Source organism: Ahaetulla prasina, chromosome 5 (genome assembly GCF_028640845.1).
Source record: "Ahaetulla prasina isolate Xishuangbanna chromosome 5, ASM2864084v1, whole genome shotgun sequence".
Classification (NCBI taxonomy): Eukaryota; Metazoa; Chordata; class Lepidosauria; order Squamata; family Colubridae; genus Ahaetulla; species Ahaetulla prasina.
Window position 1 is genome coordinate 109,354,495 of NC_080543.1, and position 72,089 is coordinate 109,426,583.

Here is a 72,089-nt window from a genome sequence, read left to right on the forward strand (position 1 = left end):
TGGCATAGAGTAACAGAGTTGGAATGGACCTTTAAGATTTTCTAATCCGACACCCTGTTCAGGCAGGAAGCCCTATACCATTTCAAACAAATGGTTGTCCAATCTATTCTTAAAAACCTCCAGTGTTGGATGCATTCACAACTTCTGGCGGCAAGTTGTTCCACTGATAGTTCTGTCTGGAAATTTCTCCTTAGTTCTAGGTTGCTTCTCTCCTTGATTAGTTTCCATCATTGCTTCTTGTCCTGCCCTCAGGCGCTTTGGAGAATAGCTTGACTCCCTCTTCTTTGGGGCAGCCCCTCAGATATTGAAACACTGCTATGAGACACCTAGTCCTTCTTTTCTTTAAACTGGACATATCCAAATTCCTGCAACCGTTCACGTTTTCGCCTCCAGTCCCCATAATCATCTTTCTTGCTCTTCTCTGCACTCTTTCCAGAATCTCAGCATCTTTTTTTACATCGTGGTAGCCAAAACTGGATGCAATATCCCAAGTGTGGCCTTACCAAGGCATTATAAAGCGGTACCAACACTTCACGGGGTCTTGATTCTCTCTCTCTGTTAATGCAGCCTGGGACCGCGTTGGCTTTTTTGGCAGCTGCAGCAGATGCTACTGGCTCATCTTTTCATTAAACCAGATGACTGGAAAAGCCTAATAAATAAATAAATAAATCGGATGAGCCATCAGGCCAGGCGAATTAGCGGTCGCCCTCTGGACAGGCACGAGGTCTGGAGTCCCCTTCAAGATTGCTGACGAACGAATGAAAGGTAGAAAGGCGTCCCGGGCCTAAGAAGGTGTGTGTGGGGAGGAGGGATGGCACCGCATTCCGGTACCGCAATCTCCCGGCAAAGCGTTGCCTCAGCTGAGGCGCCTCACCCCCCAACAGAGCAGCTACTGCTGCTGCCGTCTTTTCCCGCCACTTTCCAAGCCGCGCAAGGATCGGAGGCCCGCGTCTCTAAGCAACCGGACTCGCCCGTTTATCGCGTCACAAAGGGCGGGAGGGACGGGTTCAGGCGCCGCCCCTTCGCCGCCGGGCGGAGGGAACGGGCCCTCCCGTGGGGCTGAATGTCTTCCGCTCGCCATCGTCTTCTCCGCTCCATGGCTGCCTCGGCAGCTCCCTGAAAGGGGGAGGCGACGCGTCGGCCCCTCCCGCGGGGCCCTGCGTGGCGGGAAACGGCAGGTGAGGAGGACGGGTCTCCACACCTGGCCGCCTCTGGTGGTGGGGGGGAAGCAGGCGTGGCCGCGCCCGCCCGCCCGCCCGTTTCTCCTCTTTTCTCCCCTCAGCGTGCCCCAAGAGCCGGTGTCCCGATAGGCGTCGTGGCCAACAAAGCTTCAATGGAGGCTCCGAAGTGGGGCCTGTTACCTTCCTTGGCCTGGGAGTTAGATTAGAGAGGCCGCTTTCTTCCCTTCGGGGCGACCTGGAAATCGAGAGGCTCCCCGCGAAGGGCCTGCTGGCAAAACCAGGGCCGGAACTGGCCGAAAGAGCCCAGCCCTGTAAAAGACAGTTAGTTCCCTTTTAGCGCTTCCATCTTGAAGCTTTTTGTTTCTGGCGGCCTCTATAGTTTCCTGGGTTTCGGGGCTTTTTCCCGCTTTGAAAAGGCGCAAACTAGCAAGTTTTGATTTCCCCGATCCTGTGGGAAAAGGCGAGCTGCCTGCTTGGCTGTTTCTCTAAATGGAGTTGGCAACCTGGGTTAAATAATCATTGGGGGGCTCTACCAACAAGGCTCTTATTTATTGTGCACGTTAGTCTATTCTCTATAATTGTAAATGGGAGAGTGGAAGGTTGAATAAGAAATGGCTCAGTTCTTTTGCTCGATAGTTGTGTAGACGCATACATTGGAGCTTATTTTCTTTTCTTTTTCAGTGTGTCATATACAGTAGTGATGATTAGAGATAAAGAACATAAGTAACTTTTGGTAGTACACAGCGTTAATATACAGATAGTCCTCGACTTACAACAGTTCATTTGGTGACCAACAGCGCAGGAAAAAGTAACATGGCCATTTTATCACAGTTACAATTTTTGCAGCATCCCCATAATTGTGTGATCAAAATTCAGATACTTGGCAATTTGTTCACATTTATGATCTTTGCTGTGTCCCAAGGTCATCTAACCACCTTTTGTGACCTTCTGACCAGCAAACTCAATGAGGAAACCAGATTCACTTAACAACAAGGTTACTAATATATCAATTGCATGGTTTCAACTGTGACAAGAAAGGTTGTAAAATGAGGCAAAATTCATTTAACAAATGTTTAACAACAGAAATGTTGGGCTGTATTGTGGTCGTAACTACAGGACTACCTATAGTGATTATTAGAGATAAAGGACATAAGTAACTTTTGGTAATGCACAGGATTAATATATCTGCACGACTGTGCATGGTGGAGGGGAAGAATCATTTTGATACAACTCATAGATTGTCATAGTCCATCCAAAAAAGCCAGAAACTATATATTAACTTAAGGCAGAAAGATCACAAGAGCTTATCAATTTCTTTGGTTCCATGGAAACAGTTAACAGTTTTCTACTACTTGACTGTTTGTGAAATCGCGTATGTGATTTTCCAGAGTGCTTAGCATGGGATCCATCAGCAAACCAAAATAGGTAATTGTAACTCAGTAACTGAATTCTGGCTGTGTTTCAAACATTTTGGTGCAGTTCTGCTTTTTATTTTGCAATAAGAGCTTTTGCAAAAACATACAGGAAACAATTTATGCCATTTAGGATAGGTAGTATATTCTGAGTACACAGCTGGCAGGAGTACAAACATCTTCCATTTGTAATATTAGAGGGTTCACATAATAGTTTTATATCTTCTGTGGTTATAGAATTGCCAATTGTAATGGATTATTATAGCACACTTGATCTTTATTATTTTTGTTGCTTCAGAATTAATGGAAATGCTTTTCCCAGGAGCAGTATTCTAATCTTACAAATTTCTAGGTTCTTCACACGTAGAAATTTGGAGATGGAAAATATTTTTAAGATATCATTTACAAAATTTATCTCAGTTGATTAGGTTTCCTCAATCATTAGTATGTAGATTTCTGTACTTACTTGCTTGCACCAAAGTGGTCTTTTTTGTAAGGAAAATCTTAACTATCTTCAGTGAGACTTACGGTATTTTCATGCAAAGAATTGCTCTGAATCAGAATATAAATATAAGGAATATAAATCTTTCCTCTCCCAACCATTCAGCCAAAACTGAAGATCCGAGAAGCGAAACGTTTTCAAGGGAAAAAAAACTAAGAAAGTCTGGTAACCTTTTGAAAAGCACCTTTGATACAACCATGACCTGGATGATTGAGAATCTCCATAGGCAATTGCTCTGAATTTTAAAATTTAGTGTACTCTTTATGTTATAATAAATTAATAATACATTGAAAGAAGTCATTTATTTACAGGTATTTACATTTTTTGCCTTTAAATATGTACTTCTGGGTGAATAAAATAGAATGAAATTTGTTTTCTTGCTTTTGAACAGTTACTAAAGAACACTTTAATAGTTGTTAATATTTCCTAAATGTTATGACAACAGATCTTCTATCAGTCTTAACCTTGAAACATGAACAAAAGCATAGTTTTTCCTGTTTAGAGCTGACTTGAGTTAAAATTGAGATATAACACCCAACTGATTTTTTTCCCAAGGAACACTAGAATGGCCAGCAAGAAGGAACCTCCTTTCTTCAATGAGGATAATGTTGGATCATGTCATTGCAAACTTACTTTCTATGAGACCATGGAGCTCTTCATTGAAACTCTTACAGGAACATGCTTTGAATTGCGAGTGTCTCCTTTTGAAACAGTTATTTCTGTGAAAGCTAAAATCCAGAGACTGGAAGGTACATGTTGTTTTTTCATCAGGATTTAGTTTTGAAATTTGCAAGTTCAGATATTTTAGAGGGAATACCAACAGAATTAAATGTCTGGTCAAAAATTTGAACATAAAATAGTTTATTTATATTGAGCTCCTAGAAATAAGTTTGGCTGGAGATGTAACAAATATATAATTGCTTCGGTCAAAATATCGGTACAAATTCAAAAATATTTGTATTTTTATAAAAGCTCAAATTATAATAACATTTGTCAATCAACATTTTGAGGTAAGGATGATGAATGACTGTTCTGTGTAAAATACTTTTAGCAAACACAGGTAGTCCTCATTTAATGATCATAATTGAGGCCAGCAACAAGGTTGCTAAGTGATGCAGTTGCTAAAGGAAATTATGTGACCACAACTATCCTTACGATTTTATCTCCATTTTCCCTTTACTCCCCCACCCTTTTAGATGCTTTGGGATAATTAGCAAAAAGGAAATTAATGTTTGTATTTAGATTCATTGGAAAGAAAAGGAAAACAACAGTATAAGCAGGCACATGGTAGGAAATACAGATCCAAAGGAATGTTCTAGCACCAGCATGCTCCCAGTTGGCATACTAGGCAAACAGCCAGACTAGCACATTCATTTCAGTGTGTACCTGATTGTGTATCTGCTTACTATCTTATAATCTCTTTCTCTCCAACCTCTCTGTTCTGGGAGGGGAGGGAAGAAAAAACCAGGGCCAGGATATGTGCTAACTAATGGCAGATAGGTGATTTAAAGATGCTGCAAAGGTCCTGAGAGTGCACCTTGTTGCAAAGTTATATTTTCAACGCCATTATAACTGGTTGCTTCTATAAGGCAATTCATAAGCAAGATCCATCTGTAATGTTTCTTCTTCAAATAGCCTTCTCAAAAACATTCTTGCAGTGGATCATATCAATTCATTTTTGAAGTTCCACCTTTCATGAAATAGTTCCCAATCCCAGTGATTATTACCTAAGGGCTGCCTGCATATTATGTCTACAGAATTCCACAATACACCAGGAAATTAACCAAGAAATGCAGGTAGTCCTCAAGTAACAATTATTCATTCAGTAATTGTTTGGAATTACAGTGGTGCTTAACAAAGGGACTAATGACCAGACCTCAAAGTTCAAGCTGTTGCATGCCCCCACAGTCACATGAACAATATTTGAGTGCTTGGCAACCAGCTTGCAGTTATGATTGGTTGCAGCATCCTACAGTCACGATTGCTGTTGCTGATTTTCTGCACCAGCTTCCCATTAACATTAATGGGAAGCTGGCAGGGAATGTAACAAATTGCCCAGGTAAATGTGTCCCCTGCCACCCATCCTTTCTTTGCATACACCAGCACCCTCTTTCACCCTTTGCATGCTCACACCCACCAGCAGTCTCCTTCCTGGCTTTCTTGTATCCACACACAGGCATGCATCCACCAGCACTCTCCTTCCCTGGACCTCCCGGTGTTTGCATACAGAAATCCCCAGCACCTTCCTTCTCTGTTCCTCACTGCACTCATATACAGGCATCCCAGCACCCTCTAGCTTCTTTGAGTTTGTGCTGCACTGTAGCACACACACACATCCCAATTTGTGCATAGCCTACATTGGGACTCCCGGAGCCTCTCTCACTCTTCTGTGGCATTCCCACACTTTATTGGGGACTCCCTCTGTTTTTTGCTTACTATCTTGCGTTTCTTAAGGTTACAGTCAAAACCAGGGCTGCCTGGATTGTATTGCTAAACTGTGTGGCCACATTAAGTCACACTTTATGACTATATCACTTAGCATCAGCAATCCCAATATCAATTTCCATCACAAGTTGAGGACTGCTTGTAAAGATACTGCTCTATTTTCTACTCTAGATTTTTCCAAGCTTATTGTAGCATTGATCTTCATTCCCTAGATCCTATTTTTAACCTTTTAAATATAGGGACAGTTTTGGGTCATCTGCCTCTTCCCTAGTTGTTCACTATTTCTTAGCGATAAGAATTCAGCAAGTGCTGTTAGTATCCTAATATGCAAAATAAATATTAATCACTGAGTTACTGTCACTCTCAAACATCAGTCGTGTTTTTTCAACTTTTTTTTTACAATTGCTTTTTGCAGCCTGTTGGACAGCTAGTAAACTGATTGCTGTTCTTTTGTTTTAAACATATACCAACTTATGCAAAGAAATTTCTTAGCATTTTTCACCCACACCAGCTCGTTGTCAGCTTTAGCTCTCCTATATAAAGAATCCAAGCTTTGCAGCGACGTTGAAATACAAAATTTTGACCACCTTATTAAGTCAAAAAGGAGGTTAGAAAACAGCAGCGATCAATCAAATACTATAGTACATGAATTGTATAACAATCTTGGATTTATGACAGTTCTTTTAAATATTTTCATGTTATTAAATGAAAGCAGAATAAAATTCTGGTATTTTGCAAATTACTTCATTAAGTGAGGAGAAGCATTACTGCATTTTATCTCAGAATATTGCATGCTGATCATAAACCTGATAGTTGTCTTGATGCCTCACTTACAAACTGCATGTCATTGTAAATACAATCACTAAGGACTAATTTAACAAGCCCTTACTTAGGGTTAATGTGGATTATTCTGACTTGGAAAAACATTTTCAAATCCTTAATTCCCAGTGAATTCTACCAAGTGTCTTATAATACTTGCAGCCTAATCCACTTCACCGAGCTACAAGGATAAAATGAAAGGAACAATCATATATACCAACTTGAGCAAATTGAGGAATTGTAGGGCAGTATTTAATGAAATTAACTCTGATGTTGGTGAGGTAATATAAGCACTAAAAATAAGGAGTTTAAGTCAGGAATGTTTTGCATGATACAAATTAAAATCATGTTTTTCATTTAGAATGAGCTAATTTCAGAGGAATATATATCCAAATGAATAACTTTTAGTAATTTTAGTCATAGTTTTGCAAAGTAAATATATCCATTCAATTTTACTAATATTTCAAGGTATCCCTGTATCTCAGCAGCATTTAATCTGGAATAATGTGGAGTTGGAGGATGACTATTCTTTGAATGATTACCAGTGAGTATTCAAATGTGATTATACAAGTGTTTCTGAATATTTCTTGATTATATTAAAAAAAAGAGTTGGAAGCAACCTTGGACGTGTTCTAATCCAGTCCCCTGCCCAAGCAGGAGACCCGATACCATTCTGAACAAGTGGTTGTCCACTCTCTTCTTAAAAACCTCCAGTGATGGAGCACCCACAACTTCTGGGGGCAAGCCATTCCACTGATTAATTGTTCCCACTAACAGGGAATTTCTCTTTAGATCTAGGTTGGATCTCTCTCTTTGATAAGTTTCCATCCGTTAACTTCTTGTCTTGCCTTCAGGTACTTTAGAGAATAAGTTGTCCCTCTCTTCTTTGTGACAGCTTCTCAAATATTGGAAGACTGCTATCATGTCACCCCTATCATGTCACTCCTTCTCTTTGTTAGATTAGACATACCCAGTTCCTGCAACTATTCATCATACGTTTTAGCCTCCAGACTCCTAATCATCTTTTCTCTGCACTCTTTCTAGAAGAAAAACTTACAAAATATGTCTGATTGATTGTTTACAGCATTTCAGAAGGATGTACTTTGAAGTTGATCTTAGCAATGCGTGGTGGCCCTATTAATACAAAAAGAGGTAGGCCTTTTTTATATTTAATCTTTGTGTTTTTATAGAGAGCTTAAACTATCTTAAATTATGCTTATCATTTCTTAATGAATGGGAAGAGGTTAGAGCTAGTATATGATTTATCTCCCCTTCTGTTTTAATTTAATAACACTACCTTATGCACTATAAAGGTAATTCTCATTTAGCTACCACATTTGGGACCAGCAGTTTGGTCAATAAGCAAAGTGGTCACTAAGTGGAAAAACCGCCTGATCACGACAGTAGTTATTATTGTTCTTTAGATTTCTTGTGTTTTAGAGTGATAGGACACAACTTCAAACAGATGGGTAAGGCCAAATTACAAGAAAGTTTTTCAGAACTTGAGAAAGCCAGGTAAAAGGCAAATTAGCCTTTTTCCTCTATTCCTTCATGGTGGAATGGTCACCCCAGCAATGGGATGATAATGATGATGATTTATTAAGAGAATTAATATTTGTTAATTTTAATTGGAGAGGAAGGAATTACTCTTGAAAGCAGACACACAGTTGGTAATACACATCCAAAGGAATGTGCTGACACTGGCTATTTTCCTAACATGCTAGCTACAGGGTAAAACATTAGGGTCTTGTCAGTTTCAAGAAGCTGCTGCAAGAAGGCTAATTACAAGTAGTCCTCACCTACCACCCCAATTGGTTCTGGAGTTTTGGTCATTGATGTAGATATTAAGCAATCATCGGGTGATCAGACCCGATTTTGCGACCCTTTTTTATCATGGGTAAGGGGATCACATGGTTGTTAAGGTTCCTCAATTGATCTTGTTGTCAGAAGCCAGCTGGGCAGGTTACAGATTATGATCAGGTGATCTCATCAGATGCTGCAACCATTGTAAAAATACCTCTTCTCTTCCAACAAGATTTTTTGGGCCTTCCCCAAATTTTAAAGACTTAAATCATTATATAGACAAATTTTATTTAATCAGATACAATTAGGGTAGAATACCCCGTCATGGAAAACATCTTTTATTTCACTGATACCAAAGAGGAGCAAGACTGCTCTAAACCTGGTAACTATAGGCCGATTTCACTTTTAAATAATGATTATAAGATTTTGTAAAAATAATAGCAAATAGATTAATGTTAGTTTTACAACAAAGAATTCATACTGATCAATCTGGTTTTATAAAGGGAGGCAGATGAGGAATAATGTTAGACAGATTATTAATATATTGGAATATTTGGAAAGAAGAATACTTCAGCGGCACTTATTTTTTGGATGCAGAGAAAGCCTTTGATCGATTGCATTGGGATTTTTATTTAAATTAATAGAAAATGCAATTTGGAGACTGTTTTATTAGAATAATTAAAGCGATTTATGGAGAGCAAACAGCACAGATTATAGTAAATGGTAGTTTGACAGAAGTTATTAAGATTGCGAAAGGAACAAGACAGGGATGTCCCTTATCACCATTATTGTTTGTTTTGACTCTGGAACCATTATTAGATAAAATACGAGAATTAATGAAAATAGAGGGAATTAAGATTAGACAATATGAGTACAAAGTTAGAGCTTTTGCAGATGATGTAGTGGTTACCTTAACAAATCCTATAAATTCAAGTAGATTTTTGTTGGAAGTAATTGATAAATATGGAAAGGTATCAGGATTTAAAATAAATCAGAATAAAACAAAAGTGATAATTAAAAATATGTCTATACAACAGAAACAAAAACTAGAGGAAATGACAGGATTTGAGGTAGTAAAAAAGGTTAAATATTTAGGGGTCTATATTAGCTCATCGAACAAGAAACTCTATAAGAATAATTATGACTTGCTATGGCAAAAAGTTCAGAATGATATGAGTGGCTGGAAGAAATTGCAGTTATCCCTATTGGGAAGGATTGCGGCTATTAAAATGAATGTGTTACCTAGATTTTTGTTTCTGTTCCAGATGATACCAATAATTAAAAAGGATAAAAATTTGGAAGACTGGCAGATTGGGATTAACAAATTTATATGGCAGGGTAAAAGCGAGGTTAAAATGAAAATAATACAGGACTCACGGGAAAGAGGTGGTTTAAGAATGCCTAACTTTAAATTATATTATGAAGCAGTAGCCCTTTCAGTAATAAGTGACTGGTTTAACTTAACAGAGGAAAGAATTTTGAATATAGAAGGTTATGACTTGTTATATGGATGGCATGCGTACTTATTTTATGAAAAAAAAGTGGATAGGGCTTTTAAGAATCATGTGTTGAGAAGTGCTCTTTTGCGGGTCTGGAAAAAATATTCCTATAAATTAGAATACAAGATTCCTATATGGGCGAGCCCTAGGCATGCAATAGAGAATATAAATATAGAACAGAAACAGGAAATGATTACTTATAAAGAACTTTTGTATGTTGAAGGAGGTAGATTGCAATTAAAATCATTACAGGTATTAAATGAAGAAGGGAGGAATTATACTTGGTTTCAATATGGGCAAATAAGTGCTAGATGGAAAGAAGATCAAAAAATTGGTATAATGCAAAGGGAGGAAAATTTAATGAAGCAAATTAGAAATCAGACCCAGGAGCATATAAAGAGATTGTATAATGTGTTGCTTGAAATAGATTCGGAAAAGGATTTGGTAAAGGATTGTATGATAAAATGGGCACAGAATATTCAGGAACCAATAATGTTGGAAACATGGGAGAAAATTTGGGTTAGAAATGTTAAGTTTACACAAGCACAGAATTTAAGGAAAATTTTATAAGATGTTTTATAGATGGCATAGATCCCAAAAATTTACCATGTATGTATCCTAATATCCAAGCGAAATGTTGGAGGTGTGATTGTGATGATGCTACATATTTTCATATTTGGTGGACTTGCAAGAAAATTAAGGTCTTTTGGATAAGAATTTGGTGGATTATTCAAAATGTACTGAAGAAGAAGATAAAGTTCCTGCCACAATTTTTCCTTTTGGGAATTATAACGGATTGTACAGGGATTGAGACTAAATTGATTCTGAATTTAATAACAGCAGCAAGACTGTTGATTGGACAATACTGGAAGAAGAAGAGATACCTACAATAGAAGAATGGATATTGAAAGTTATTAATTTGGCTGAGATGGCTAAAATCTCAGCGTTTTTAAAAGACAATACGCAGGAAAAATATTTAATTGAATGGAAAAAATGGATTGATTATCTACAAAACAGATATCAGATTAAGAAATATCAGATTGCCTTTGAATAATTAGAAAGTTATTTTATGTAATGGGAAGGGGGTTGGGAGATGAAAAGCTTTGGATGTGGTTATTTGGATTGGAAGGGAAAATTTTATTCTATGCTTGGTTTATGTATAACAATACCTTGTGATTGACCCGGGAAGCCGGGGGGGGGGGGGGGAGGGTTTTTTGTTTTTTTTGTTTTTTTGTTTTGTTTTTTTTAGGAGGGAGGGGGGAAAAAGGGGGGGAAAATGTTTTTGTTTTTTAAAACTCTTTCAATAAAAAAAAAATTATATAGACAAATTTCGAGATCATTTCTTCATGTGGAAAGTTGCAACTTCTGTGTAATTAAAATCAATAGATAAAATCAGATTTCTTTTTTGCCCTTACTCCATTCACTTATTGAAGTATACTCTGTAATATACCATTCTAGCTATGAGCCTAATCTAAATGGGTTGCAACTTCTAAATTATAATAAAAAGTACTGGTAGAGCACCCTGATATTTTATTGTTAAATATTACAGCACTGGTGAATTTCAAAATGACTAATTCAGCAAATATAAATATCTGTTCTCTCTGTCAACCCTTCAAGATAGAAGAGGGTAGAAAAATCAAAGTTCTGAATGCTAATACTGCTTTTATTTTATTTTTTCAATTTATTTTACTTTTAGGATTACAGTAACAGGATCTTGCAAGTCAGAAAGTGCCTCCCCTTTATTTTTAAGAAAACTAGGGAAATTTCTGAGAAATTTTCTTAAATTGCATTTTTGTCTTGGACTCACATTCTTTATCTGACCATTTTCTTGGTTGCAGCTCTTCCTCCTCTTTCTCAAGGGTTATTCTTACAGCCCATTACATCCTCTGAATCTGATTTAGTTCTATGCTAAAGATTTCACACCATATCTCTGAATCTGATATACTGAGAACGTGTTCTAGAGAACATTAATGAAACATTGTTATATCTCATCTTTGTGTTTTTATAGAGAGCTTAAACTATCTTAAATTATGCTTATCATTTCTTAATGAATGGGAAGAGGTTAGAGCTAGTATATGATTTATCTCCCCTTCTGTTTTAATTTAATAACACTACCTTATGCACTATAAAGGTAATTCTCATTTAGCTACCACATTTGGGACCAGCAGTTTGGTCAATAAGCAAAGTGGTCACTAAGTGGAAAAACCGCCTGATCACGACAGTAGTTATTATTGTTCTTTAGATTTCTTGTGTTTTAGAGTGATAGGACACAACTTCAAACAGATGGGTAAGGCCAAATTACAAGAAAGTTTTTCAGAACTTGAGAAAGCCAGGTAAAAGGCAAATTAGCCTTTTTCCTCTATTCCTTCATGGTGGAATGGTCACCCCAGCAATGGGATGATAATGATGATGATTTATTAAGAGAATTAATATTTGTTAATTTTAATTGGAGAGGAAGGAATTACTCTTGAAAGCAGACACACAGTTGGTAATACACATCCAAAGGAATGTGCTGACACTGGCTATTTTCCTAACATGCTAGCTACAGGATGAAACATTAGGGTCTTGTCAGTTTCAAGAAGCTGCTGCAAGAAGGCTAATAACAAGTAGTCCTCACCTACCACCCCAATTGGTTCTGGAGTTTTGGTCATTGATGTAGATATTAAGCAATCATCGGGTGATCAGACCCGATTTTGCGATCCTTTTTTACCATGGGTAAGGGGATCACATGGTTGTTAAGGTTCCTCAATTGACCTTGCTTGTCAGAAGCCAGCTGAGCAGGTTACAGATTATGATCAGGTGATCTCATCAGATGCTGCAGCCATTGTAAAAATACCTCTTCTCTTCCAACAAGATTTTTTGGGCCTTCTCCAAATTTTAAAGACTTAAATCATTATATAGACAAATTTTATTTAATCAGATACAATTAGGAGTGGGAATACCCCCGTCATGGAAAACATCTTTTATTTCACTGATACCAAAAGAGGAGCAAGACTGCTCTAAACCTGGTAACTACAGGCCGATTTCACTTTTAAATAATGATTATAAGATTTTTGTAAAAATAATAGCAAATAGATTAATGTTAGTTTTACAACAAAGAATTCATACTGATCAATCTGGTTTTATAAAAGGGAGGCAGATGAGGAATAATGTCAGACAGATTATTAATATATTGGAATATTTGGAAAAGAAGAATACTTCAGCGGCACTTATTTTTTTGGATGCAGAAAGCCTTTGATCGATTGCATTGGGATTTTTATTTAAATTAATAGAAAATGCAATTTGGAGCCTGTTTTATTAGAATATTTAAAGCGATTTATGGAGAGCAAACAGCACAGATTATAGTAAATGGTAGCTTGACAGAAGTTATTAAGATTGCGAAAGGAACGAGACAGGGATGTCCCTTATCACCATTATTGTTTGTTTTGACTCTGGAACCATTATTAGATAAAATACGAAATTAATGAAAATAGAGGAATTAAGATTAGACAATATGAGTATAAAGTTAGAGCTTTTGCAGATGATGTAGTGGTTACGTTAACAAATCCTATAATTCAAGTAGATTTTTGTTGGAAGTAATTGATAAATATGGAAAGGTATCAGGATTTAAAATAAATCAGAATAAAACAAAAGTGATAATTAAAAATATGTCTATACAACAGAAACAAAAACTAGAGGAAATGACAGGATTTGAGGTAGTAAAAAAGGTTAAATATTTAGGGGTCTATATTAGCTCATCGAACAAGAAACTTTATAAGAATAATTATGACTTGCTATGGCAAAAAGTTCAGAATGATATGAGTGGCTGGAAGAAATTGCAGTTATCCCTATTGGGAAGGATTGCGGCTATTAAAATGAATGTGTTACCTAGATTTTTGTTTCTGTTCCAGATGATACCAATAATTAAAAATTTGGAAGATTGGCAGATTGGGATTAACAAATTTATATGGCAGGGTAAAAAGGCGAGGGTTAAAATGAAAATAATACAGGACTCACGGGAAAGAGGTGGTTTAAGAATGCCTAACTTTAAATTATATTATGAAGCAGTAGCCCTTTCAGTAATAAGTGACTGGTTTAACTTAACAGAGGAAAGAATTTTGAATATAGAAGGTTATGACTTGTTATATGGATGGCATGCGTACTTATTTTATGAAAAAAAAGTGGATAGGGCTTTTAAGAATCATGTGTTGAGAAGTGCTCTTTTGCGGGTCTGGAAAAAATATTCCTATAAATTAGAATACAAGATTCCTATATGGGCGAGCCCTAGACATGCAATAGAGAATATAAATATAGAACAGAAACAGGAAATGATTACTTATAAAGAACTTTTGTATGTTGAAGGAGGTAGATTGCAATTAAAATCATTACAGGTATTAAATGAAGAAGGGAGGAATTATACTTGGTTTCAATATGGGCAAATAAGTGCTAGATGGAAAGAAGATCAAAAAATTGGTATAATGCAAAGGGAGGAAAATTTAATAAAGCAAATTAGAAATCAGACCCAGGAGCATATAAAGAGATTGTATAATGTGTTGCTTGAAATAGATTCGGAAAAGGATTTGGTAAAGGATTGTATGATAAAATGGGCACAGAATATTCAGGAACCAATAATGTTGGAAACATGGGAGAAAATTTGGGTTAGAAATGTTAAGTTTACACAAGCACAGAATTTAAGGAAAATTTTATAAGATGTTTTATAGATGGCATAGATCCCAAAAATTATCATGTATGTATCCTAATATCCAAGCGAAATGTTGGAGGTGTGATTGTGATGATGCTACATATTTTCATATTTGGTGGACTTGCAAGAAAATTTTATTCTTATTTGTTTCACTATGTCACTTCTATGCTTGAATGGAAAAACCTAACTTGTGAATTGTGGATTATAGTACATCAGCAGAGATTTGGAGAAAATTCCAAGTTCTGAAGATTATAGCTAACAGTTTTCCAGAGAGCTATGCAATTATGGAAAGGGCCTTGATGCTGTTGGTCTGTACCTGAGATTTTATATGCTCCATGATGCTTTTGATGTTAATGATCTTCTTAATATAAAAAGAAAACCTTAAATTTTATAAAACAGTAGAAATGTTTGTTGATATTCAACAACCTAAATCCAGTTTTATTTCTATTTTAAAACAGGGTTTTGTGACTAAATCTGATTTAGTTCTATGCTAAAGATTTCACACCATATCTCTGAATCTGATTTAGTTCTATGCTAAAGATTTCACACCATATCTCTGAATCTGATTTAGTTCTATGCTAAAGATTTCACACCATATCTCTGAATCTGATATACTGAGAACATGTTCTAGAGAACATTAATGAAACATTGTTATATCTCGTCAAGATTGATAGGAGAAAATAGTACAGGCAGTCCTTATTTAATGACCGGTCACTTAGCGACTATTGAAGTTACAACTGTACCACAGCTACTTTGTTTTCAAAATTCAAATGGTCGCAAACACATAAACCCATAGTCAAGTGATCTCAGTCACCCAATACTGATTTTTGGGATATTTTGGGTGTATACTTCTGGTTTCTGGCAAAAAACACCCATTATGGAAAATTTGCTTAACCACCAACACCACAAAAATGATTATATTTATTTTATTTTTTCAATTTATTTTACTTTTAGGATTACAGTAACAGAATCTTACAAGTCAGAAAGTGCCTCCCCTTTATTTTTAAGAAAACTAGGGAAATTTCTGAGAAATTTTCTTAAATTGCATTTTTGTCTTGGACTTACATTCTTTATCTGATCATTTTCTTGGTTGCAGCTCTTCCTCCTCTTTCTCAAGGGTTATTCTTACAGCCCATTACATCCTCTGAATCTGATTTAGTTCTATGCTAAAGATTTCACACCATATCTCTGAATCTGATATACTGAGAACATGTTCTAGAGAACATTAATGAAACATTGTTATATCTCATCAAGATTGATAGGAGAAAATAGTACAGGCAGTCCTTATTTAATGACCGGTCACTTAGCGACTATTGAAGTTACAACTGTACCACAGCTACTTTGTTTTCAAAATTCAAATGGTCGCAAACACATAAACCCATAGTCAAGTGATCTCAGTCACCCAATACTGATTTTTGGGATATTTTGGGTGTATACTTATGGTTTCTGGCAAAAAACACCCATTATGGAAAATTTGTTTGCTTAACCACCAACACCATAAAAATGATTATATTTATTTTATTTTATTTTATTTTATTTTTTCAATTTATTTTACTTTTAGGATTACAGTAACAGAATCTTACAAGTCAGAAAGTGCCTCCCCTTTATTTTTAAGAAAACTAGGGAAATTTCTGAGAAATTTTCTTAAATTGCATTTTTGTCTTGGACTTACATTCTTTATCTGATCATTTTCTTGGTTGCAGCTCTTCCTCCTCTTTCTCAAGGGTTATTCTTACAGCCCATTACATCCTCTAAATCTGATTTATTTAATAAAGTTGCATAATGCTTTACTTGGTTCATTAGAAACGAGTTTCTGTGAACATGTCCTTCATGTCGGCATTCAGATGAAAATGTAGTCCCTTTCAAACGATCTTTTTTCTTCATGTTTCTTTTCTTGGTAGTTCCTTTGGAAGACCCAATTAAAGAAATAGCAGAATACATGGGGCCCTGTCGAGATGATGTCTGGGAAAAGGTTCCATCCAGTAAACACGTTACATTCTTGGTCTACCAGGAAGGAGACCAGCTGAATTTTTTTCGAGTTGTGGACAGGGGAGATGGAACTTTAACACCATTATCTGAATCTTTAAGGTATGTTATTTCTTTAGATAGATAGACAAAGAAGGCATCAGAACCGAAGAAGCTTCTTTGATAAGAAGTGAAATGTCTTCAAAGAAAAACAAGAAAGTCCAGTTGCCTCTTGATAAAGCACCTTTGGGATTTGTTAAAGAGAATTCCAATCTGGAACTAACGATAAATTTCCCAAGAATAAGAACATTTAATCAACAGAACAGCTTACCTCCTGGACTTGTGGGTATTCCTTTGTTGGAGGTCTTCAAGAAAAGATTGGATAACCATATGTCCGTGATGCAATAGGGTGACCTGCCTTGGGCAGGGAGTTGGACTAGAAGACCTCACAGATCCCTTCCAGCCCTATAATTCAATGAAAAAATAGCTTCTGGAATTACCTGAGTAACTTCAGTAAAATTTCAGTTCGTGTCTGATGTATTTCCCATTCACAGTGTCTAGTTTCAAAGAGTAGTAACTTTAATTAGATTTTTAAATATGTTTCCAAACATGGCATTCAAATGTTTTTTCTTTAATATTTTTGTCACATTGTAGAGATCTTTTAAGAAAGGATATAACATCTTTAAATTCTGTAAGGTTTCTGAACATTGTGTCTCTGTCTTCCAGTCCCTACAATGACTTACGTGGTACTTAAGCTTGTGTAAATCTGACTTTTAGGTTAGTTCCAATATTTCCAATCCAATATTTCCAAGCTTCATTATTAAATGAAGTTTTTGAGTTATTGAAGTTTCTTATCTAGCTAATATTTATCCTTTAGAAAAATGATCAGAAGTAATTTTTCAAAAGAAGAAAAGTTATAACAGAGGTATTCCTTTGTTGGAGGTCTTCAAGAAAGATTGGATAACCATATGTCCGTGATGCAATAGGGTGACCTGCCTTGGGCAGGGAGTTGGACTAGAAGACCTCACAGATCCCTTCCAGCCCTATAATTCAATGAAAAAATAGCTTCTGGAATTACCTGAGTAACTTCAGTAAAATTTCAGTTCGTGTCTGATGTATTTCCCCATTCACAGTGTCTAGTTTCAAAGAGTAGTAACTTTAATTAGATTTTAAATATGTTTCCAAACATGGCATTCAAATGTTTTTCTTTAATATTTTGTCACATTGTAGAGATCTTTTAAGAAAGGATATAACATCTTTAAATTCTGTAAGGTTTCTGAACATGTCCTTCATGTCGGCATTCAGATGAAAATGTAGTCCCTTTCAAACGATCTTTTTTCTTCATGTTTCTTTTCTTGGTAGTTCCTTTGGAAGACCCAATTAAAGAAATAGCAGAATATATGGGGCCCTGTCGAGATGATATCTGGGAAAAGGTTCCATCCAGCAAACACGTTACATTCTTGGTCTACCAGGAAGGAGACCAGCTGAATTTTTTTCGAGTTGTGGACAGGGGAGATGGAACTTTAACACCATTATCTGAATCTTTAAGGTATGTTATTTCTTTAGATAGATAGACAAAGAAGGCATCAGAACCGAAGAAGCTTCTTTGATAAGAAGTGAAATGTCTTCAAAGAAAAACAAGAAAGTCCAGTTGCCTCTTGATAAAGCACCTTTGGGATTTGTTAAAGAGAATTCCAATCTGGAACTAACGATAAATTTCCCAAGAATAAGAACATTTAATCAACAGAACAGCTTACCTCCTGGACTTGTGGGTATTCCTTTGTTGGAGGTCTTCAAGAAAAGATTGGATAACCATATGTCCGTGATGCAATAGGGTGACCTGCCTTGGGCAGGGAGTTGGACTAGAAGACCTCACAGATCCCTTCCAGCCCTATAATTCAATGAAAAAATAGCTTCTGGAATTACCTGAGTAACTTCAGTAAAATTTCAGTTCGTGACTGATGTATTTCCCCATTCACAGTGTCTAGTTTCAAAGAGTAGTAACTTTAATTAGATTTTTAAATATGTTTCCAAACATGGCATTCAAATGTTTTTTCTTTAATATTTTTGTCACATTGTAGAGATCTTTTAAGAAAGGATATAACATCTTTAAATTCTGTAAGGTTTCTGAACATTGTGTCTCTGTCTTCCAGTCCCTACAATGACTTACGTGGTACTTAAGCTTGTGTAAATCTGACTTTTAGGTTAGTTCCAATATTTCCAATCCAATATTTCCAAGCTTCATTATTAAATGAAGTTTTTGAGTTATTGAAGTTTCTTATCTAGCTAATATTTATCCTTTAGAAAAATGATCAGAAGTAATTTTTCAAAAGAAGAAAAGTTATAACAGAGGTATTCCTTTTTTTCCTGTATCAAAACTAAAGCAGGCGACACTCACTCCATATGCTTGCAATGAAAAATGACCAGTGAATGGTATCTGAAGGAAAAGAGAAAAGGAGATTGTTACATTCATTAACATGTTTTTCCTACATGTGTACATATTCACATATAGAGAGAATCCTCTTTTTTTATTAGAAGGTGCTATTTCATTTGGCACATATAAGGACAGTTTGCAAGTAAAAATTAGATCTAAAAGATATTGGATGTAAAAATCCTTTTGAAATTCAAAAATATCACTGTTTTGTTTCAGAAACACTTTTGCTATATTTTTATAATTCTGACTTACAAAGTGTTAACATGTACAGTACTAGATCACATCTGAATTTTCTTCTTGCCACAGTGGTGGTTCTGTTTATAATTTGTATGCTGATGATGATGAAGATACAGAAATATCTCCTTCTGGGCAACAGATTATTGAGAACTCCATTACAATGAATAAAATGAAGCTGCTAAAGGCAAAAATGGAAAGCATGAATCTTAATAAAAAGGTAAAGTCATAAAATATAAGATAATCTCTAGATATCAGTAAATAACAATTAAAAACCTTTAAATTACTTGTTCCATAACAGATATTACTCAATATACAGTATAATATCCAAAATTAATTTATATAAACTGTACCAATATAATGTACTTCTAAAAAAATATGTTTTGAAATGTGTGTCAGGAGGCTATCATCATCAGCTGTCATTTTTAGCCTAAAGAGTATTAAATATTGTGATAGTTTCATCATTCCAATTCAGAGTTTTTCCAACTGATCTATAGAATCACTTGGACAAGTACTTTGAACAAGAAGCCAAGGACAAAAAATAGTTCACTTGAAATCAGTCTGTTTTCTACCAAAAGACATTTTCCTTTTGATCCATATTTTTTTTACCAAATAGATTTTAACAGCCTGAGAAAATTGGAAAAACCCTGTTCTAATTGGATAAAGATTACTGATTAAAATTACTATTGAAAGGAAAGCAAGTTATTTTTGAGTCTGGATATTGAATAATATTTTAAGTATTATGAAATTCTTCAAACTGAAATATAAAAGAGAGTTAATGCTACAGTGCAAAACTGGTGAAGAAATACATTGGGGTTCTGTAGTTGCACTATAATTAAAACTAACTACTTTTCCATTTTTTCCCCACAGCCTAAGATCAAAGTGAACCGTCATTCTCCAGTGGTCCTTCATCCATCTAGTGGCTCGCTTGCAACTGTTCGTCATAATTTTCTACGAGCACTTCCTCATATTGGGCAATCCTGTCTGCCTCCTGAAAATTTACATACCTCAGGAATATCTCCGAATACCTTTTCAACCCTAGCACATACTGATAAAAAAGTGTCATCCAATACTAGAAACTTTCTTAAAGAAAATGACAAATGGGAGAGTATTTCACCATCTCATTCAATTAACAGCATGGCACTGTCTTCCAAAGTATCATCTGTGGAAAAGGGAGAGGCAAAACTTTCTGAAAGCAATGTAGTTCCTCAAGTGACAACTGCACTTGCTAATTTGGAAAAAAATGTGCAAAGTGGTACATCATCCAATGAAAGATGTCCTTTCTTGTATCCAGATCTCACCAATGTAAATCTGTATACTGCAGAAAAAAATGTTCTACCAAACAAAGAGACTCTTGCCTTGGTATCAGAAGCAACTTGCAGTGACTCATGCAGCAAAATGTCTGGATCAGAAGAAGGGAATACTACGCTTCAGTTACCACAGGAGCATCAAAACAAATCTATCGCAAAAACTTTGACTTTTGCAACAGCAGATAATAGTATTTTTAACTCTCATGAGTTTAGTCTTAAGAAAACACGCCTGTCACCTCTTCATTGTTCATCACAGATGGCGCATTACAGTCCTCAGAAATCTCAAGCTCACTCGAAATATTTTGAAGAAGCTGGCTTGAGGCCCACTATTTCTCCAAACATTATACAGTCATTGGAGGTGCACAGTTTAGCAGATTCCTCTTATTCAAGAACATCTAGATTTCATGGCATTGGTTTAGATTTACCTAGCAAAAGGCCTGATCCCCATTCTAAAGTGGAGGCAAGGGATATCACAGAAGTAGCAATTAAGGCTTCCAAAGACCCTGTTGTTTCTGTAAATAACATAAGTTTGCTAAGTTCATTTACCCGAAGCACAAATAGAGATGGCTTACCGAATTCCTGTGGCACAAGCAGGTTTCGGACTTCTGGTATTTCATTAACTACCAACTTTCAACATTTTCAAGAAGAAAGTTTTAGAACGGCTTCTCCTCCCAATGACATGCCTGGATATTTTTTAGTAAGTACTCATACTTTATTTTATTTTTTACAAAGGTGAGATTTGTACTTGTAGTTGGGTTTACTCCCTATTTATTGGTCAAGAAGCCCCCTGCGCCTTTGCTGCCTCAGTCGGAGCCTGATTCCTTTTACAGACCTATTCATATATTTTCCATTTATGTTATTAGTGATCACATGCAAGAGAGCTGAGGGGTCCTCTGGCCAGAATAACTAGTTAGTCCTCAATTTACGACCACAATTGAGCCCAAAATTTATGTTGTTAAGTAAGAAATTTGTTAAGTGAATTTTATCCCATTTTACAACTTTTGTTGCCACATTTGTTAAGTCAATCTCTGCAGTTGTTAAATTACTAATATGGTTGTTAAGTGAATTTGGCTTCTCCATTGACTTTGCTTGTCAGAAGGTTTGCAAAAGGGGATCACATGACCCTGGGACACTGCAACCGTCATAAATGTGAGTCAGTTGTCAAGCTTCTGAATGTAAATCACATGACCATGGGGTACTGCAATGGTCATAAGTGTGAAAAATAGTCATGTCACTTTTTCAGTGATGTTGTTGCTTCAGACGGTCACTGAGTGAACTGTTGTAAGTCGAGAACTACCAGTATTTCTTAGCACTTGCCTTCACTATTCATCCATTGGCACAAAATCTGTAAAAAAAAGCCTGCAAAATTCATATGACCTCCCCGCATGTGAAAAGAAGGAACTAGTAAGTTGTGAGAAAGGGGACCGTCGTCTGCCCTATTTTCCCCCAAGAATGCATCAGACAAAAAGGGCACAGATAGAACAATTTTTTTAAGCAATAAAGCAGAAAGGTTTTTTCATGTGCTAACATACCAATTGTACAAATAGGACTTCAGTGGAAGATAAAAATGGCTTCATCATTAAAAACTAGGGGTTCAGATTACTCATAATTAGAAGCCAACAATATTAAGGATAATTCTACAATAAAATAATCCTGATTGTCAGTGAGGTTAAGTGCAAGAGGTCAATTAAGTTTACATTACTGATTTTGCAGAGCAATATTTTTAAATTACAATGAGAAGCCCCAAGGCAGAAAGAAACACAATGCAGAAAATGCATTCCTGCATCATTTCCTACCTTTTTCTTTTATTATGGCTTGCAGCACTGCTACTGATAAAAAGGACGGTATGGTCCTTGTAGTTATGTTGCGTGATGAAGTAGAGGATATGTGAATTAGAGAAAGAATAAGCAATGGCATAACTGCAGATAGGGAGACATGAAAGTCCAGGAAAAAGTGACAGTTGGAGAGGGAAGGGGCAGAAAAGCCAGGGATAGTATCAGCAGCCCCCTTCAACCAGTAGCAGCCATGACAGTTAAGCCAGTCTGTTCAACCAGCAATACAAGGAGCAGCTGCATTGTCCCAGCAATGGAAGTGCCAATCCAGCAACAGCCAGAACCACAAGTCAACAAGATTGGCTTCTGCAACAACAGTCAAACACTGTAGCAGTAAATCTCTTGACAATGCCAGAAAGCCCTGGAAAGTCTGGCAGGGGGCCCAGAGGTACCAACAGGCAATAAAAGACCATCCAATAGCAGCCCCTGTCCAAAGGAAAGTTGACCAAAAGTTATTTGAATTGGACCTGAGAGGATTCTGCTCTCATTCCCAAAGTGTGGGCTGAATCAGCAAGAGATTGTAAAAGATGCTGGGAAAAGAAAGGGAAGCAGAAGAAGAAGGTACTCAAACGAAACTTAGAATAAATAATAATAGTGGATAGAAGTGTTTATAGGAATAGACTATAGCAGGGGTCCACAACCCCTGGCCTGTGGTCCATTCAGAACTGGGTCACAAAAGTGGCAGGCAAATGGCACGTGGATGCACAGCTCCATTGCGTGAGCAGCAAGCAAGTGTACAAACACAAAGCTCCATTTGTATGAGAGACAAGTGTGCATGCCCACCGCTTGCACAAATGGAGGTGTGCACAGTCACTGCTCGCCCAGTGCCAGAAAAATTGTGGATTTCTGGATTATAGGACTATCATACAAATTATTGATAGGTTAATGGATGCGGTGACTCGGGCTAGGACGTTGAGCTTGTCGATCGAAAGGTCAGCAGCTCAGTGGTTCAAATCCCTAGTGCTGCCATGTAACAGGGTGAACTCCCATTACTTGTCCCAGCTTCTGCCAACCTAGCAGTTTTGAAAGCACGTAAAAATGCAAGTAGAAAAAATAGGGGCCATCTTTGGTGGGAAGGTAACAGCGTTCCGTGCACCTTTGTCATTGAGTCATGCCGGCCACATGACCACGGAGACGTCTTCGGACAGCGCTGGCTCTTCGGCTCTGAAACGGAGATGAGCACTGCCCCCTAGAGTCGGCAACGACTAGCATGTATGTGCGAGGGGAACCTTTACCTTTACCTAATGGTGGGTAGAGACACACAGTGTCGACAGCATAGATTCATACAATCAATTGCACATTTATAAAAAAAAGTATTTAAATAATAAAAATATCTCTGTTAGAAATCAAAAGTCTTTCCTGTGTGTGTACATTGTATCATCTCAGAAAAAATGTTGGTGAGGAATAAGAAAGTACAGGAAATCTCTACAAAACCCAAACTGTATAAACCACTGTTTCCTAATATTGGCAGTTTGCAGGTGTGTGGACTTCAAATCCCAGAATTCCACCACCAGCATAGGCATTAATGAAAATTCTAGGAATTGAAGTCCACAAACCTAAAAGTTGCCAAGGTTGGGAAACAGTGATACAAATGATAGATGAGAATGAACCGTAGCAAATTGATAAGATTGAAATTTAGAGGGTGCCAAATGCATCTCTATTACCGTAAGAGAAAGAGACGAGAGAGTGTTGTGGCTCCAGCCCCCCTCCTGGGCCTGGCCCCCTTCCAGAAAGTGATTCAGAGAGTGAGGGGGAAGGGCCGTCGGGGCTCCCCTCTGCAGGGCCGGCCTCTCTGGCTCAGCTCCAGGAGCCAGAGGCAGGCCAGGTGGAGGAGGTGACAAGGCCTCTGTCGCCTGTATCTCCCCCCGCTCAGGCAACGCTTCCAGACCCAGCTGTGGACAATCAGTCCTGGTTAGATCCCAGGTTTCATAGACAAGAGAGGCGGGAACAACAAAAGAAGGGGTGGGGCAGGCCTAGAGAGTGCTGAGTCATGGAGCCACACCCCACAGGGTATAAAAGCAGGAGGGGCTGCTCTACTACTTCGTGACGGACAAAACAAACTGACTGGAGAAAACTTGAGCTGAACTATTTGACTGAGCATTTGGCCTGGATTGCTGTTTGTTCCTGACTTCCTGGTTGCTCCGGTTACGAGCTTCTGTGACGCCGGCATCAGGGAAGATAAAGAAAACCTTGACAGACATTCGCTGGTTTGCTGCCAGAGTTGATAGCTGCCATGGACTAAATTGCTGGCTAATTGAGTCAGTTCACGTGTCTCCCGGACTGAGGTGGGTGGGGAGGACAGAACAGAGAACACATTGCATATCACACAGTGTGGCACTGTGACATTCTGCAGCTGATGCTTTATTCTTTATTCTCAAGGGAAGCCCCATGAAAATCAGATTGTAATGTGGTGGCAGCAAATGGGCTATCAGCAGGGGCATGGGGGGGGTATAGGGCAGTGTCAGCAAAGCAAAGCACAGTGCCCGGGGCACTGTGGTGGCCCTCTACAACAATCCCACTTTTCCCCCCATGCTTTGAGGGCAGAGCTAGAATGCTTGAAACTATCTCCGGTGTTCCATCCCACCTGGGAGTAGAGGAAAGGGGCATTTGAAGACATTGCAAATGAGTGGCTGCCTACCTCAATTATTTTTCTTCTTTTTTTCTGGAAAGGGCCAAGCTGGACATGCCTCAGTAAATAGTAGTGAAGGTCAATTGACATGGTAGATTGCATGCATCTGTGCTGGGCTGGAGTTTCCCAGGTGTTTGAGGGTTCATGTGTGTTTCTATGGGAGTCTCTAGGGTGTTTGGAACTTTGCATCCACTGTGGAGACTTCTGGAGCTTGGCTCTTTGTGTTTGTTTGTTTTTTTATTCGTGTGTATGCTTTGCCTTGTGCCACTGAAGCTTTCCTAGCATTTTTAAATGCATAGATTGTGGGGAGAGATAGGCAGGTGTGAGGAGTTGCAGCACCTCTGCAGGTGGTTGTAATTTTGATCATGTAACTGTGGGGGCTTGTAACTCCCTTCATTCACCATCATAATTTTGAACAATCGCTGAACAAGCAATCATAAGTTGACTTCCTGTATAGTACCATGAAAAATATATGATACTAATAATATATGCACCATCTCTTAGCTGGCTATGACTGTAGCACATCTGCAAGAAGTACATATAAAATTTTACATGCAGAACTGTAACTCTGTGTTATTAGTCTTTTTAGTTCGCATAAAAACCTCTTGGTATAATGCCGCTGCCTGAAGATGCTCATATTTTTTCGTGTATGTCGGGAGTGTCAAACTGAAGCCCGCAGGGTGCTTATATCTGGTCTGCGGGGCTGCCCCGGAAATGGCAAAGGATCGGCCTGCGGTGTCTCTGCCAGTGAAAATGGAGCTCGGGAGGGCCGCAGTCGGTGATCTTAGCTTGCAAAGAATACAATGAATATGGTTTCTGGATTTAAGCTGAGTCCTAGTTATGCTTGTGGCATAATCATCAGAATGTGATCATGCTGAACAGTTTCACGTCCTGTTATTACAAGGAAGTTGGATAACTATAGATGATAATGAGTCAAGCTTTCCTCTTATTTGGCTTTAAAAATGTTTTACTCAGTCAAACTGATTTCCCTTCGCATTGTTTGACAATTCCATTATATACCAGAGAGTAATAATAAGAGGCAACTCCATTCACTATAGCAAAATGTGGCCTGAGGTTCCCTGATGATCCACAAAACTGAGATTATTTCCAGCCTATGTTAAAAAATAATACAATATTAAAATTCCATCAAACAATTGTGAGAGCAAATACATCAGTATTAATTTTTAATATGGTAAATATTGATTAAATAACTCAGAAATAAAAGCTGTTTTGGCTTAGGATAGATTCAAATTGAAAACCTTGATTGACCAATGCCAAGGTAATATCTGTGGACCTGTCTGGTCATGATTATGGAAGATGAAATGAATGAAATAGCAAAGGTTGTGAAGGAACAAGAGAAAACTTTAAAAGATCTGAATGAAGGTATACATAAATGAAAATCTGAAAAATGAAATGAAAAAAAATGGTTATTCAAACTTTTTTCACAAGAAAAATGTTTGAATAAACAGTTTTCTAGCACGGAATAAGGACTTCTGCCTTGGGCAAGAAGTTGAATTAGAAGACCTCCAAGGTTTCTTCCATCCCTATGATTCTGTGATTTTGTGTGTAGAATTGTACAATCTCATATGAATCCCCTAGGAAGAAAAACTAGGCATAAACTAGGAAACAATGGAAAGTGCTCCTATGTGCTTAAGGAAGTGGAAGACTGATACAATAATCAAGAAAACCTATAGCAAGTAGTTAATACTTGCTGATATCAAGTCATAAAGGCTGGAATGCAACAGGAATTTAGGCTCACAAGAGAAGCTAAAGTCAACAATGTCAGTAATGGAAAAAAAGGAAGGGGTGGGGCCATTGTCTGGAAAAATAAGATGGTAACAAGTGATGAGATGGCAGAGCTTCTCAACGACTACTTTGCTTCGGTCTTCTTTCTAAAGGGAAAACTGTTCAAATGAACCTAAGAAGATCAATTAAGGAGGAAGTGGCAATCCAAGGTAAGTAAGGAGATGGTTAGGGAACATCAAAGGAACTGAAGACTTCAGTACCAGATCAATGACATCTAAGAATTTCTGAAGATTCATTTCTGAGAACCTTTCATATCTTTGACAAATCATAGCAGTCAAGTATAGTGCTGGAGAACTGAAGAAAGGCAAATATTATACCTCTTTTCCAAGAAAGAGAAAAAAAGAGGATCTGGATAACTGCAACTAATAATGGACAAAACTCTGGAACAGATTGAGTTTGTGAAAATAATAAATTGCTTAGTAGAAATTACCATGATTATAAATAACAAATAATTTTACAAATCATTTTTGGTATTCATAAGTACAGAGGTACCATGGTAGAAGGCAGCTTGAGTTGTGAAAAAACAAGTGAGAGATAAGTGTTAATCAAATTCATTTAATGTTGATGTTTAATTGGATTTTAAAAAATCCTTCATGCTATGCTAAAAGTGTGTGATATCCTAGCCAATTGTATTCTCTATTTTAGTATTGTATTATTATACAATTATACCGTACATGTTATACAATGAATTTTATTAAGTTGTGTACAGAATACATTTGCATTTCTTTTTCCCCCCTCTACTATTAGAATTCAGTTTGCAACTTGTAGAAAAAAATTATTTAAAAGATTTTAATTTGTTTATTCATTGCTTGTGTTCACATTCATTATTCTTTCCACCCTTTATATTTAGTCTTCTGGAGTTGGATTGAATGGAAATATTGTGGCTTCAGGAAAAAGAATGGGTGAGTAACCAATCTGGAATCTTCGGAAATTGGCATTTATAGCACTTTCCTATTTAAATAAACACAGAAAGGAGAATTGTATAAGACTTTTCTGTAAATCATAGATTTGTCAGATATCTGCAAGCATAGAGGCTCCTTCAGTTAGCTGCTGCTATGCATCAAATGCAAATACATGGCTTTCAAATCCCATTATTCAGTGTGAAAAACAGTCTCCATAACTAGTCGGTGTAAAACAGAATATAGATAGTCCATGAGTTGCAATTTCAATTAGGTTCAGTATTGCCATTGCTAAGCAATGTGTTTGATGTCACGTGACAGCATCACTTAACAGGGCAATCCAGGCAATAGCTGATCATTGGTGATAGACTGGGAAAGCTTAATATCAAGAGATGCATCTTTCATGAAGACTTACTATCATAACTACTGCTTGACATTGAATGGATTCATCAGTCAAAAATACTAAACAAGTCAGTCAAGGTTATCAAACATCAAAAATATTTGCCAGGATATCCTACCTCCTTTACATGGACGATCTGAAGTTGTATGGAAAAGCTGAAATAGAAACACTGTTCAGTTCTGTCCTGATATACAGCCAAAACATCGCAGTGGAATTTGGACTGGGCAAATGTGCTACCCTTACCATCCCCAGAGAAAAAAACAGTAAAAACTGAAAAATTGACATTCTTTGTGGAAGATTCTGGATGAAGGTTGCTACAAATCTGGGCATCCTTCAAGCTGATAACATTAAACATTAAGCCAGAAGTGTTTCTTTTAGGTTCAATAGACAAATGGGTTGAAATAAAATACGGGACTTCGTTTTTATACAAGATAACTGCTATTATATGCACAGATGTGAAAGGATGTACAAATTCCAACAATGGAAGAATGGATTGTGATGTTAATGAAATAGCTGAGATAACAAAACTGAGTGCTTTAATTAAAGATAAGAATTTGACTACATTTCTTTCTACAGTACATAGAGACACTTTTGGACTTTCTGTTAGATCAAAATAAAAATGTTAATTTTGGGATTAGATGATTAGATTTATTATGACTATGGAAACAATTGCGTACTGATAGAGCTTAATAAATAAATATACATCTTTTTATGTATTTGTTTAAATTTAAAGGACAGGATATTTTATTTTAAATTATAGAAATATATATTAATATGGTACCTAGTAATATGTGTATGTGGATTTGTTACTATAATGCATTTATGGATTATATATTTTTTTAGACTAAGAGATTGTGTACTGTGTATTTTTCTTATTATTTGACTATTTGTTTTGTGTATCTGTAATATTTTAGTTGTGTATTTTTTGTTAAACAAGAATATTTTATCTTAGAATTATATCCATGTTGAGATTTAGAAATAACTCTTGTTTTGTGCGGGGGTATCACTTTTTAAATGATATATTGAAGTTTTCCCCCACTTCCCCTTTTTGCTATAATTTTTATATTTTAAGTTTTTGTTTTTCAAAGTAAATCAAATTTTATATAAAATAAAATTTAAAAAGAACGTTAATAGTGAATACATCTTGACACTGAAGAAAATATTAAAGTTCAAATTCAGTGGAAGAAATGCCATCAAGGCAGTTAAACCTGGACAGTCCCAGCCATTAGATACACAGCTGGAATAGAGGATTGGACTCAGTGAACTAAGTGCCCTGGATAAGAAAACCAGAAATATAATGACAATAAATCTTACTTTCATCCATGCAGTAATATTGACAGATCTACTTATCAGGGATCACAAGTGAGCATGGAATGTTGCAAGTATACCAGATTGTTAAAGAAGAAAAAAAGGCCATCTTTTAAAATCTGTTCTTTATCTGAAAGTGAAGAAGATGCATTGAAGTTAGTACAACATGAACAGCTAATAGGAGAGATCAAACTGGCCCACAGGAAAGACAAATGAAAAATAGAAAAATAGAAAAGAGTCACATAGCAAGACAAAGTAATACATGGTTGGTACATTTAAAAAAGAAAACCAACAGGCAAAGCAGATAAACAACAATATCCTACAATGGTTAAAATCACATAGCTGAAGAGACATAGTTGAAGAGACAGATGTGCTAATTCTGGCTATGCAAGACCAAGCCTTAAGAACAAATGCATACAAAGCAACAGACAGTGAAAGCTGCCTCTACAAAGAAGCTGAAGAAACACCTGCTTAGCTGTTGCAAAAAGATAGCACAGATTGACTACAAACAATGACATGACAAAATAGTAATAATGGTGCATTGCAGTATCTGCAAGAAATGCTATTTGCCTGCAAGCAAGAACTGGTGGAACCACAAATTAAAATAATAGATAAAGCTAAAGTGTTCTGAGACATTGGAATTCAAACAGACAAGCACCTTAACAATTATTGATAGGAAAGAGAATTCTGCATAGTGGACATTGCAATCAAACAACACTATCTGGATAGTCCAATTAATTTGTGGTTGGTCTTTGGGAAGGACTCAACAAGTGGATAAAAATGCCACATCCATTCTAAACATCTGTCTGTCTGACCATCCATAATTTATTAATAACACAGGGAATAATGATAAATTATTAAACTTGTACACTGACTCTTCTGGGCAGCTCATAGCAACCAAACAAATAAAGTTCAATAAAACCAATAAAAGGTAAAACATCATTTATCAGTTCCTCACCTATTCAACAGATTGTAGAGCTGAGACTTTAGGCAGGAATCCATTCCTTCCCAGCCGTATCACAAGTTTCATAACTCACCACAAAAGAGGCCCGTTAGTTTCTCATCCTCCATAGCAGATGCATCTTTTTTTAAGTTTGGGTTTTGACCGCTTTCTCTGCCTTGTTTATTGCCTTTTCTTTTGTGCTGAGTTCTTCTTAAGTTTTAGTTTGCTAATATATTCAATTTATGGGCAACATAAGATTGCATCAAAATCATACATTGGATTAGGAGCATCTGCTTCTGGCAAGACAAAAAGTGGGATGGGTACATTTTCCTCATCAAGCAAAGCTCCTGCATCTTGACAACATGAGGGAGTTTTACTTCATTTCCTAACTGATAACTGAGGAGTCAAGCTGTGGTCAAAGCGTATTTAGTGATACTTAAAAACTAAATAGTCATATATTGGATTGGTGGGTGAGAAAGCAGGTTGGCTTACAGGTAGCTACATATGTTGTGACTTTCCATAACATTTCTGGATTTATCAATCACTTACATGCCAAAAAAGCACTTTGCCAATCTTCTGTATACTACTAAAAGTCTGGTTCCTGTAATTTCTAACTGGGCAAAATGATGCACCCTAGGGCAACAATTTCTGAACTAAGGTACCTCAAATGGGCTAACTAATACAATGCATCTCAAATCCAGAACTTATGACTGCTATGAAATTTTGTAAATTTTGTGAAACATTTTATCAATCGGAATAGAGCTAGGGACATTGGAGTTCTTCTAGCCAACCCCCTTGCTCAAGCAGGAGACTCTATACTATTTCAGACAGATCGCTGTCAGATCTCTTAAAAACCTCCAGTGATGAAGCACCTACAACTTTTGAAGGCCACTGGTTAATTGTTCTCACTGTTAGGAAGTTTCTCCTTAATTCAAGGTTGCTTCTCTTCTTGATTAGTTTCCATCCATTGTTTCTTGTCTTGCCTTCTGCTGCTTTGGAAAATAACTTGACCCCCTCTTCTTTGTGACAAGTTGCTCAAATATTGGAACACTGCTATCATGTCCCCCCCAAATCCTTCTTTTCTCTAGACTAGCCATGCCCAGTTCCTGCAACCGCTCAACATAAGTTTTAGTCTCCATGCCTTTAATCATTCTAGTTGCTCTTCACTTTTTCCAATGTCTCAACATCTTTTTTGTAATAAGAGCACCAAAACTGGATGCAGTATTCCAGGTGTGGTCTTACTAAGGTTTTATAAAGTACTATGACATTTTATGACATATAAAATGTCATAAAACATTTCCTGTGCTGATGTTTGACTTTGCTATACAGTTGAACATGAGTTGTGTTCAAGGCAGATACATCTCTGAATCTATTCCAACTTTTCCAGTGAAGGCAATACCTTAGAAATTCTGTTACTGTTGAAGGCATTGAAAAATCTGGTAAGGAAATCTCTATGAAACAATGACTCAAAGGATCATGGGTTATCTAGTATAATATATGATTTAAGGGTAAATAATTATAAAACTCTGAATAAAGCTTTAAAAATAACTTTTGGAGTCTGTGAGAAAAGCACCATATTGGACTACTTTGGAGAAGCAGTCAGATATTCTTAAAGCAGTTTTAAAATCGCTATGACATTTTATCAATTTAAATAATTTAGGTTTACTGCGTAGTACATAATAACAGAATACTGTCTGGCTTCTGAGAAGTGGTATTGATAATACTAATCTGAGCTTCATTTCTCCACCCCACATGAAGACTTCAGCTCTCCACATGCAGAAGCAAATGCCTTTAGTAGGATGCACAAACCAACCTCAGATCTTTAATATCTGAGCTCAGTTTCTCTACCTTGCCAAAAAAGTTCATCTCTGCTCCTCACAAAGAAGGAAAACCTTCAGCTGGGTGCAGGAACATAGCTCAGATTTTTCAGTTCTGTTTCTCCACCCAATAGGAGGATGTCGGCTCTCCTTCATGTGTGGAAGGGAACTCCTTTGATGAGGTGCAGGAACAGAATTCAGATCTTCAGGGGCAAGAAGGAATCCTTGTAGCAGGCTCTTTCAACCTTCCCTGCCAGCTTCCCCATTGATTCCCTGGAAGCCGGCAGAGAAGATTGCAAATGGCAATCATACCATTTCAGAGGGCTTGTTAACCAGTTGTAACTGCAAACAGGTTGCAAAGTACCCAGATTGTGATTGTGTGATCACTAGTGGGGCAGCATAATGTTTTATGACAGCTGGAAGTGCTTTATGGACTACCTTTCCCTGACCATAGTAACTTCAGCCATTGAACAACTGGTCACAAGTCAAGAACTACCTGTAGATAGATAAATTCATGAGTTCAAAAAATGGAAACTAGAGTGGATTAAAGATTTTAAGTAGAAAGATGTATAGACTGAGATGATGCAAAATGTTGTGACAGTAAAAATACTGAAAGAAACTTTTGAACAATAGAAGCAGAAAACAGTAATGAAAATAATAACAGTTAGTAATGAGGTCTGCTGTGAATAGACTTTTGAGAAAAAATATTGTTTAATATTTTAATATTAATATGAAATGTTAGATGTAGAACAAATTTTATCTGACAAAATAGAGATATTACTACAAATTGATTTACAATTGACCGACCAAGAGAATTATTTAGAAAAGGGTGTTTACTAGGTCTACAAATGACAAACCAAGGGAGTGTTTTAGTTAATTTTTTTCCTGATGGATTTACAAAAAAGGCTTGTTAAATGGGACAATTAAGAAATGAAGATTAATCAAATTACATGATAGGATTTGAATGAATTAAATATTAAGATGATAAGAAGTAAAAGGAAGAAATAAAACATTGGCTTATTTGATCAAGGTTAAAATACCAGGGATTCTATTCTTTAAATAAGGCAGAATCTTCCACGCTTACAGCTGATTATCATCCCATTAGTTGAAAAACCTGACTCTAATTTTAAGTGAATTTATAATCCTAGCAGTTCTCATACTTTTGCCACATATAAACATCTATATGTGCGTATAAACATCTCAATAAATAAATGAACTAATTTGCTTTTGACTAATTTGTTAAATTGCAACTTTATCTAGTTTTAGGATTTGTATGGAGAAAACATGACACATTTTAGGTCATATTTATACAGAAATACTGAAAATTAAAAAGCATTCACAAACTTTTAAGTACATTAAGATAAATATCATTAATTGTTGGTTTTAATTATATGGAACTGTAAGTACACTATCTCCACCTTCAAATGAAGAGGAGCTTCTATACTGTAGAGTATCACTGTGGTTTATTGTCTATGAAATATTTCCATGAACTTATTTAACATGCCAACTTTTACTCTTTCACCTTTAAGTAAAATAGAAAAGTTCCATGTGGCGCCTTTAAACAAGCTGTGTTTAGTCTGTGTCTCCTCAAAATAGAGTCAGTAAACTTTGATTCACATAGTAGGTTCCAACAACTCTCGTCCTGTTTTTTGTTCTTAGAATGCTTAAAGCATAAATTTTATTTTTGTAATATTACACTATCTGCCGGTTGAAATTATATATTTAACAATACAAACAATTCCTAAGCAAGAAGCAGTTTACTTATCTCTTTTATCACCATCTCTATCTATCTTGTCTTTATGAATAGAAACATTCCATCTAATTCTCTTTTTTATACTGATTCAGAAGAAACTGAATGAAGTTGGAGAAGTAATCTTTTGATGCTTTATAGCCTTTGTAAACTTAAGTATAATTTTGTGATTTCTGAAAAACCACAAGCAGTGCACAAAAATAGATAATGCTGCCTGATAATGCTATTGTTTCACTTTCATAAAAAATCAAACATTGATTAATCAATTTACTAGCCAGTCTGAATGTTGATGGTTTTGAATTAGCAAATTAGCACTATAATATTATCCATATAGATGTAGAAGATGTAGAAGAATTATGAGTACAATAATTTAGCAAGTTTTTTAAATCAACCAGGTATGGTTCCAACAGATATGCAATATAACTTTACAGTTGTTTAATATACTATAGGGGTGTCAAACTTAAGGCCCGGGAGCCAGATCCAGCCTTCAGGTTGCTTAGATCTGGCCTGCGAGGCCGCCTTGGAAACTGTGAAGGACCAGCCCACAGTGCTTCCATTTTCAATGACAGGGTTGCAAGAGGCCATGGCATCCGAAAACGGAGCTCAGGAGCCCATTTTTGCTGGCAGAGCACTCGGGCGCCCCTGACACAAGTGACGTCGAGCTGGCCACACCCACTCCAGTCCCCTGAGGTCAAACACAGCCCTGATGCGGCCCTCAATGAAATTGAGTTTGATGGCCTTGATATCCTACGTTTAACTTGTTCAATAAAAACGTAAATTAAGTGTTTACGGTTTATTGCTACCTGAGAAAAATCAGTAATATGCCATATTTTGTTTTTTTTAAAAATCGTGTTTCTTGGCAGCTGCTTTTCCCTTGTATCATTTATTTCATAGCAAATTTACAAAATAATTATGAATATTTTACTTTTTTGAAAGCAGGTGATACAACTCATCTTCCACCTGTGAATTGTTCTATTCAGCATAAAAAGAAAATTGCAAAACATTGCTTCCTATGTGGAAAGAAAACTGGATTAGCAACTAGCTATGAATGTAGGTAGGTTGAATTTGCATCCTAAAACCATTTACCATTATTCAAGTGAAACAAAGAAATTAGTTGGGATAAATGCTAAATAAGTATTGAGATAAATAATATTGCCAAGACCAATCTTTCACTTTTCAGCCAGTAGATTCTAGAATAAAAGAAAAACAACCTGTAAAATTTGCTTGCCTACTTAAAAATTAACAGAAGCAGGTTTCTTCTCCATCATTCTCTTTTCATTGTATGTAAACATGAAGGTGACCTTAAATTTAGCAGTGCTTGGACTATAATTGAAGGGCTAATTGTATTCACTGCTAATTCCATGAGCTAAATTTACATCAAGCAATGCCCTGTTTTTCTTATGAATTGGATTTTATTCCCTCTAAAATAATGTTTCCAAATAGAGAACTATTATAAATAAATGAGATGACATTAAACTAGCAGAGTGGTGTGAATAAAAAGATAGCATATGTTTTGAATTAATAAAATGATGAAAAAAGAACAACAAATTGAGGGTTTAAAAGAAATAGCTTAATTAAGAGTTTTGAGATGTAAACATTAACGGCAACAATTTTAGCAGATTGTTTTTCTTGGTGTTTGTGATGCAGAGCCTGCTTATTTTAGCTTTCATCCATCCGGTTCTTCCCTTGGAGTTCAGCCTAGTGCACTGAGAGGTGTTTTGTTTTATTTTAACAATTGGCTTGCCATTGCTACTGATAAGAGCTCAGAGGAAGGATCTGGCCCCAGGTCACTTACCAAGCTTCCATGCCTGCAGGAGAAGAAGAATGTGGGGTTGCCTGCTCCTAATCCTTAACTGTAACACCACACTAACATTATTTTATATGGTCATCAGTTAAATCTTGAATTTTTACCTGATTCAGAATTCAGTAATTTTGGGTCATATGTTTGGAGTTGACTGCCTGTTTGTATAATAGCAAATTTGATTTGTTTTTTAATTCCACAATTGCTTTTGTTATGGGATTTATATTCTATATTATTAGTTTTATATTTTGCCTTTCATTCAGGATAGTGGCATACATAGGGCTGCCTCTTGCCATTTTTGCAACAACCATTCCAACTAATTTTAGCATTACATCTCTATTTTGTTTTTTTCTGTCATTGTCAGTTTTTGTATTGTGAATTTTTTTTCAAATTTTGGGTACATTCCTACAGGCTATGGCAGTTTTCCAAGTTTATCAAATACAGTATTGAATATATCACGCCATGATTGATCAGCATTAGTTTACCTCACTTGCCTAGTTGTTTAAAATAAATATTCATGATCTTTATTGATAAAATACCTCCATCAGCTGGTGCTTCTTGCTCCAGTTTTCCAACATAACAAACTCCTCTTACATGAAGATGGGATTACATAGTAAAAACTAAAGAATGTCTGTATTTTGTAAATCTCATTTTGAGAGTAAAATACGGTTTTTAAAAATCTTTGTTTACAGTTTCTCATTATCTGCCAGTTTTTTTGTTTCAAACATTGAAAAATTAAAATAATAATTTTCATTGGTTTAGTATGGAGAATTGGAGAATTGCTTGGTCAAGAAAGTCACAGAACCAAAGGTTTGAAAAAACTGACAATGGAAAATTATTTATTGAAATGTGGCTCTTGCTTTATTAAACAATTGTTTCCTAGTAAATTGTATGTTCTAGACAGAAAGACTGAATATGAGTGTTTGAAATGTTAAAATATTCTTATAATCAGAAGTGGGCTGCTACCGGTTCTGCACAGCATCATCCACTGATGTTAATTTTTCGGAGCACCGGTTGTTGGAAGAAATCTTTTCCCACTTTACAGGGTTAATCCTGCAAGGAATGCAGGAAGGAAAGATTCTAGTGTGCCTGTATTTCTAGGCTAAACTTTATCTTAATTGCTGCCCCTGCTGCTTTAAGTGTTTTCAGAAACTGCCCAGACTTTCTGTCTGTAGTTGAAATTCTCCAGAGTTCCCAGCTCCTGGAAGTTTTTTGTGGTACTTTTATTCTTGGGGCTTGAACAGCTATTTGCAGAAAGGTTGGCATAGTCATAGAAGAAATGGCTGAGAGGTAGGATGCAAGCTTGGCATTCTGTCTGATTTTTTTATTGCCTGTCTGAGGACAGGTGATTTTTCCTTAAATCTGGATTACTTTAGGATATCTTGTGAGGTGAGTGAGAACAGCTGGTATCTTTAAGTGGTGCAAATGGATCTAATGATTGCTCCTCCTGGGTGCTTTGTCAGTTCCCTGAGCTCAGGAGTCTCTTGTCTATGGAGATTCTTCAGTCATCCAGGTCATGGTTGTCCCAAAGGTGCTTTTTTTCAAGAGGCAACTGGACTTTCTTGGGATAGGAGTCTCTTGCATTGCTTTAGAGTGGCCAAGCTACATGATTGCTCACTGATAATAAGTGGATCCTCCTTCCAATTTGTTATAGTTTTCTGTCATGATAATATGGCATAGTAACATGGCACCAATTGTAGAAAGTTAGCACCCACCCCTCTCCTAGAAGAATGAAATATTTTGAAAAATATTAAAAAGGAAGAATATATTTCTCTGGATGAAAAATGGAGAAACATGTTTTCTTAGAGGAAGAAAGAGCCCCCACTTCCTTAATAGCCCACAGCAGATGTCAGCACTTAAGAGATAAAGAGATAGATAGCTATATTCACAGACAAAAATTCCCTGCAGCAAGGTCTGAACAAAGACAGAATGGGATTAGCCCTCACTCAAAATGTTAATTTGTTAATTTGTCTCTCTAGCTCAGCATTTTGTAGCCCAAACATGCCCACCCACTTTCTGGAGATCTTAAATGACCTCTCTGCTAAAGGGTTTCACTTTATGATCAAGAGTACTTGGCTGCTGGTAGTTATCCTTGTATTTTTAACTATTTTAATTCCTCAATGTGCTCTGGCACCTGCCTGATTTGTAACTCTGGGTTGGAGGTATTGCTGAGGAAAAGGAAGATATTCAGACAGAATGGTTTAGGTTTCCATGATGGGCTGTGACTCTGTGATCTTCAGTGTGTATTCCCCCATTTCTAATCTAATGATTAGTATTTAGGGCAGCTTTTTGCAAGCAAAGAAGCTTTTTACATTTTTGTACAGGTAATCCTTGACTTACAACAGTTCATTTAGTGACCATTCAAAGTTACAAGGGCACTGAAAAAAGTGACTGAAGACCATTTTTTATACTTACAACCATTGCAACATCCCCACGTCATGAGAGGGTGGGCGAGGAGTTGGCCACGCCCACACAGCCAGTCATTAGGGCAAAGAACCAGTTGTTAAAAAATTTGCAGCCCACCACTGCTTATAACTGTATACTTACATCCCTCTTACATCCATGCTCATACAGTTTGAATTGCTTTTTTTATTGTCTTGTTTTTGAAGATTCTTTTTTAAAAGTCTTTTTTTTTTTAGTTTTTGTCTTGGTATTTTCTAACCCTTCATTTCTTTTCTTCAGATGTGGAAACAACTTCTGTGCAACTCATCGCTATGCAGAGACTCACACCTGTACTTATGACTACAAGAATGCAGGAAGGAGATTCTTGCAGGACTCCAATCCTGTTGTCAGTGCACCAAAGCTTCCCAAAATCTAAGCATAATTTTATGGTCCGTGACTGAACTGTTTTTCTTTACTGTATTTCAAATCTAAAGATTGGCAAGTAACAAGATCATCCAAAGCTCTATAATTCTGAAGAATGATGTAACACTCTTGTAAATGACATCTTTTATTCTTTAGTGAATCAAAATTTAAACATTAGTTTTTAAAAATGTACATTCTGATTTAACAATTATTATATATCTTGTGTTAAGTATTTTATAATTGAAAATGTCCTTTCACTAGTCAAGTCTTAAAAGATGCACTTTAGAATACATACATACATACATACAGATATATATGTATGTGTGTCTGTGTGTGTGTGTATGCGCGCACACAAAGAGACATATTATAGTGAGACCTGACAGGGTTCTGTATTGAAAATGTCTTATAATCCCTTGGTTTTCAAATATGTTCTTTTAGTTTTTTAGTATGGAGGTTTCATTGTACTAGGCCAACTTTCTCATAGTGAAGGGCCTTGTAGTCCATCAAACCAGCTGAAAACCATGTTTTTGTTCTGAAAGTAACATATCATGTTAGATCATTATACTTATCTGGCAGATTAAAAAGCAAAAACAAAGGAAGGATTTTCTTGTTATTAAATAGAAGACACTTTAATTTTTGTGATTTGTGTTTTTTAAAGATCTTACAACACTGTTTCAGATATTGTTATAAAAAAAGAAAATACTTTTTTATTCAATAAGTAGAGTAAGTGATTTGCTGTTTTACAGCATGCTGGCAATTGGAGGAATATAAAAAATGCTTAATGCTCGATATCCAAAAGGTGCTTTTTCAAAAGGGAACTGGACTGTTTTTCCTTGAGGAAGAAGAAAAATATTTTGCTTCATATCCAAGAAGCTTCATCAGTTGTGATGGTGGGGTGAATAAAGGATAGATTCTGACAAGATGGTGGGTGGGGATGGAAGGATTGTATTTCTTTGCAGTCATCTGGTTGTTAGCATTCTCTCTGAGAGCTGTTGAGGCCACTTGTGGGAGTTTATCTGTTCCCTTGGGGTCACTTGAGTCAGAGTGCAGTTGGTTGTGGAATTTTCTTGGAACTGCAAAGAAAAGAGCTGCGTTGTAGACAGGTGGTGTCTTATCCCTCCCCTTCTGTTGACGGAGGGGTGTTCAGTTTTAACATGGATGGATTCTTTTACTCTTCTTTCAAACCACTGGTCCTCTTTATCCGAAATGTGGACTTTGCTATCTTCAAAAGAGTGACCTTTGTCTTTCAAATGCAGATGGATCGCTGAATCTTGTCCTGCCGTGTACTTGTGAAGTGGCTTTGTTTCATCAATGTACAGATCTGCACGTCTCACTGCATTGTATTGCATATATCACATTGCTCAGTTTATGTTGGATGTTTTATCCTTGGGTGGACAAGCTTCTGCATTAGTGTATTCTTGGGTGTAAGGGGTACATGTGTGATGTGTTGGTTGAAAATCCTCGTGAGCTTTTCAGATATTCCTGCGATGTATGGAATGACAATGTTGCTACGTTTGTTGTTCCCTTTTTTAGTCTATAATGGAAGAGTTGGATTTGTTTTGGATTTGATGAAGGCCCAGTTAGGATAACCACAGGTTCTGATATATTTTAGTTCTTTTTCTTTTCACTGGTAGGCAAAGTTTCAGACTGGTGGTTTAGGGTTCTGATCATTCCCATTTTGTGCTCCAAGAGGTGGTGAGAATCAAAAAGTAAATACTGATCTCTGGGGGAGGGTGGTTCTGTAAACTTCAGTGTTAAGGCTTTTGTCTTCCTTAATGTGCACTGCACAGTCTTCCATCAACAGAGAAGAGGAATAAGACACCACCTATCTCCAGTCTATGACGCAGCCCTTTTAGGAGTTCCAAAATGATTCCACAACCAATTGCACTCTGATTCAGGTGACTCTGAGGGCAGATAAACCTCCAAATGACCTCACTGGCTCTGACAGAGAGAGAAAGAGAGAGAGAAAGTACTAAGGAGCAAAAAAATATTTCCATCCCCACCCACCATCCTATCAGTACCTATACATTTTCTTTGTCAAAGAAAAATAGTCGAGTTGCCTTTTGAAAAAGCACTTTTGGGACAACTATGATCTGAATGACTGAGAATCTCCACTCACATTAAGGTTTGATAGCAGACCAATGACCCAGAGCATATTAATGCTGGTGCAGGGTGGTTAGCACTGGACTGGTTCTGCTGAAGTGTTAGAAGTCAGTGAATAAATCTGTCTTGCACCAATCCAAAAAAGGATTCTGGCCTTTTCCAAAGTTTCCAATCAGCAGACAGGGCCATCTATTGTTTCTATAACTGCACGCAAAGCCAGCCTTAGAAATGTTTTTGTGTTGCTTATAAGGAAAGTTCTACCTTGATTGTCCATTCTGATCAGGGACATATGGAACCCCTACATGGTTGAAAGGCAGTGAGTAATCCCTATTATACTTTCTTCTGCCCAGATTGAGCTAATTTTAGGGAAAGAGGGTTATTTTTTCCTCCTGAGGAGACTTGTAAAAGCAGTTCATCCCTCTGGTCTGAGGGAATTCTTTGGGCATAACAATGAGATGGTGACACTGATTTTCTCCATTAGAACACAAGTTCACCTGGAACAGTGTCAGAGAGTCAAAAGCAAAAAAGCTTCTCAAGATGAGTGTCCCAATGGAGCATATAATAGAAAATATATTTGCAGTTCAAAATTGTAGTGCTGAATAATGAAGATTAAGGGCTGTTTCAGATGCCATTCAAAAGAAAAGTAACAAATTAGTTTCTCACCAAATGTTAACTAGAGAGAATGCAAAGATAAGAGCTATGTTTTGGCTCCATTTCCTCCCATAAGTATGTACTGATGTGTGTTGGAAATAGAGGGTAGTGGATTAAATTGGACAACTTTCACAATGCACATGTCTTTTTTTCAAAGTTCTCACCTTTTTATTTTTAGATCTCAACAACTCTATTCAGCATACTTATTCGTCATACCTTTCTCTTGAAATGATGTTCAATGTCTCTGCATGACCAAACTGTCTTGAAATACACATTTCCTGTATTGGCTGTTATTGTATTTAGTCCACTTCCATTCATCACCTGTTTATTTTAAAGCCTACCTAGTTTTACATACATCTTAAATAACCCATTCCTATTGCATACAGCTTTAATAACTGTGAACAGATGCAGCTCCTTTCTAGAGATGAGCAAAACTTTAATGTACCAGCCAGCACCAAACATAAAAATACTTTGGGGCTATTTTAATGCATCCACAAATAAATGAGAGAAATTTGAGGCAGAAAGGGCGTCCTTACTAGTTAGACCAGACAGATGACCTAATTCTACTTTATAGTAAAGCTACATTAATAGAGTCTTGCAAGTCTGAATGTACAATTCTCTTTAGAAGGGTCCCAGCTAAGCCTATTTCCTCACCCATTTTCCAGTTGGAGGCCATGCTGTCTCCTATCACTGTTCCTCAAACAGAATCTCTGGCCTGTCTCCCAAGGCATTTCCCGGATACCATCACAGTAAGATACAGCTAATAACACGGCTGTAGAGAGGCAGGAAAAGAAGAAAGGGAGACTCTGGAAAGGTGTGGGAGCAATGGCAGACTAAAAAGTCATACTGAAATGTGATGGTCTCGGAGATGTTGGCAAAGATATTGGCTGCATGCTCACTTTTTTGAAAGTTGTTAGGACAAGTGAGCCACAATCTGGACTCTCCTGTGGATCCTGCAAGATATTAGGGGCATGCAGAAAGGACGGGAATTACAGGAGTGTCCCCTTCCCAAAGAATTAAGACTTGGTGCTGGAAAAAGAACCATCCTGTTTAGTGTTGAAAGAAAAACAAGGAAGTCCAGTTGCCTCCTGAAAAAGCATTTTTGGGACAACCATGACCTGGATGATTGAGAATCTCCATAGACATTTTGCTGTGCACTTTGGGATGAATGCCTTTTGAATGGTGCAGGAGTATGAACAGATTTCCAGAAGAATTGCAGACTACAAGAACCATTTGTGCTTTAGTTTGAGATGCAGATAACACAGACTCCTCCACAGCAGCCTCCGCCTGTCTTCAACAGTGAAGGGACCCAGGGCAGAAAACATCCTGCAGCTAAGAAGGTTCCACACACATTTGCACTACTCAGATAACCCTGAGGACACAAAAACCTCCAAGTGGCCTCAACAACTCTAAAATGGGTGTCAAACTGTTGCCATTATGGCAGTGTCACATGACATTGCAACTTCCTTCGTTAAACCGGGCATGGGCGTGGCCAGCATGTGACACATCCAGCCCATGGGCTGCAAGTTTAACAGCCCTGCTCTGAAAGAAAGCAAACGAATAGCTGTGTGCAAGGAATATAAATCCTTCCATTCCCCACCATCCAGTCAGAGCTGAAGAAGCTTCTTGGATGAGAAGTGAAACGTCTTTGGGAAAAAAGTCCAGTTGCCTCCTAAAAAAAGCACTTTTGGGACATCCTGTGTGTTGAAAATGGGCACACACTTTCAGATAAGGGGGTGGGGAGGGGACCTGAATGTTGGCTTATAAAGTACTCGGGAATTCTTTCAGTTTCTAAATAGGATGCTACAAAACCACAGATAGTATCATGGTCTGTTCAGATGTCTGAAATATCAAAGATGGAAGAACCAAATCAAGATTCCCTGGATGAATGCTAACTTCAAGGGGAGACTAACAATCACGCACTGAAGACATGGCTGAATAACAGGCGAGGCATCTGAAGGCAGAAGCAGGTCATGGGCTCTCCCAAGGAGCTGAATGCAGAAAATAATAAGAGATCTGAATGGTTCCTTGCATGACACTCTTGATTGCCTGCCAATTTTCCATTGGGAACCACCATTCCATTTGCCAAAACTGATGGCCCAGAAAAGCCCTCACGATGGACCCTTGGAAGTCAGTCCCATGTCTGTCAGTCAGAATGTAGCCCAATTATGCTTTCACCTGCTGTTTTGGACATTACCTACTAGTACCTATGCAGGCAAGCTGACATCTTTGGTTTCAGATCTCTCACTGGGCTTACATTTTAGTACCTATTTTTGTTAATGAACTTTTGATGAATTAATGAAAATATTTTTTGAAAATATTGCCTTTAATTGCCACAACTTGCTAGCCTGGAAAATATATATCCATTTAAATCTTAGCAAATGGTACAAAGGTTACTTGGATTAATTTAGTATTTCCAACTTTGCTAGTGGTGAGACATTTCAAACTTGTTAGGTGAGAGTTTAAATTTGATATGAAATCACATGAATAACCAACTCTCTAACATAACGGGGTAAAACATGGGGGCAAAAGTGTATAATTTTAAGAGACAATGATTTAATTATTACTTTAAATCTTTTCAGCAACTCTAACATAATTTTCAGTATCAATGCAACAATGGAGATACAGTATATCAGTTAAAATATGTTTGACCTCTCAACATGGTTCTGATGGTTTAGCAACTTCTAAAACACTCAATATGTTATTAATACTAAAGAATTAATTTCAGAATCCAAATCTATTTATTTATTTTGTCAAAAGTTAAATAGTTTAAAATATGCACAACAAGAAGCTCAGAATCAAGAACTGGAAACTCTGGTCCTGTCAAAGGACTCAATGGATTCATGTTTTGAAAAATACAGTTTATGCCCTATGAATTAAATTTTAAATTAATCCATCAAAATATTAATATCAATGGGACAGTGTAGAATATTTTGTAAAGGATAGATTATCATTTGTTACAATTGGAAGAAATTGAGCATTTTAACTCACATGTTTTGATCATGTTCTTAATATCCCCTTTTGGAGTAATATTATAAAGTTAACAAAATGTTTCATTGATGGATTGATTTGGTTTCTGTAGCTGCCCCATGTCAACAAATGACACTGGGCAGTGTATATAATAAAATATACTGGTCTGGCTAGAACTAAAGATTATATGGGAAAATGGAGATTTCTCCCTGAGGATGAAGATATTCACTGTGAATGTGGAACTATACAAACAAGTATCTATTTTTTACAGTGCCCTCCGGGACCAATTTGCATACAGAATGTGTTATGTATTAACAGTTGTGCCTTTAAATATTTGAGCGGGAAATCAGCACGTTGCTGATTGGACGAAGCCTCCAGCAGAACTGTATAAAAGGAGAGGTTTTTCCCCCAGCCTGTTGCTGGGTTCACCATATATTAAAGAGCTGTTGTCACTACCCTGGTCTCCAGCCTCGTTACTTCCCGAACTTAACATTGGCGACGAAGGTGGGATTTCGAGGCTAAGGAGAACCAGAACCGAGCTGAAGCACGCTAGTTCCGAACCCAGCAAACTCAGGGCAGAAACGCGGACATGGCAAACACGCCACCCGCACTGCATAACCCGGCAAGGAGAAATGGGGAACATATATGACCCGTTTGAAAGCTTTCTAGAAGCCAACGAACTACAGGATCCTGATAACCGCAAACGGGCTTACTTCCTAAGCCATTGCGGGCCGGAGGTAATCGAGATTGCGGAAGCCCTGGCAGAGCCAACGCCGATACAATCGGTATCGTGGCCGACTCTGCAGACTTTGCTGAAGAACCATTTCGCACCGACGCCCGTCCAAATACGTGCAGCGGTTTGAATTCGGAGAACGAGACAGATGGAGGCGAGTCCATCGGTGACTACATGGCCGCTTGAGAAGAGCGCCCAAGGACTGTGGATACCGAGACTTAGACGGTGCTACTCGAGCAACTCATCCGAGGGGTCAAGGACATCCGCCACGGCGACGACTGCTAGCCAGGAGCAACCTGACACTAGCCACCGCTCTGGGCGAGGCCAGAGCACACGAAATGTCTACTAAAGCAGCAGAGACTCTGCAAAGCCTCTTCAATCCAAGGCGGCGCAAAGCCAACGCCAGTACACCAGGAGGAGATTCAGTCCGAATCCGAAGGTGAGGCGAGGATGAGGAAGGGTCTGCCGGACCGAGAAACGCGACACTGAGGACCGTGACGAGTGCGGAAGCTGCGGAGGGCAGCATCAGCGCCAACGCTGCAGGTTTAAAGACGCAACATGCCGGCGGTGTGGGAAGAAAGGACACTTAGCTCAGGTTTGCAGAGCAGCCCAACCTTCCGCCGAAAATTCAAATCGACCAATCAAAGCGGAACCGGAAAGGCGGCCCGCGATTGGTTCAAACAAGAAAGGGGCGAAGTCTAACCAAACGACTGTCATTATAGGCCGCGCCTCAACCAAAGTGGAAAAGAAGATTTTCACAAAGCCCAAGATCGAGGGAGTACGGTGCAGGCTTGAAGTAGACACGGGATCAGCGATCACCATCATGTCCTGGGACACCCTGGCGAAGTCACTGCCGTCCGTCAAGCGCCACCTGCAAGCACAGCGGCTACGAGTGCACGACTACCAGGGAATCGCATCCCTGTTCGAGGGACCACCTCCGTCCGAGTCGAGTACGGCCCTCACAAAAGACCCTGCCCATCACGATCGTCGAAGGAACTCTGCCCAGTCTGTTGGGACTAGACTGGTTTCGTGCCCTGGGCATGGGAGTGACTGGCATCTACAGAAGTGACTGCAATTTGAAAGACATTCTCTTTAACGAGTTCAAGATGTCTTCAAGGACTGCCTGGGCAAGTACAAGGGGACCCCTATTTCCTTCAACTTAGACCCCAGGTAGCCCCCATTAGGCTTAAGGCGAGGAGAGTCCTTTGCCCTAAAACCAAAATTGATAAGGAGCTGGACAAGCTCATAAATCAGGGGTTTTGGTGCCAGTCGATCACGCAAAGTGGGAGACGCCAATCGTCACCCCATCAAATCGGACGGGTCAATTAGAATTTGCGCTGACTACAAGGCGACGCTTAACAAAGCCTTACAGAAAAGCGCGTACCCGGTTCCGTGGTGCAACATTTATTGCACTCTTGGGGCAAGGGCAAGTCTTTGCAAAGTTAGACTTGGCCCAAGCCTACCAACAACTGCCAGTAGACGCCCGCACAGCCAAGCCCAAACGATTGTGACGCACAGGGGGCATTCAAGTGCACCGATTGCAATTTGGGGTTAGTGTGGCACCAGGGCTGTTCCAAAACCTGATGGAACGACTACTGCAAGGGCTCCCAGGGTAGTTCCTACTGATGATGTCCTAATTTCAGGGAAAACATGGAGGAATTGGGGGAGCGGTTAAGAAAGGTCTTGAGCATTTTCCGGACAGCCGGATTAAAAGTCAAGACAAATAAATGTCAGATAGGGGTCGAATCGGTCGATTTCTTGGGCTACCGGATAGACAAGAAAGGAATTCACCCTACTGAGAGCAAGGTTAAGGCAATTAGGAAGGCTCCAGCGCCCAAAAACAAAGCAGAGCTGCAGGCATTCCTGGGATTGGTTAATTTTACGCGGTCTTTTAAAGAACAAAGCAACTGCTATGGAACCGCTGCATAGGCTCTTAGGAAAAATACTGTTTGGTCTTGGGGAAAGTCAGAAAATAGGGCTTTTGAAGCAGTAAAGAACCTGCTCTCAAGTGATAGCCTGCTCATCCAATATCACGACTCACTACCCTAGTGCTGGTTTGCGATGCCTCCCTTATGGGGTGGGGCTGTACTCAGCCATAGACTTCCAAACGGCACAGAAGCCCCTATAGCGTTCTACTCTAGAACGATGTCCTCCCCAGAGAGGAACTACAGCCAATTAGACAAAGAAGCATTAGCCATTGTATCAGGGGTCAAAAATTCCATGAGTATGTCTTTGGGCGGAATTTTGAAATCGTGACTGACCACAGACCGTTACTGGGATACTGGCTGGCGACCGCCAACGCCTGTGGCACTTTCGCCACGCTTGACTCGATGGACTATATTTTAGCCGCTTACTCATACAAGCTGCAGCATCGACCGGGAAAAGAAGTGGGGCATGCAGACGCTTTGAGCCGATGCCCACTGCCAGGGCGATCAAGACCCCACTCCGGGACACCCATCCTCCTTATTGACTCGTTGGACTCTGGCCCAGTCACATCAAAGGAAGTGGCTCGGCATCATACCGACATTGTGTTAAGGACTGTACTCGGTTGGGTACAGAGAGGGTGGCCGCTGCGCCGGGCTAACGGTTCAAAGAATTTGTTAAGAAACGTGATGAGCTCTCGGCTCAAGGGGTGCCTGTTATGGGGTGATCGTGTAATAATTCCTGTTAAGTTAAGGGCAAGGTATTGGACCTCCTCCACGAGGGTCACCCAGGCATCGTAAGGATGAAGGGTTAGCTAGAAGCTATGTATGGTGGCCACTCATGGACGCAGAGATTGCTGAGAGGGTAGGGAAATGCCAAGCTTGCCAAGAGTCCAGACCGCTACCCCCAACAGCCCCAGTCAGAGAATGGGAAAAGCCCCAAGGGCCTTGGTCAAGAATCCACATTGACTTTGCTGGCCCCTTTCACGGCCAAACATTCCTAGTGGTGGTGGACCGCTTTTCCAAATGGTTAGAGATCATACTTATGAAGTCCACCACAGCCGAAGCAGTAATCGCAACCCTGCGCCACCTATTCGCAACTCACGGGTTGCCGGACACTCTGGTGTCCGACAATGGGCCCCAATTCACGGCAGCCCAGTTTGAAGAGTACCTGGCAGAGGAAGGCATCCGACATGCCCTCTCTGCACCTTTCCACCCTGCGTCGAATGGCCTTGCAGAGCGTTCCGTCCGGGCGCTAAGGAGGCATTGTCCAGGCTCAAGCCAGGTGACTGGCAAACAAAATAGACTTTTCCTAGCCGTCCAGCACAGAACCCCAAGCACAGCCACTGGGAAAAGCCCAGCCGAATTGCTAATGGGACGAAAACTCCGTGCCCACTTGACTGCTTGAACCCCATTACACACCCGAGGGTTACAAGGGGAGCTAGAAAAACAAGGAAATGAGCATAGGCGACCGGGTGTGGGCCCGAAACTATGGGGACGGCCCTAGTTGGCTCGCAGGACAAGTAACAAGAGTAACAGGGCCAAAATCGCATGTGGTAGAGCTACCAGACAACCGAATGTGGCGGCGCCACATAGATCAGTTAAGGAAACGCATAACTGACCAAACCAACCAACAGAGACAGGTAATGACCAATACCACTTTGAATCCACAGCTGACAATGACCCGGGAGGCGCAAGACTTAGCTGAGGTCCCAGAGTTCCAGATCTCTCACTGGGCTTACATTTTAGTACCTATTTTTGTTAATGAACTTTTGATGAATTAATGAAAATATTTTTGAAAAATATTGCCTTTAATTGCCACAACTTGCTAGCCTGGAAAATATATATCCATTTAAATCTTAGCAAATGGTACAAAGGTTACTTGGATTAATTTAGTATTTCCAACTTTGCTAGTGGTGAGACATTTCAAACTTGTTAGGTGAGAGTTTAAATTTGATATGAAATCACATGAATAACCAACTCTCTAACATAACGGGGTAAAACATGGGGGCAAAAGTGTATAATTTTAAGAGACAATGATTTAATTATTACTTTAAATCTTTTCAGCAACTCTAACATAATTTTCAGTATCAATGCAACAATGGAGATACAGTATATCAGTTAAAATATGTTTGACCTCTCAACATGGTTCTGATGGTTTAGCAACTTCTAAAACACTCAATATGTTATTAATACTAAAGAATTAATTTCAGAATCCAAATCTATTTATTTATTTTGTCAAAAGTTAAATAGTTTAAAATATGCACAACAAGAAGCTCAGAATCAAGAACTGGAAACTCTGGTCCTGTCAAAGGACTCAATGGATTCATGTTTTGAAAAATACAGTTTATGCCCTATGAATTAAATTTTAAATTAATCCATCAAAATATTAATATCAATGGGACAGTGTAGAATATTTTGTAAAGGATAGATTATCATTTGTTACAATTGGAAGAAATTGAGCATTTTAACTCACATGTTTTGATCATGTTCTTAATATCCCCTTTTGGAGTAATATTATAAAGTTAACAAAATGTTTCATTGATGGATTGATTTGGTTTCTGTAGCTGCCCCATGTCAACAAATGACACTGGGCAGTGTATATAATAAAATATACTGGTCTGGCTAGAACTAAAGATTATATGGGAAAATGGAGATTTCTCCCTGAGGATGAAGATATTCACTGTGAATGTGGAACTATACAAACAAGTATCTATTTTTTACAGTGCCCTCCGGGACCAATTTGCATACAGAATGACTTGCTGGCTGGAAATGTTTCTGCCACTAACATGGCCCATTATTGAGCTAGAATTATAGCAATAGCATATACCACCACACAGTTCTTCACAGCAGTCTTTGGACGGTTCACAAAGTCAGCATATTGCCCCCAGCAATCTGGATGCTCATTTTACTAAAGGATGTAAGCCTGAGTTAACCTCGAGCCCCATCAGGATGAAACTACAGTCTGTGGGCAGTTGGCCTGCAATATTGCATTCTAACCACCAGATCTTTATATTTTATTAAAGCTTTTAATTTTTAAAATATTAAATAATATCCCTCCCCTTTCTAGCTCCGGTATTTCTGACATGAGATAAGACAATAAAAACAATTAAAACTAAGAATAAAATAAAACAGTTCAAAATAAATATAAATGGCACTGATTAAAAGTGTTCCTATATATACACCCAGGAAATAGGGCCCTTAAGACACTCGGGTCCCCAGGCCCAGGTAACACAACCCTCCAGGGTCTTACAAAAAGGCCAAGATCAGGGTCCTCCCATTTCAGAGGAGAATATTCCAGAGGGATGGGACAATAGTAGAAAATTCTGATGTTCAAAAGCTGCATATTATATTGAATTATATACAATTATACAATACTAATGGCCCTCATAAAGTAAAAATCATTGGAGAAATTCATCTGAAATACCTTTGCTTAAATGAAAAAAGCTATTTTAAAATATTAAAATGCATTTATTTGTCTCCCTTTTATTTATTTGAAAAATATAACTTATTTAAAAAATACCATACTTATTTTGAAAACTGCTAAAAATGTTTTAAAAGCATTATATAATTCCAACATATATGAATCAAAAAGAGCTGCCAGTTAATAGCCATATATAAAGTAGTTCAAGAAATCAGAAATTGAGTCATGTTAGTAGTAAATGTCTAATAAGCAGTAATATATCTAGTAACAATTCCTTAATATACAAACAGGGGCTCCAGTTCTCATAGCTTCATTTGCTATCATTTTTTGAGCATTATGTCTAGACATAAGACCATGCTGAAGCGTTTTAAATTGCTGTTGTCGACTTTCTTCCAATTTCTTCCAGCGATCCTCTCCTTGAGATTTCTGTGAAAGCAAAATATAGAATATGCTAATATTAATTCAAACATGTTAAATAAAATAATCATTGCAACATGCTCTACATGAGGCTGCTCTTGAACACTATCCATATGTCGCAAGTGGTCCACAATGCTGATCGAGGTGTATACAATACACAATACACCAGTAGGATTTCCTTCAACATCCCTAAGGCTTGTTAATACATCCCTAAGATCCTGCATCTAGGTCAACTGATAATGGTTTGACTACAAAGTCTCACTGAAACTTGGAAAAGATTGGGAAGACACAAGAAAAAATAATTTTTATGTGGCCCTTCATCAAGCTATCTAAAATTTCCTTCTGATTGTTTTATTGTAATAAATTGAAGTGGCCTCTCTTTTTTTCTTCACTGAGGCAGCTGGTATTTGGTATTCCAAATATTTCCTAGGTATTTGAATGACAGGAAGAGCTTGAATCTTTCAACCCCTGAATTGTTCCCCTTGCTTTATCACTTTCAGGAAAGCCAATTAAAATAAACTTCCATGGAAAAAGATCACAGAGGGTTCAGGATTTAAAAAAAAAAAAAAGATACTAAAAAGTATAACCATTTGCTAACAGTGTCATTCCTTTTTTCAGTTCTACATGCGCTAAATTGCCCCTTTTGAAATTATATATCAAAAGAATTAAATGCCACTTCCAATCTGAAACAACTAAGCACTGGACTAGGTTATCTCAACGCTGAGAGTGAGATCAATGTAATGTGGACACATCCCACCAAAAATAATTAGTTACAGTAAGTGATGCCATGACGTTCCTTGTGAAGATAAGCTTGCAAATGTAATTTTAGACTCCTTTCTCTGAAGTTCCTCATGCAAATGGATATGGCAATAGCAATAGCACTTATATACCGCATCACAGTGCTTCACAGCCCTCTCTAAACGGTTTATAGACTCAGCCTTTTGCCCCCAACAATCTGGATCCTCATTTTACCGACCTCAGAAGGATGGAAGGCTGAGTCAACCTTGAGCCACTCGGAGTGAGCCGAGAGTTAGCCTACAGTACTGCATTCTAACCACTGTACCATCACGGTAACATAGGATTAGAGAAGGTGCTGTTGTTTTGTCTTCAAATAACAGGAAAAAGCTGTTATTTGAAAATAAACCTAGACAAAATTCTAGAACCGATTATTAAGCAATTACTATGTAGGCATTTAAAAATTAAAGCACTGCTTGTCAGAAAGCAATGCTGTTTGGAATTGCCAGTGTCCTCATTAAGTGTTTAGCAGAGCACTTTTCTCCTTGATCAGCAGGTGAGAGACCCAAAACCATCAGTGAGGAGAGGATGCTTCTTGTGATTGCCATATTATCCAGTAGCAAGCTACTGTTGCTAATTCAAATTCAAAAAACAATTTTCTCCTCCAGATGAAGATGTCATCTTAAAGCTAATTCTGCTTTAAGCAAATCCCACTTCACTAATGATTTCACCTTGGCTTGAACATCTGCATCACTAGCCTCGTGCCTTCTGAAGGACGGCAAAGAGAAGAGTGATGCCTTCCAAGCAGTTGGGATTAATGTGTATGTGATGGCCACCCCACCAATCTGTACTTTAGCCTTTGATGAGCACTGATGGAATAAAATTGGGAAATGATGGCATTATAATAAATTTGAAAAGCAATTAAGAGGACAAAAGGACAAAAATGTTCTTTAGAGTTATTTAAGAACATTTTTGTCCTATTTTTCTCTTTGAAAATGTAAGTTTCAAAAAGTTTCAGATATTAATCAAGTACTGAAGTATGTGTTGAAATGATACTTTAAATTTCAACATATATTTACTTGATTAACATTTGAATCAGCTGTTTTATAAAAATTTTAACTTTTTTGAAACTTGATGTCATATTTTCATGCATATTGAGTATGAGTCTTGTATATGAGTTAGGAATGGAAATTTAAGTTCTACCACCAAGATAGAGAATATATTAACTGTATGGGTGTATGCTTAATTTTTTAAAGTGTAAAGCAAGAATATACAATTATTCCAATTTCCACACATGCTTCAAAGACCCATTAAATTAAGAGAGGACAGTCTGATTGTTTTATAAAATGCAAAATAAAGCGTTATTTTCCTTTCCTTACTTTGTCTAACTTCCAAAATTGCTTTGATTTCTCATTAGTTTTCAGAAATTTAGTTTTTAAATATTCAGATTGTATTTTACGTTCAGTAGACTTTTCCATAATTTTTTTCTGTAGATCTAAAACTTGTTCCTCTTTTAAAATGGCTTCACGAGGCGATGTCCTAGTTTTCTTTTCCTCTTGTCTAAAAAAATAGTGTAATAAATAACGATTTGCAATTAGTTGTGATTCAGCAACGACTTAATTACAATTTAATGAGAAAGACATACAAGAAGAAAAATACATGGTTTAAGCATGATTCCATTCTAAACAAAAGGCGTTATGAGACATGCATCCAGCTAAATTATGCCCTTATTTCTTCATAAATAAATTAAAAGGAATTAAAGTTGTAGATTCCTCTCTAGGAGTCTCTGGAGGCTGGGGACAGCAAAAAATGTCACTGCCTGTTTAACCGGAAGTTGGCAAGCAGGCAGTTTCTGGCCTCCAGAGGGCCCCCGGGGAATGCCATTTTCGCTCTCCCCAGACTCATAGAGAGGCTCTGGAGCCAGGTGAGAGAGAAAAACGGGCCTACCGGGCCATTGCGGGCCAGGAGTGGGGGGAGAGGGGAGGTTGCATGCACATGTGCGGGGGGTACAGAATTATTGGTGTGGGCATGCACGTGCATAACACACACGCACACCCCACCTTCTGGCACGCGACGGCAAAAAGGTTAGCCATCACTGGGCTAGAACAACAAAGAAAAACCCACTCAGAAATTGTGAACATACAGTATTTCAGATGTTGGTTATTTTGAAGCAAAGAATAATGGTGAAAACCCATTCTTAAAGCAACACTGAGAAACATTTGGCCTTGTCTATGAGATTATTAAAGAAATAAATTTATTGTGCACACTTTTATGACATGTGTTTCATCATAAATAATGGCATTGTTTAAACAGTGGAATCTGGATAAATATTACAGTATTTCAAACTAACTTTAATGCAGCTGCTCTGCCAAACTGTTCTCTGAACATACAGATTTGATCCAATTTATCCAAAAGAAGTTGTTCCTTCGCATGTTTTTCATGGATTATCAGATCCCTCTTCTCTTCTTCTGCTTTTTGCTGAGATTCTTTCAGCAAAGCTAAACGTTCTTGAAGTTCAACAATTGACATCTCACCAAGTACACCATGATTAGCTGTCTGTAGAAAAGAAAAACAGAAGTACCATATTTCTGTTATATCTTAATTTATATTTGAGTCCACATGTAGACAAAGAAAATTAAATTTAGTAGCTGAAGCAATTGGGTTGTGCAGTGAGCCAGAACACACAGTTGTGGTTGATTGGTTGGAGAGTGCTGACTCCTATGTGAGGCAATCTGCACTGTGATTGGCTGCTGTGGGTATAGAGGGGAAGTTTCCCGTTTTTCTTGCCTTTTTCTTCTGTGTATCCTGACAATTTACCTCATAATGCTCCTGTCAGCCTATCTTGTGTATTGGAAATATAGATGTAATATGTATTTATTTATATAAAATTTGTGTCAGCGTCTCTGACTTCATTTGGACACCTGCTACACAATTCCCTGACATGTAGCTATACAAAAAATTTAGTGAAGATCTGAAAAGAGAAAATGCATATAGTGGATGGAAAGACACAGTATAATCACTTTACTGTTACCAAATAAACAAGAACACCACATTCACATATAATTTTTTTAGAACTGAAGTACAAACAAAAATAACCAAGGTAAGTAGCAGCAATTTGTGGATTATCTTTGATTTTCAATGGGAAAAAGTATATGGCAAAATATGTTACTTTCTTGGTTCCTGGTATTTAGAATCAGCTGTAAGGACCAAAGGAATGTAACAGCTGGCACATGTCCAATGGACCTTGGATTGCCCAACCTCATGGTTTAATATTATGAATGAGCACAAAAAAATAAACATTAGTAAAACAAGTTACTAATGTTTCTGAACTAAATGGGCCATTATTTTAATCTTCTTTCCTGACAATTTGGAAGGAACGAATTATCAGGAATAAAAGTTTAAGAAAGGTGGATTGCCAGAATGTATCCAAGATACTGCAGATTTCATATTCCTGTCATAAAAAATACTCAACCACAAGATGCTCACAAAAAAACAAATGGTTAGGTCATGTTCTAGCAATGCTATCCAATATTGTAACAATGGTTTCTAAAACTCTGGAAAAATTAAGAGAGAAATTTTAAGTTGTAAGATAGAATTCATAAGTAATAATAAATAAAAGATATTCTTTTTCTAATTCACTGTTGGCTTAGCCATAATATTTCATTATGAGTTTACCTTGGTTAAGTCAATAAATCTATTTTTCAGGAATGGCAGATATTCTATAGCTCTTATTTGCTGAATCAGTTCGTATCTTTTTTTAAATTTCTCTTCTTCATCTTTTAAAGCCTGAAGTAGTATATCCTGGCTTTTTTTAGATACCTCTTGAACTAGAAAAGCCGAAAAAGATACAAACTTTACTAATATACTATTGCCAAAGATAAGTAAATACAGAAATGATTTGCAAATAGAGTGAATTCTAGTGTAAATGGTAATTGGAGGTCTCAGTAAGCAGAGAATACCTTTTCAAAGAGCTCTTGATACTCTGCAACTTGAATCAATGGTCAGTGACAATGTCATCAACATAGACCCCAAAAGGCAGATCTGTATTCCATTCCATTCCATCCCATTCCTGCAGATGACATTTATAGACACCATAATGGTAGCAGTTTCTTTACTTGTTTTGGGGCATTTAGGGATTCCACAGCTTGAAAGCACCACCAGGGAGCAGAGGGAATCCATTTTGTATAGAATGAAATCTATCTAGGAACCTCTTAAGTTCTGAAGTATTCAAGAGCTGTTTTTAAAATTTTCAGAGGCTTATACATTGGTGGAAAAACTTTTAAGTGCAACCTCTGAAACCAATGAGTTTTCTCATTTTAATTTGTCTTCTCAAATAAGATACCTGGAAGTCACAGAATAGCAGCTAATTGTAGGGTATGGGGAGAGGAGTACATTTATGAGCAATTGGATTCCTTGTCTTCCTCCAGTGGTGCTCTTGGCCCTGTTTAACATGCTCAATAACTCTGTGAACTATTTATTTATTTATGTATGTATGTATGTATTTATTTATTTATTTTGTCACACAGTATATATAAGCATAAGCATGAAATAACTATACAATATATAAGCATATATATGAGTATGTAATAACTATATTAATTGGATATAAAGAAAGGAAACAATAGGACAGGAACTCTTATGCACGCCCTTTACAGACCTCTTAGGAATGGGGTGAGGTCAATAGTAGACAGTTTTTGGTTGAAGCTTTGGGGATTTTGGGAAGAGACCACAGAGTCAGGTAGTGTATTCCGAGCATTAACAACTCTGTTACTGAAGTCATATTTTCTGCAATCAAGATTGGAGCAGTTAACATTAAGCTTAAATCTATTGTGTGCTCGTGTATTGTTGCAATTGAAGCTGAAGTACTCTTCGACAGGAAGGACATTGTAATAGATGATTCTATGAGTTAAACTCAGGTCATGTCGAAGGCGGCGTAGTTCTACATTTTCTAAACCCAGGATTTCAAGTCTGGTGGCATAAGGTATTTTGTTGTATTCAGAGGAGTGGAGAACTCTTCTTGTAAAATATTTCTGGACACGTTCAATTATATTGATGTCAGAAATGTGGTGAGGGTTCCAGACAGTCGAGCTGTATTCAAGAATTGGTCTAGCAAATGTTTTATATGCTCTGGTTAGTAGTGCAGTGTTTTTGGAGAAGAAGCTACGCAAGATTAGGTTTACAACCCTTAAACTCATAGTTTACAACTATGGGGAGGAATCAGGAGAGATGGGCCAAGAGAGGACACATGAGCATGATCCTGTCACTACTCCAGCCACCTTTTGATTCCAGGCTGTGGCCAAAGCCTCCACAGCAGACATCCCCCGGATATCTTCCAGCTCACTCTGTAACCTGAGAGGGTCCATTGGTTGCTTAGGATGGATTAGTCAAATATGTCCAGCCTCCCTGCAGAAGTGGGCAGCACTGGAAAATTTCAATACCACTACGGCATGGCCTGACCATGACAGGGGGGATTAATGATAAATCTCCCACCAAATCTCGTTGCTACTGCTCCAACAAGAAGAATAGTTATGAAATGACATCTTAATCATTTCTCTCCAATTCATAAATCCTCCAGTTGCTAAATAAATTTTGTTAAAGCCTATAGATCTTATACTCTCAATACCTATTTGCTGTTTGCATTTTTGGAGTTTCATTTGTGCTTGCTTCACATTTTTATGTCCCTCTGCCACTTGCTGAATCTTTTTTCCCTTTTCCTTCCTTTCTTGAAGGCATCTTTCTGCACACAGGAGACGCATTTCTGCTGTCTAAAATCCAAAAATAATTCCAAGTAAGCAAATAGATGTAAATCTATTAGGTTCAACTGGGGGAAAAAAGATTGTTTTAAACGATTTCACAATAGTCTTCCACATCTTTATTCAAAGGTTCAAATGATAAACACAACTTTATCCCAGCTTCTCTGCAAATCTATTAATTCGTTCTGAAATGAGCAGCAATGGTAGGAAGTATAAAGGAATGAAATAAACCCTCATAAAGCAAGTGATTAAAAGCTGATTAACATGTATATTTGGAGATGTGAAATAGATATCAATATATAAGATATCAAAAAACAAAACATTTGGAAGCCATGAAGCAATATCCAGATGCAACAGTAAATTTCACAACAGTCAATAAATCAAAATTGCATCTTAACAAAACAGAGGCACTATGAATAGAAAGAGGGAGATTGTGTAGTTTCTTATTCTTATTAAGTTTGAATAAGAAACATTATGTGCTTTATGCATTATAGCCTTTGCACACAGATCCTTTTGGGATTGAAAAAAGAGGAAAGGGTTTTTTAATGAAAAGCTTTGTTTTTCCTGCATACCTCAAGAATGTACTTAAACTTTCTGCCAAATGCTAAATTATCTATAATTTAGTAATGTATCTATAATCTAAAACCCACATGTGGAACTCAAACCCATATAAAATCTGAAGAACAGTCAGTACCTCTTCTCTCTTCTGTTCAGCATTTTTTTTCTTTTCCTGAATGCAATATTGGCGTGCCAAAATAGCTTCCTCATAGCTTAGCTTTCCTTGTAGCTTTCTACATTCTGCTTCTGTCAGCTGTTGGTCCAAATCTTTCCCACGCATTTGTTGTTGCCATTCCAGAAATTTTGATGGATCCTGTGCTCCTTGGAGAAGATGTTCGATTCTATAATAAAAATTAAAACAGGTTATTTGAAGAGAAACAGTACAAACGCTGCGGTCTTATGTGAAGGCTAGAACAGCTATAAGTGGAGGCCTTTGGCCTTTGGCTCATCTCCCTTCTGCCTCTTATTTCCCTGGCATTTCCAGCCTTTTTCCTAGACAAATATCAGCCAAACACCCTAAGGGTAACCCCTAGGTAAGTTGTCTACACCTCGTTTAGGTTGAGAAATAAGCTTTTTTCACTTAACACCTAGAAGCAAGCAAAGTTATAACCAGAAACCAACATGGGTAGATCACGTCACACAAATCTTTTTTCTTTCTTTGACAAAGTGCTTAATGGACCAGAAAAATGCTGCAAGTATACTTGTATACAACATAGTATACTTGGAGTTCAATAAGGAATTTGACAAAGTAGACCACAATCTACTTGATAAGATAAAATCAATGTGAGATAGACAGCATCACCACCAGATGGATTAGTAACAGGCTGACAAATTGCACCCAACATGTAGTCCTTCCCCAATGCTCCAGGATCTTTGAAAGATATGGGACAATGGTTCTGAAATAACATCTGCAAGTTCCTTTAGAATTTGGGATGCAATCCATCAGGTCTCAATGATTTGAATTCATCTAGATCAGTCTCTTACTATTTTCTTGCTTATTGTAATTTCTATTTCTAGACTCTCTTTTACTACCCTGTTTCCCCCAAAATAAGACATCCTCTGATAATAAGCCCAATTTGGCTTTTGAGTGCATGGCAATAAGGCCAAGTGCTTATTTCAGGGTTCAAAAAAATATAAGACAGGGTATTATTTTCGGGGAAACATGGTATGTTTTGTTAAGTTGGGCTATATAGATTGGTGATAGATAGATTGGATGGATGGATGGATGGATGGATGGATGGACGGACGGACGGACGGATGGACAGACAGACAGACAGACAGACAGACAGACAGACAGACAGACAGAGATAAGCAAGTAAGCAAACACGCTGGGTCTTGTGTACGGTGGGCTGGATCTTTGCCCAATCTGGCTTCTTTAGGAATGACTGATTGGATTTTGGGAGGTCATTGGTGCCTCTTTAAACGAAGGAGTGGTATATATCTTCTTGAAAAAGACAATGGTATGCCTCTATTTGAAGAATGTCTATGAAGATTCTCAGTCACTCTGTTGTGATTTCTAGCATGGTAAATTGATTTTACACAGTTGACCCGAAGCTTGTACAAATGTTCATTATCTCCAGTCTCTCACAAGTGCACGTCTTTTAATTACAACTGTTGAGAAATACACATCTGGTTCTTATACCCTAAGCTTGGAATCAACTTTCAGGGGAGGTAGTTGGTCAATCATCAGTAACAAAGTTTAAACATGCCTGGAATAAACACATGTCCATCACTCAACAAAATTTTTAAAACTGAAATAAAAAAGTAAATAAATAAATAAATAAATAAATTTAAAAACCAGAAATCTCAAAGGACAGACTCAATGGACAACTAGATCTTTTTCCGTCAGTTTTCTAATTCTATGTTTCTATCTTTATGTACCATCAACTTCTGGAAATTGCCTAGAGAAATCCCTGCCACTTTCCTAGGGCTCAATGGGTGTTACTGGCCCAAGGTCACCTACTGGCTTTGTGCCTAAGTTGGGACTAGACTCACAGTCTTCCAGTTTCTAGCCCATTACACCAAACTAACTCTCCTCATCTAGAAGAACTGAAACTACTAAAATAGTTATGTCTTGGATTCTTCTTAAGTTCTTATTCAGAATTCCCACAAATATTAATATATCTCAGATGGCATAACCTGACCTTTATTAATAATCCTTGGAATAATTTACATTTTGAAAGAGAGAACAATTTTATTATAAACAATAGATAAGTACCGTATATACTCGAGTATAAGCCGAGTTTTTCAGCACGTTTTTTGTGCTGAAAAACGTCCCCTCGGCTTATACTCGAGTATATACGGCTTATACTTGAGATTTTTTTTTTTCTTCTTTTTTTCACATTATACCGGATGGTGCAAACTTCGCGGGCTTTTGCATTAGCACGGGGAAGCCCTGCCGGTGCAGTGAGAGGGCGGGGCGGGGGAGCCGCCAGCCTTCTCGGCTGAGGGAGGGAGGCTTTCCCTGACCGGTAGCTGCCTCATTTCCCTCCCTCGGCTTATACTCGAGTCCCCAGTTTACCCCAGTTTTTTGGGGTAAAATTGGGGACCTCGGCTTATACTCGGATCGGCTTATATTCGAGTATATACGGTATCTTAATTTTCTTTAATGCAATACAGTCATTCTTTAGAAAACATAAAAACACTATCAAAATCTGGCACAGGTTAAGTACCTCTTAAGCTCCTGTTCCACTTTTCTTTGGTACAGAACACCTTCTCTTAAGATTGCTGCTGCATTTAGCTTAACAGGAGTATTGTCAGTCTGTTGGATAAATTAATGAATAAATATTTTTAAAAGCAAAACTGTAAAACAGAAACCTTTAACTACAACTGATAATGACTATAGAAATGACTTGTTCATATTATTATGGAAAAACAAAAAGCTGTGATTTGATGCTAATGCCTTATTCTAGCCAGCAGTATGTGCTGCAGCTGCCAAAAAAGCTAAGTTCTAGGCTGCATAAACAGAGGGATAGAATCAAGATCATGTGAAGTGTTAATACCACTTTATAATGCCTTGGTAAGTGTAGCTTGCAGCACAAGTTACACTTGGAATACTGCATCCAATTTTGGTTGCCACAATGTAAAAAAGATGTTCAGACTCTAGAAAGAGTGCAGAGAAGAGCAACAAAGATATTAGGGGACTCGAGGATAAAACATATAAAGAACAGTTGCTAGAACTGGATATGTCTAGTCTTATGAAAAGAAAGACTAGGGGAGACATGATAGCAGTGTTCCAATATCTCAGGGGTTGCCACAAAGAAGAGGGAGTCAAACTATTCTCCAAAGCACCTGAGGGAAGGGCAAGAAACAATGGATGGAAACTAATCAAGGAGAGAAGCAACCGTGAATTAAGGAGAAATTTCCTAACAGTGAGAACAATTAACCAGTGGAACAACTTGCCTCTAGAAGTTGGGAATGCTCCAACACTGGAGGTTTTTAAAGTGATGTTGGATAGCCATTTGTCTGAAGTGGTGTAGGGTTTCCTGCCTAAGCAGGGGGTTGGACGAGAAGACCTCCAAGGTCCCTTCCAACTCTGTTTATTCTATTCTATTCTATTCTATTCTATTCTATTCTATTTCTACTGCAATAGAGCGAGTCGGAAGTCAATGCTTCTTTTTCTTTTCCCTACCTGTCCTCACTTCTCTTTCCCTTTTCTCCTCCCCCCTCACTGCTGTTTTATATACTTTTGTATTTTATAATACTTTATAACTTAATAAAAATGTTTTTTAAAAACAAGAAACAAGGAAGTCCTTGGCCACCCAAAAGTTGCCTGTCCATTCTTAAACTGATTTCAACTGACTTTTTTGAATCTCACCAATTTAAAATATTAGGCTTCTCAGAGCTGTTCCTCACCTTGAACTTGATCTTCTGGGCCTCAAATTTTTCAACAAGGTTTGGGGTTTCCTTCATCTATAAGTAAAAATTATTGTAGCTTTATTATATAACTTATTCTATTGAAAAAAGCATACTTCAAAATCAAATTATGCATTTGATTGTCCATGGAGATTCTCAGTCATCCAGGTCATGGTTGTCCCAAAGGTGCTTTTCAAAAGTCAACTGGACTTTGGGGAAAAAAACAATGGAAAAAAGAAAGTGAAAAGCACCTTTGAAATATGCAAATTATGTAAATATTTGCCAATAATAAATTGGATAAATAGTAGAAAACAAAGGAGGGTAAATTAAAGGAGACCCAGAATGAAAATTTCTATTAAAATGATAAATCCTTGACCTAAGCCAGGATAATTTAATTGATAATAAAGATGTAAAATGGGAAAAATAATTGTCCATGCAAATATAACCCTCCCTTATTGGCAGCCACATTTTTCAAAATTGTAGTTACAGCTCAAAGGTACTAAAAGAAAAAAATAAAATAAAATGCTTATTGCTAAATACAGTGCATATAAAATGAATATAAGGGCTGCATAGGAGTTTCTTAAGGAAAAGAAAAACACGCCTGTTACAAAAAAGTGTTTCTACTGAAAAAAATAAATTAATGGAAGAAAGCAAGATGCCTTTTTAGGCAATCATAATCTACTGTATTTTGCATATGATTTTAGAAAATTCTGTAGTAAAAGAAAAGGCTGGTGTCAGGGAAGATTCAGTCATTATTAAAAAGTATTTTTATTCCAAAATTTAACTGTTAAAACGTCTATAAGCAGTACACAGCTATTATAGATTTAAAGTCAGAATTTGACTCTTATTTCATGAGGAAAATTAAATTTACAAGCTTTCATAAATTATTGGCACTTGTTATTACTAGTACTGATTAGTTCTTTACCAGCAAACTACCAAGACTCTGGCCATCTACAAATATAAATAATAGCAACAACTCACAGCTTACGTGCTGTTATACAATTGCTAAGAACTTCAAATTTTGTCAGCATTAAAAGTGAACTCAGAATGATATCATAGCTATGCTGCAAATCATCTATATCAAATATCAACAAAACATTATTCAAAATTATTTAAACAATAAAATTACAATATATAAATCTTATTACATTCTTTTCTTTCATTTACTCATAATTACATTTATTTCTTGATTTCTGTTTTACTTACAGAGCATTTGTAATCAAACTTTGGGGCTGCACAGTTGAATTGATTAATATTTGCTTCTAGCAGTAGTTCCTAAAAAATATAAATTTAATAAATAAATAAAGTGTAATTTTAATGTCATTAATTAAATGCTGGTATGTGACTGTAATAAAAATTGATTGATTAATGCCATTAATTCTTTGTCCAGAAATTTAATATTTATTCTTTAACATACAATATTTATGCTTTCCAACGTAAAGCAAATACTCTATTTATCTCTCTCTCTCCCTCTCTCCATCCCTCCCTTCCTCCCTCTCTCTCTCTCTCTCTCTCAGCACTGTAAAAGCAACAGCTGTTTTCCAGATGAATAAAATATGGTCTTTGTTGTCTATGTCACTGAAACTTAAAACCGTTTGCTCAACTTGATAGCGATCCCAGGAGCCATGAATGCCAGTGAAACTTTGAAGGTGTCAGCCAGTATTAACAAGCCAATAAATATGATTTTGCCAAATACTAAGGAGTCGCTATTTTGACCATATTACTAAAGAAGATGTGCTCTGAAAGAGTTTCTCCTGCAAACTATATAACATCGTTGCATGTAGATGGCTCCAACTTGCAGATCATATTCTCTACATGGAAAACAATCTAATCCCCAAGATGACAATGAGATGAATCCTCCCCACCCATGATGATGAACTCATCTAGAATGGACTGGTGTCCTCTTGCTATTTTCTTGCCAAATTTGGTTTGTTAGCCTTTTTATGAATGGTAAATATATATAGCAGAAATGTTTAATGAACTATCACATAAACAGGAATCTGGGGCAGAACCTTGAAAAGCAATTATTCAAATAAAAGCAGTTAATTATCATACAATTATGACTTCTCAGCAATTCTCTGGAAACCACATTGATATTTCAAAAGACAACAAATATGGGTAGATAAATTCCAGAAAATATAGTGAAATAAATAAATTATTAAAATACAAAACTTGCCTCTGCCTGCTGGCGATTCTTCAGTTTGATTCTTTCTAGATGCTGCTTCATTCTAGGAGGTTTGTAAGTATTCTTGGGAATCTGAGCATAAATACACAGATATAATCTATAGATAGTCATCACTAGCAACTGCTTTACACGGTAAGCATTCAAAGATATGATGGTGCTGAAAAAAAAAAGCTTTATGCACAATGTTCACATTTATTACAGTATCTCTCCACTCTGGAGGGAGAAAGAATAGTTCAAGCAGTCTTTCTCCTCCCCACTTGCAATGCAGTGAGTTTGGAGAAGAATGGATTATAAGCAAGCACACAATGGAGAATACACCAGGCTGTTTGCATAGTGTGCTTGCAGCTCCCAGCACATTGCTTTTAGTGTGTGTTCTCCACTGTATGCCTGCTTACTCTTGTCATCTCTTTCCCTCCAATGGATGTAAAGCTAACAATAATCACCTTTTTGCTAATTATTCCATTGCCAGGGTGAGCATTCCAAAGCATGGGGGGGGGGGGCTAGAGAAAAGGAAAGCACAGTTGTGGTCATACAATGTCCCATTTAATAACCACTTTGCTTAATGATACAGTACCCTGTCCCAATTGTGGTTGCTAAATGGGCTACTTGTATTCTGCAGGAGCAAAAGTCACTGTAGATATGTACCATTTTCCTTCACTAGTACTGTTGATGAGTAAGTCTAAAGTCTTCTTAAATGGCAACAGAAATTGGATCAACACTACATTGTGACTGAACAGCTAATTCGCAGTCCACATGAATTTGGGGAGGAAGGGGTGGAAGAGCAATTGGTTTTACACCACTGTGAATTTGATCCTAGGTAGTGGCAGATATTTCTCTCTTTGGGCACAAAGAAAAAGTATCTGCTATGAGCAACATGTAGTCATCATGAATAATAATAATAATAATAATAATAATAATAATAATAATAATAATAATAATAATAATAATAATAATAATAATAATAATAATAATATTTTAATTTGTATACCTCCCTTCTCCCGAAGGACTCAGGGCGATTTACAGCCAAGATAAATACAACAACAACACATACAATACTAAAAACAGACATTAAAAAACTTGTTAAATTTGGCCCCATTTTAAAATACAATCAAACCCTATAAAATTAATAAAAATTTAAAACCCATAAAATCAGCTAAAAGATTTAAAAATTCAAGCCAGTCCTGCAAGACAGAATAGATAAGTCTTAAGTTCGCAGCGAAAGGTCCAAAGGTCAGGTAGTTGTCGAAGTCCAGGGGGAAGTTCGTTCCACAGGGTAGGAGCCCCCACAGAGAAGGCTCTTCCCCTGGGAAGGCATCTAGCCAGTAAACGCTCAGCTCCATTCAGTTGCCTGACTCCTCCCTGATGCAAGGGATTACAGGGTCATTTTAAAAAAATTAATACATTCCCAAGCATTGTTTTTGTTCTGTTGTTTCCATTCTTACTTCCAGCAACCCTAGAACAAAACTAGATATTTAGAAGTAGCCCCTAAAAGTTCACACTTTTCTGGGACTGAATTGAAATGGTGGTTCTTTTAACCTGGGTGAAATTTCTTTCCCTTAAATTTGAGTTCTTTGGGATTTGCTGAGATATTAGAAACTTTTTGCTTCCTCTCCTGACTTTATCATCTGTTCTGACATATGGCAAAACTAGGAAAGGCTCTGATAAAGCTGTGAAATAATTTAAAGAGTAGCTTCCTTTCTCTGATTCTGAATAAGGTTTAAAGGCTTCTTTATTCAGTTTTGAGAAAAAGCCTAGCCTCATATTATTCTTCTGCACTAACAGGTGCAGAAGAGACAGGTTTCTGGACCTAAAAGAGGGGTCTCCAAACCTCTGTCTATGGACCAGCAGCAGGCCATAGCATGCTAGAAACTGGGCCACACAAACAAGTGAAGCCCCATCCATGGGATTTAGGCAGCATGTGAAACCACGTCCCCTCTGGTCCATGGAAAAACCTCTCAGTATGGAACTGATCCTTGGTGCCCAAAAGGTTGTGGGCTACCAGCCTAGAAGAAATCCAAATTGAAGGAGCTTATTTTACAAAATATTTGCATTCTAAAGCTGAAGTTTAAGGGTGTTTTTTTAATTAATTCTTTGGGATTCAAATACTTTCAAAAATTAATCAAGCTTTTTTTGATGTAGAAAAATACAGAACTCACAGGTTTTGTTTTCTCTTGTTGTGGAATTTGCTCCGGAATCAGTATAGCTCGTGGATTAGGGACCGTCAAATGAAACTCATTTGGTTCAGTCTTCTTTAAAGTTGTAGTGACATGTTTAACTGCAATATTCTCCAGCTGACTGATCAATTCCTGTATTTTTGGCTCCCATCTTACAGGAAATAAAACAAACAAACAAAAATACAATTTTATTTCTGGCTTTGGGTTCCATCTGCTTAATTAATACTAGTATAAGCAATTTTAATTATTTTATAGAATCTAAACATTTAGATTGGTCCTGAACTGGAAGTCTAATACAAATAATTAAGAGTGCCAACTCTGTTAAGTAGAGATTCAAATGAACAGTGTTACTTAAGATGCAGTTTCATTCAAACAGGAAATCATGCACATTTTTGAGAAATATTTCCTGACAGTGTATCGGCAATTACTTTTGAGAAAGCATGTCTACAATGTTTCTATTATTTACTTTTCCAGTGGTTCAATCCAATTTTCATTTACATAAACCGAATCATAAATCTGACTCCATTCATCTTTTATCCATGTTTGCAAATTCACCATATTGAAAAAGAACCTAAGGAACTGAAAAGACAGTATGCATTAATGAAAGAAGCTTAATCAAAAAATATATATGCTTTGAAATCAGATCACATTTTCTATTTTCAGCAGTAATGTATTCATAATTTCTATTGAAATATTGCCTAGAGCAGTGGTCACCAACCAGTGGTCCATGGACCACTGGTGGTCCGCGAGAAAATTTAAATATAATAAATAATTTAAATAAAATATTTTAATTACCTTACATATCTTAGCCACATCCATTGATTTAATGATTTTGCTGAACAACTGAAATCCAAGTTCTTCTAGTCGAAAAATAGCCAAATAACAAATAACTAGAAAAAACACATACATTAATATTGAAGACAAAGTGAATAATTAAGCCTATTAAAGTTTTCTACTCTAAAATTTACTAGCATTTGTTAGAATTCTCCAAATCTAGGTATCTAAGAGTGAAAATGGAAGGCAGATTAGGCAAATGAAAAAATTTATCACAATTTAATAAATAACACAGCATGACTTAATATTCATATAGCCTCTGTACACACTGAAGTTTTATGTTGTGATGACATGTTTCATATCTTATTTTTTCATTATTCCAAGTTGTACTTGACACCCATATATATATGATATTTTTCGATCAACAAGCTCAGCTGTCTTAGCCCCTGAGCCACCGCGTCCCTTAATAGTATATATACAGGAGAGTAAAAATCAGACTGATTTTCTAACATTATTATATTCTCTCTATATAAACGAATACTTACCAACATACATGTTACGCTCAGAAAATAGGCAATGTTTTCCATCTCGGATATAAAATGCATCGACTACCACATCCAATACAGTTTTATATTCTAAACAGCCACACAAGATATCTATTACAGGTATAGGGATTTCATCTGTTACCTTGAAAGGCTACAGAAACAGAATTAATTTAAATGTAAAAACAGAAACTTAATGTATGTATATAAATGTCATCATTCAATGTAAAATAACAGTAGCAATATTAACTACTATTGTCCAAAAGGTATAACCAAAACGTATAAGTAGTATACGTTTTGAGAAGTACAAAATGTACAAAGCATAATTACCCACCATAAATTAATCCAAGCAATATTTAAAGTAAAAGAATTGTGTGATAGCTTGTCCAAGAAAAATTGGATCATCGGACTCGTATTTATGATAGTTGTGATGACGCAGGTCATGTGATCGCTTTTTGTGACCTGGGATTGGTTATTTGCAATTAATGGAACTTCTCTACCTACTGGCAGACGGTTAGGTCCAGACACCAATTTATCAAATTTTAATTGTTTTAAAAATTTTGGGAGTTTGGATGTCTAGAATTCATTCAAGTCCTCTTTTTCTTCCTCACCATTTTAAAACATTTTTTAAAACCCCTAAGACTACTTTAGACAGATTTAATTGGCTAGAAAATTAGTTTAAAATTAGATAATTAAGAACGAATGAAAGATAAAAAGAAGTAGCTAGTGGAGATAAGAAGTCTTGTTGCACTGCCCTACCACATGGAAATAAAAAAACAAAAAGAAACAAATGTTGCTCTCAAACGTTTGTATCAAAGATCTTGTGTAATTCACAAACCAAATTTCTTATGCCTACAGTGTGCATATATGTATGTCTGTGTGTATACACACACACACACACACACACACAAACATACTATACGGTAATTTTGAGTAGTTCGGAGAACTGGCAAGTACCACCTCTTGCTGGCCCCAGAGTGGGTGGGAATGGAGATTTTGTAATATCCTTCCTCCAGGAGTGGGGAGGGAATGGGAATTTTGCAGTATTCTTCCCCTGCCATGCCCACCAAGCTACACCACACCCACCAAGCCACGCCCACAGACCCGGTAGTAAAAAAATTTGGATTTCACCACTGATACATGTTTATATATGTGTGTATATACATATACATATATATACACATACACAAACATATAAACATGGCTCCTGAAATTTAGAAATATAGTATTTCAAATGTGCATTTTCTAAAAGCTTCAAAAGACATCTCATACTTGTAATACTTTAGCTGATTCATCCAAGAAATCCCCAACATTCTCATTTTCAGGATGGAATTTGTTAAGCTGCTGAATTATTATTTCAATGTGTCTCAATGGGCCAGCCATCTTCATTCTGCATAAACCTGGAATCATTAAGTGTCCACGTTTCATCAGTTGCAATTTAATTTTAAGCATATAATCATTACGAAATTAATATAATTTTGCTATATAATTTCAGGTATACCTGAAACCACCTGAATTAATTTGTTAGATGAGCAAATTCATTCATACATTTGTTTGCTTTTCAACTATAACTGCTCTTCAGAGAGAATATTGTAAGACTTTTCATTCTTAATAGAAAAGAAATCTTGATTATTGGGGCAATAGTTAATTCAGAAGTGTTAACTATCTGCCATTTACCTAACATTCACCATGGAACCAAACAGAAGTGTAACGGACTTGGATATTTTTGATATTAGCATGGCACAAATAAACTAACATTTAACCAAAGCTGCTATGAAATCAGAACTTCTCTCTAGATCTTGATGTACAAACAGGGATATAAAAGAATTATAGGGATATAAAAGAATTATAGGGATATAAAAGAATTATAGAGATATAAGAGTATTCTCTTTCAAATCACTTTCAAAGCAGTACAGTCTTACACTGCATTAGACTGGAAAGACTTCATTAATATTTATTTTTTTTTAAAAAGTGCTGGAGATCATTGTGTTCTGACAGTTTCTCAGACAATGGGATTCAGAAACTAATGAGCTAGAGACTACTTTCCAATCCAGCAGCCAACTTCCCATAAATAAGTCCATTCAGTTTCAATTTGGTTCCCCTTACATCCTAATATTTACAGGAAGCTCCCTGGAGCAAAGTCACATTTTAAAACCCCTAAGACTACTTTAGACAGATTTAATTGGCTAGAAAATTAGTTTAAAATTAGATAATTAAGAACGAATGAAAGATAAAAAGAAGTAGCTAGTGGAGATAAGAAGTCTTGTTGCACTGCCCTACCACATGGAAATAAAAAAACAAAAAGAAACAAATGTTGCTCTCAAACGTTTGTATCAAAGATCTTGTGTAATTCACAAACCAAATTTCTTATGCCTACAGTGTGCATATATGTATGTCTGTGTGTATACACACACACACACACACACACACAAACATACTATACGGTAATTTTGAGTAGTTCGGAGAACTGGCAAGTACCACCTCTTGCTGGCCCCAGAGTGGGTGGGAATGGAGATTTTGTAATATCCTTCCTCCAGGAGTGGGGAGGGAATGGGAATTTTGCAGTATTCTTCCCCTGCCATGCCCACCAAGCTACACCACACCCACCAAGCCACGCCCACAGACCCGGTAGTAAAAAAATTTGGATTTCACCACTGATACATGTTTATATATGTGTGTGTGTATATATACATATACATATATATACACATACACACAAACATATAAACATGGCTCCTGAAATTTAGAAATATAGTATTTCAAATGTGCATTTTCTAAAAGCTTCAAAAGACATCTCATACTTGTAATACTTTAGCTGATTCATCCAAGAAATCCCCAACATTCTCATTTTCAGGATGGAATTTGTTAAGCTGCTGAATTATTATTTCAATGTGTCTCAATGGGCCAGCCATCTTCATTCTGCATAAACCTGGAATCATTAAGTGTCCACGTTTCATCAGTTGCAATTTAATTTTAAGCATATAATCATTACCGAAATTAATATAATTTTGCTATATAATTTCAGGTATACCTGAAACCACCTGAATTAATTTGTTAGATGAGCAAATTCATTCATACATTTGTTTGCTTTTCAACTATAACTGCTCTTCAGAGAGAATATTGTAAGACTTTTCATTCTTAATAGAAAAGAAATCTTGATTATTGGGGCAATAGTTAATTCAGAAGTGTTAACTATCTGCCATTTACCTAACATTCACCATGGAACCAAACAGAAGTGTAACGGACTTGGATATTTTTGATATTAGCATGGCACAAATAAACTAACATTTAACCAAAGCTGCTATGAAATCAGAACTTCTCTCTAGATCTTGATGTACAAACAGGGATATAAAAGAATTATAGGGATATAAAAGAATTATAGGGATATAAAAGAATTATAGAGATATAAGAGTATTCTCTTTCAAATCACTTTCAAAGCAGTACAGTCTTACACTGCATTAGACTGGAAAGACTTCATTAATATTTATTTTTTTTTAAAAAGTGCTGGAGATCATTGTGTTCTGACAGTTTCTCAGACAATGGGATTCAGAAACTAATGAGCTAGAGACTACTTTCCAATCCAGCAGCCAACTTCCCATAAATAAGTCCATTCAGTTTCAATTTGGTTCCCCTTACATCCTAATATTTACAGGAAGCTCCCTGGAGCAAAGTCACATTTTTAAAAACTGTAAACCTTCTGCAGACTCTATTTCTACAGTACACAAAGATAAATATATTTAATAATTAGGAATCCTAGATAGTTAATCCACACTTCTAATCTCCTTGCCATCTCTTGGTCCACGCTGTTGAATTTTCTATACACTATTCTTTGTTTTAATCTTTTTAACAATGCTCCCAAAACTCTTATCATAATTGTATTATAAGTAGCACTTTTTAAAGGAAATATTAAAGCTGTACATCTGCCAGCCTACAAGTTAAACCTACAATGACATGTAAGTTAGGACTACATTTATTGTGACCGCTACAGCAAGGGAATCTTGCAAGTCTGAAGGTGCTTCCCTCCCCATTTCTGTGAACTGGGGTTACTTATGTTGTTGGTTTGAGCACCCAGCTTGGCGATTTGTTTGCAAACGTTTGGTCCCCCATTCGAGAAGACATCTTCAGTGAGCTTTGGAAATGTCTCCTTGAATGGGGGGACCAAACATTTGCAACCAAATCGCCAAGCTGGGCGCTCAAACCAACAACATAACTACTAACCCGTGCTATTAATATTCAAATACATTTCAAGGGGGATACTCTCTAAGATCTCTTCTTGTCAGATTGTTTTCTCTATTGGCTTGGTTGTAGATCTTTGCCTTCAAAAGTTGTGGGAGCTTCATCACTGGAGGCTTTCAGGAAGAGATTAGACTGCCATTTGTCAGAAATAGTGTAGGGTCTCCTGCTTGGGCAGGGATGGGGTGGGGTTGGACTAGATGATCTTCAAGGTCCCTTCCAACTATTTATTTATTTATTTATTTATTTATTTATTTATTTATTTATTTATTTATTTATTTATTTATTTATTTATTAATTATTTACTCTGTTACTGTTATTCAGATGCCTGATTCTGTGCGGACAGATGTGGGCTGTGATTCGACAAAGGTGACAATAATGCAAAATCAAATGCTGATTTTGCACTACCACAGCAGCACCCAAGTTCTGTGATGGTGCCCCAATCGGCCCAAGCTGTAATCACCTGTAATCTCGTGGATCCCAAGCATATACCATGCAAATCATAAAAGGATTTGCACCTCAGGTTCATGATTGGGTATCATCGCCGGAGCCAAAACCGGAGAACGATAGTGTTGATGCCCGCAGACTCATGCTTTGGTATCACAGAACACATTTTTAAAATCAATTTAAATTGGTAAATTTAAATCAATTTACCAATAAATATACAGAGATCCAAGCTTTAAATCCGAACGGCTCTTACGTTTTACAAGTTGTAGTCAAAGGCGCGTAGCTTCTCAGAGAGTTACTTCCGACGGACCCGTCCTGTTTTCAAGGTACACTAAGGC

General features: G+C 37.2%; 2 protein-coding genes across 9 annotated transcripts in view; one reads left to right on the forward strand and one right to left on the reverse strand.

Annotated features, from left to right (window-relative positions):
* Positions 1-1,023: 1,023 nt before the first annotated feature.
* Positions 1,024-41,164, forward strand: ZFAND4 (zinc finger AN1-type containing 4). Of its 7 annotated transcripts, none has more exons than XM_058185373.1 (10): positions 1,024-1,178; positions 3,651-3,844; positions 6,828-6,903; positions 7,444-7,511; positions 17,670-17,856; positions 19,048-19,195; positions 19,846-20,982; positions 27,403-27,454; positions 34,606-34,723; positions 38,153-41,164. In XM_058185373.1, the coding sequence occupies exons 2-10, from the start codon at positions 3,661-3,663 to the stop codon at positions 38,286-38,288; spliced, it is 2,106 nt and encodes a 701-aa protein (XP_058041356.1). In that variant the 5' UTR covers positions 1,024-1,178; positions 3,651-3,660; the 3' UTR covers positions 38,289-41,164. The 7 variants fall into 7 exon arrangements, with proteins under 7 accessions (XP_058041356.1, XP_058041352.1, XP_058041355.1 ...); XM_058185369.1 differs by having other exon boundaries at positions 34,606-34,719; XM_058185372.1 differs by having other exon boundaries at positions 34,609-34,719.
* A 7,314-nt stretch (positions 41,165-48,478) lies between these two features.
* The window catches only part of CFAP99 (cilia and flagella associated protein 99), a 24,795-nt gene continuing 1,184 nt past the window's right edge, over positions 48,479-72,089 (reverse strand). The window contains exons 1-15 of one of the 2 annotated variants that reach the window (XM_058186468.1): positions 72,005-72,089; positions 67,075-67,225; positions 66,551-66,645; positions 66,222-66,334; positions 65,738-65,906; positions 63,573-63,653; positions 62,603-62,671; positions 61,397-61,453; positions 60,214-60,302; positions 57,678-57,882; positions 56,854-56,995; positions 54,906-55,057; positions 53,581-53,786; positions 52,610-52,790; positions 48,479-50,504 (exon numbers count right to left, since the gene is read on the reverse strand). The exon at positions 72,005-72,089 is cut by the window's right edge and continues 1,184 nt beyond it. In XM_058186468.1, the coding sequence (XP_058042451.1) occupies positions 50,340-50,504; positions 52,610-52,790; positions 53,581-53,786; positions 54,906-55,057; positions 56,854-56,995; positions 57,678-57,882; positions 60,214-60,302; positions 61,397-61,453; positions 62,603-62,671; positions 63,573-63,653; positions 65,738-65,906; positions 66,222-66,334; positions 66,551-66,645; positions 67,075-67,084 (1,734 nt within the window). In that variant the 5' untranslated portion in view covers positions 67,085-67,225; positions 72,005-72,089 and the 3' untranslated portion in view covers positions 48,479-50,339. Of the gene's footprint in view, positions 50,505-52,609; positions 52,791-53,580; positions 53,787-54,905; positions 55,058-56,853; positions 56,996-57,677; positions 57,883-60,213; positions 60,303-61,396; positions 61,454-62,602; positions 62,672-63,572; positions 63,654-65,737; positions 65,907-66,221; positions 66,335-66,550; positions 66,646-67,074; positions 67,226-68,343; positions 68,466-72,004 lie in introns of those variants that run through there. The other variant, XM_058186467.1, reaches the window with a different exon arrangement.

Coding starts and splice junctions, on each gene's coding strand:
- ZFAND4 (XM_058185369.1), top strand. CDS start 3,661: ATGGCCAGCAAGAAGGAACCTCCTTTCTTCAATGAGGATAATGTTGGA. Junction 3,845..6,827: donor TAAAATCCAGAGACTGGAAG/GTACATGTTGTT, acceptor TAATATTTCAAG/GTATCCCTGTATCTCAGCAG. Junction 27,455..34,605: donor GGCTTCAGGAAAAAGAATGG/GTGAGTAACCAA, acceptor CTTTTTTGAAAG/CAGGTGATACAACTCATCTT.